Consider the following 72,089-nt stretch of genomic DNA (forward strand, 5'->3'; position numbering starts at 1 on the left):
ACTGTGGTGAATGTTGGTGGTGATACACTGTGGTGAATGTTGGTGGTGATACAGTGTGATGAATGTTGGTGATGATACACTGTGGTGAATGTTGGTGGTGATACAGTGTGATGAATGTTGGTGATGCACTGTGATGAATGTTGGTGATGATACACTGTGATGAATGTTGGTGGTGATACACTGTGATGAATGTTGGTGGTGATACACTGTGATGAATGTTGGTGGTGATACACTGTGATGAATGTTGGTGATGATACACTGTGGTGAATGTTGGTGGTGATACACTGTGATGAATGTTGGTGGTGATACAGTGTGATGAATGTTGGTGGTGATACACTGTGGTGAATGTTGGTGATGATACACTGTGATGAATGTTGATGATACACTGTGATGAATGTTGGTGGTGATACACTGTGATGAATGTTGGTGATGATACACTGTGATGAATGTTGGTGATGATACACTGTGATGAATGTTGGTGGTGATACACTGTGATGAATGTTGGTGATGATACACTGTGATGAATGTTGATGATACACTGTGATGAATGTTGGTGGTGATACACTGTGGTGAATGTTGGTGGTGATATACTGTGATGAATGTTGGTGGTGATACACTGTGATGAATGTTGGTGATGATACACTGTGGTGAATGTTGGTGATGATACACTGTGATGAATGTTGATGATACACTGTGATGAATGTTGGTGGTGATACACTGTGATGAATGTTGGTGATGATACACTGTGATGAATGTTGGTGGTGATACACTGTGATGAATGTTGGTGGTGATACACTGTGATGAATGTTGGTGGTGATACACTGTGATGAATGTTGGTGATGATACACTGTGGTGAATGTTGGTGGTGATACACTGTGATGAATGTTGATGATACACTGTGATGAATGTTGGTGGTGATACACTGTGATGAATGTTGGTGATGATACACTGTGATGAATGTTGGTGATGATACACTGTGGTGAATGTTGGTGGTGATACACTGTGATGAATGTTGGTGGTGATACACTGTGGTGAATGTTGGTGATGATACACTGTGGTGAATGTTGGTGGTGATACACTGTGATGAATGTTGGTGGTGATACAGTGTGATGAATGTTGGTGGTGATACACTGTGGTGAATGTTGGTGGTGATACACTGGTGAATGTTGGTGGTGATACACTGTGATGAATGTTGGTGATGATACACTGTGGTGAATGTTGGTGATGATACACTGTGATGAATGTTGATGATACACTGTGATGAATGTTGGTGGTGATACACTGTGATGAATGTTGGTGATGATACACTGTGATGAATGTTGGTGATGATACACTGTGGTGAATGTTGGTGGTGATACACTGTGGTGAATGTTGGTGATGATACACTGTGGTGAATGTTGGTGGTGATACACTGTGGTGAATGTTGGTGGTGATACACTGTGGTGAATGTTGGTGATGATACACTGTGGTGAATGTTGGTGATGATACACTGTGGTGAATGTTGGTGGTGATACACTGTGATGAATGTTGGTGGTGATACAGTGTGATGAATGTTGGTGGTGATACACTGTGGTGAATGTTGGTGGTGATACACTGGTGAATGTTGGTGGTGATACACTGTGATGAATGTTGGTGGTGATACAGTGTGATGAATGTTGGTGGTGATACAGTGTGATGAATGTTGGTGGTGATACACTGTGATGAATGTTGGTGGTGATACACTGTGATGAATGTTGGTGGTGATACACTGTGATGAATGTTGGTGATGATACACTGTGATGAATGTTGGTGGTGATACACTGTGATGAATGTTGGTGATGATACAGTGTGATGAATGTTGATGATACACTGTGATGAATGTTGGTGGTGATACACTGTGATGAATGTTGGTGGTGATACACTGTGATGAATGTTGGTGGTGATACAGTGTGATGAATGTTGGTGGGGATACAGTGTGATGAATGTTGGTGGGGATACAGTGTGATGAATGTTGGTGGTGATACACTGTGATGAATGTTGGTGATGATACACTGTGATGAATGTTGGTGGTGATACACTGTGATGAATGTTGGTGATGATACACTGTGATGAATGTTGGTGGTGATACACTGTGATGAATGTTGGAGATGATACACTGTGATGAATGTTGGTGATGATACACTGTGATGAATGTTGGTGGTGATACACTGTGATGAATGTTGGTGATGATACACTGTGATGAATGTTGGTGATGATACACTGTGATGAATGTTGGTGGTGATATACTGTGATGAATGTTGGTGGTGATACACTGTGATGAATGTTGGTGGTGATACACTGTGATGAATGTTGGTGATGATACACTGTGATGAATGTTGGTGGTGATACACTGTGATGAATGTTGGTGATGATACACTGTGATGAATGTTGGTGGTGATACACTGTGATGAATGTTGGTGGTGATACACTGTGATGAATGTTGGTGGTGATACACTGTGATGAATGTTGGTGGTGATACTGTGATGAATGTTGGTGGTGATACACTGTGATGAATGTTGGTGGTGATACACTGTGATGAATGTTGGTGGTGATACTGTGATGAATGTTGGTGGTGATACACTGTGATGAATATTGATGATTCTCTTTGATGAGTGTTATGATGTGATTGTTGTTAGTAATGATTCAGTATGATTGTTAGTGATGCAGTGTGATATTGCAAGAACTAAGATCATTAACAAACATTTCTTAGTCCTTAAATGGGGTGGTGGCAGCAGGGGTGAGTGTTGGAGAACACGAGGTAATAGTGGAGGTAGTGTTCCCCCGGGCGGGGTGAGTGTTGGAGAACACGAGGTAATAGTGGAGGTAGTGTTCCCCCGGGCGGGGTGAGTGTTGGAGAACACGGGGTAATAGTGGAGGTAGTGTTCCCCCGGGCGGGGTGAGTGGCTCGCCCCCTTAAGTCTTAGCCCGCCCCGTGCTAACTCTGAGTTAGGTCTGGCAATGTGTACTAATGGTCATCCTGTATTCTCTAGACCACTGCTGTGTTTTGCAATTGTTTCGCCACTGGGTGAAGAGGGGAGGGAGGGGGAAAAGAGGGAAGAGAGAGAGAGAGCAGTCCCCGTGGCGCACCGGAAAGCACTCACCCGGCGCTTCGGGAGCGCTTTGGCCTTGTTTCGTATCCTAGCCGGGAATAATTGACTTGACGCCAGTCCTTATCTGTAGCCTCTGTTCACCCAACAGTAAAATGGGTACCTGGTTGTTAAACGATTTGGAGGGTCGTATTCCGGGGAAAATTAGGATTAAGGACCTGCCCGAAATGCTGTGCGTGCTGGTGGCTGTACAGGAGTGTAATCATTTTTGTATATAATTTTTTTACGTGGTGCGAGGGTGGAAAGGAGGGTGGAGGGGGAGAAAAGAGATTGGAAAGGAGGGACGAAAAAAATACTAGCCCAATCTTTTCACGAAAACGAGGGAAAAACACTAATTAGCAGGGCACTTGGCATTATATATATATATATATATATATATATATATATATATATATATATATATATATATATATATATATATATATATATATATATATTATTGTAACATTTGGTCACCCAACTTACATACTGAAAGTCCCCGTGAAATTAAGCTATGCTATGACCGCCATCTTTAAAAAATGGCGGTCGAAATCCCATTTTTCACCCATGTCTCAACCCAGTAGTGATTGCCTTAACACACGTTACATTGTTTGTTCTTAGCCAGAAATTAAATTTTTTACTGTTAACAAATGCCAACATCATGAATGAGAACCTTTATCTCCTGGAACATCATAAATGAGAGCCTAGATAATTATTTTTATATTTACAAAAAAATATTAATATACAAGTTTGTATGAAGTATCTTTTTATATAAAAAGTTTTAAATATCAACCTTAAAGAAATTACTTCCCAGTGAATAACAAAACATTACCCACAGACCCAGTGAATAACACAAACATTACCCACAGACAGTGAATAACACAAACATTACCCACAGACACAGTGAATAACACAAACATTACCCACAGTCACAGTGAATAACAAAAACATTACCCACAGACAGTGACTAACAAAAACATTACCCACAGACACAGTGACTAACAAAAACATTACCCACAGACAGTGAATAACAAAAACATTACCCACAGACCCAGTGAATAACACAAACATTACCCACAGACCCAGTGAATAACAAAAACATTACCCCACAGACACAGTGAATAACACAAACATTACCCACAGTCACAGTGAATAACAAAAACATTACCCACAGACCCAGTGAATAACAAAAACATTACCCCACAGACACAGTGAATAACAAAAACATTACCCACAGACCCAGTGAATAACACAAACATTACCCACAGTCACAGTGAATAACAAAAACATTACCCACAGACCCAGTGAATAACAAAAACATTACCCACAGACACAGTGAATAACAAAAACATTACCCACAGACCCAGTGAATAACACAAACATTACCCACAGACAGTGAATAACAAAAACATTACCCACAGACACAGTGAATAACAAAAACATTACCCACAGACCCAGTGAATAACAAAAACATTACCCACAGACACAGTGAATAACAAAAACATTACCCACAGACCCAGTGACTAACAAAAACATTACCCACAGACACAGTGACTAACAAAAACATTACCCACAGACACAGTGACTAACAAAAACATTACCCACAGACCCAGTGACTAACAAAAACATTACCCACAGACAGTGACTAACAAAAACATTACCCACAGACAGTGACTAACAAAAACATTACCCACAGACCCAGTGAATAACAAAAACATTACCCACAGACAGTGAATAACAAAAACATTACCCCACAGACAGTGACTAACAAAAACATTACCCACAGACAGTGACTAACAAAAACATTACCCACAGACCCAGTGAATAACAAAAACATTACCCACAGACAGTGAATAACAAAAACATTACCCCACAGACAGTGACTAACAAAAACATTACCCACAGACAGTGACTAACAAAAACATTACCCACAGACACAGTGACTAACAAAAACATTACCCACAGACACAGTGACTAACAAAAACATTACCCACAGACACAGTGACTAACAAAAACATTACCCACAGACACAGTGACTAACAAAAACATTACCCACAGACACAGTGACTAACAAAAACATTACCCACAGACCCAGTGAATAACACAAACATTACCCCACAGACCCAGTGAATAACAAAAACATTACCCACAGACCCAGTGAATAACTAAAACATTACCCACAGACCCAGTGACTAACACAAACATTACCCCACAGACCCAGTGAATAACACAAACATTACCCCACAGACCCAGTGAATAACACAAACATTACCCACAGACCCAGTGAATAACACAAACATTACCCACAGACCCAGTGACTAACACAAACATTACCCACAGACCCAGTGAATAACACAAACATTACCCCACAGACCCAGTGAATAACACAAACATTACCCCACAGACCCAGTGAATAACACAAACATTACCCCACAGACCCAGTGAATAACACAAACATTACCCACAGACCCAGTGAATAACACAAACATTACCCCACAGACCCAGTGAATAACACAAACATTACCCCACAGACCCAGTGAATAACACAAACATTACCCACAGACCCAGTGAATAACACAAACATTACCCCACAGACCCAGTGAATAACACAAACATTACCCACAGACCCAGTGAATAACACAAACATTACCCCACAGACCCAGTGAATAACACAAACATTACCCCACAGACCCAGTGAATAACACAAACATTACCCACAGACCCAGTGAATAACACAAACATTACCCCACAGACCCAGTGAATAACACAAACATTACCCCACAGACCCAGTGAATAACACAAACATTACCCCACAGACCCAGTGACTAACAAAAACATCACCCCACAGACCCAGTGAATAACACAAACATTACCCCACAGACCCAGTGAATAACACAAACATTACCCCACAGACCCAGTGACTAACAAAAACATCACCCCACAGACCCAGTGAATAACACAAACATTACCCCACAGACCCAGTGACTAACAAAAACATCACCCCACAGACAGTGACTAACAAAAACATTACCCCACAGACCCAGTGACTAACAAAAACATCACCCCACAGACAGTGACTAACAAAAACATCACCCCACAGACCCAGTGACTAACAAAAACATCACCCCACAGACAGTGACTAACAAAAACATCACCCCACAGACAGTGACTAACAAAAACATCACCCCACAGACAGTGACTAACAAAAACATCACCCCACAGACCCTAGACAAATAAGTTATCTTCGTCATGAGGCAGCCGTTCAGGGTCTTCCTCATATCTCATGCATGGTGGTTATGAGGGAAATATTTTTGTTTCAAAATTTGTTGATAACATGAGATAGTTTCCGAAGTAAATGTGAAAAAGTAGGCATTCGGCAGTCCGCCGTAGACTTTAAGTCTATTTAAAGTCTTTAAAGTTTAAGACTTTATTAAAAAAAACGGGGACTCTTTGTTTGTTAGTCGGGTGACTAAATACAATATATATATACCAAGTCCCATTATTAATAAGAGTTTTTGACAGTTTTGGGCAATAATGACTTTTAAAGCGTGCAAGGAGGGGGGGGGGCGACTTTGATATACCTGTTCATGACTCGAAAAAAGTTCGACTTCGAGGAAAACCTGACAATGGATCATCATTTAGACAATACGAGTAAACGTGATGGATTACCTGATACCTGCTTGATAGGGTTCTGGGAGTTCTTGTGAGAGTTTGGTCAACCAGGCTGTTGCTTGGAGCGGCCCGCAGGCCCACATACCCACCAGAGCCCGGTTAGTCCGGAATTTCTTTTAGAAAACAGTCTAGTTTTCTCTTGAAGATGTCCACGGTTGTTCCGGCAATATTTCTTATAGTCGCTGGGAGGACGTTGAACAACCGCGGACCCCTGATGTTTATACAGTGTTCTCTGATTGTGCCTATGGCACCTCTGCTCTTCACTGGTTCTATTCTGCATTTTCTTGCATGGGGGCCGGGGGGGGGGTGAAGGTGTGCCTGGAGTAGGTGTGGGTGTGCCGGGGGAGAGGGGGTAGGTGTGGGTGTGCCTGGGAGGGTGGTAGGTGTGCCTGGGAGGGTGGTAGGTGTGCCTGGGGGGGGTGGTAGGTGTGGGTGTGCCTGGGGGGGTAGGTATGGGTGTGGCTGGTGGGGGGTAGGTATGGGTGTGGCTGGTGGGGGGTAGGTATGGTTGTGGCTGGGGGGGGGGGGGTAGGTGTGGGTGTGCCTGGGGGGGGGTGGTAGGTGTGGGTGTGCCTGGGGGGGGGTGGTAGGTGTGGGTGTGCCTTGGGTGTAGGTATGGGTGTGGCTGGGGGGGGTAGGTGTTGGTGTGCCTGGGGGGGGGGTAGGTGTGGGTGTGGCTGGGGGGTGGGGGTAATTGTGGGTGTGGTGGAGGGGTAGGTGGGGGTGTGCCTGGTAGAGGGTAGGTGAAGGTGTGCTTGGAGTAGTAGGTGTGGGTGTGCCTGGGGAGGTAGGTGTGGGTGTGGCTGGGGGGGGGGGGGTAAGTGTTGGTGTGAGTGTGCCTGGGAGGGGTTAATAGGGGTGTGCCTGGGGGCGGGTAGGTAGGGGTGTGCCTGGGAGGGGGCTAGGACGGGTGGGGTGATAGGCGACGATGCAGCTCCGCTTAATTAACAAAGTTTGTTATCTTACTTAATCATGGGGTGAGTCCCTGCCATTAAGGTCCTGCTCTGCCAGACTGAGGCGTGTCCTTATTGCCGGTGTTCACTCTAAGCAACCCACCCAACCTCCTCTTTAGTGACTGTCTAACTGGACCATCGTATGGAAGAAAATGCAGAATAGAACCAGTGAAGAGCAGGGTCTTGTGTCCCGGACCTCCTGAGGGGGGTTGGGGCTTAGGGAGATTAAACCTCCAAAGAGCTCTGGTTACTGCACCAGACTGTTGCTCGGGTACAGGTAGACAACGTCCCCCAACCACTCTACCGGAACAGACAACCGACCTCAGCAGCCACGCTCCCGCTACCGCCGGTCGACCAACAATGAACTCTAGAGTGCTTGAAGTTTTCTAAGGAGTACACCTGTACACCTCTTGATCTTGGAGAGGGGTTCAGCGTCACATGTCTAAGGGGATCGGCTCCAACACTTTCCTCGTTGTCCTGTGCACACACACCCTACTTGAGCCGCTGTGACTCCCCACTCTCTCCTTGTTTGGAATGATCTCCTCAATCCCCCTTTTCTGAATTAGTATTCCTTACCACCCTGTCCACAGTTGTGATCCTTTCTCTCTCTCTCTCTCTCTCTCTCTCTCTCTCTCTCTCTCTCTCTCTCTCTCTCTCTCTCTCTCTCTCTCTCTCTCTCTCTCTCTCTCTCTCTGTCCCTTCTCTGCTTTCTGGGAAGCCTCACCAACACAAGGGCAAACACCTGTTAACTATTCACATTTAATAAACAAAGAACATGTACAGTACACTACATAAGAGATGAAAATAGTAACATAAGACACTCTAGGTTACCACAACCTGGTTACAATCCAATACCATATCCTGGCTTCACCAACCATCTATATTAAGTGGTTGCCCAACTCCTGGCTTGCCACTTATTACTCCCTCACCAAGTGGGTTAAATCTCGTCGTAATAACACTATACAATCAGCCCTATCATATATATATATATATATATATATATATATATATATATATATATATATATATATATATATATATATATATATATATATATATATATAACTCAGCCTATGTCTGTAACACAAGAAACATCAATGTTACACAATCAGAAGCTCTGCCTGTGGCTGAGACACTAGAAACATCTGCATAAATATTCCTCAACACATAAATGGTCAGTCTCTCACCTTCCACGGCGTCTTACACACACATGACATTGAAGCACTCTCCTAATACATTATAAGTAGTCACCATGAACCTCCGCTCTGCATCTAGAAGCTCACTACTCTGTATATCTCTAGGTTCTCCCAGTATTGTCAACGAGGGTCTTCTGCAGCCCTCCCAGACTGCTACACAATGAAGTTTTCCTCAAACACCAGTGATGCTCCACCACTTATCCCACAGAAGCATGTGAAATTTCACTTCACTGCTCCTCTTCACAGATTGAGGTTCACCTTTTACTATGGGGCTCTGCTCTTCCACCGAGTTCAGTATTCACTTCTACAACCCTGAAGTTCCATTCATTAACTTCTTCTCTGGCCTCGAAGTTCCATCAACTTCTCCTCCAAAGAAACCTGCAATTTCCATTATCATGCCAATAAAAATGTTTCCCTACTAAAACATAACTAAATGTATTCACATAAATATGTCTCCTTCACTTGACATCTCTTTTAAACTCTCACACGTCGCGAGGGGAACTACCCTCTTCAGACGATTCCATGCTCCGCCTCGCTGGCAGCCGCCGCCACCTCACTCAGTCACCCTCTGACACTCAGAGAGGATGGACGTGTCTCTGCCTCCTCCAGCTGGTTGCCTCATCTTTACTCTTATTTAAGCCTACTGCCTTAATAAAATATATCTAATATACCTATAAACACTTGCCATGATCGCTGGGCACACGATCAAATACAGGCAAATCACTAACAACTGGTTAAACAGTCTTACCACAGAATTTATCTGGTGCAGGTGCGCTCATGCCCCAGTCTTCGACATAGGCGATCCCCGTCGCCCACAAAATTGCTATAAAGCTGCTTCATCAGGCTCCTCCTATTCCTGACTCGAGCATTAAGTCCTCTTTAGGCTTCATACATAATGCCTGACTGGTTCTCTCCTCTTGACGGAGCACAAAATTAAGAGGTTCCTCCTTTACTGCCAGGAGCACAAACACAATAACCTCCTCTCACGACCTCTGCTGCTCGAGTGAGGTCAAGACATCTGCAGTGAGCCTCATACCTTGCCAACAAAATCTCTACATCTTATGTCAAGTCACTTATTAACATATTTATTCTCTGCCCATGTTTTTAAACTATTCATCAACATTAGCCAAGCATTTAATATATATCCACATGTCTATATTTCCTTTGACCTCTCAGTTGGGTCTGGTTTGGTGAATAACTCATAAGGGGTAGACTCGTTTTTCAGGCTACCTGGGGTCATAACAAGGGGTGCCATAGGCACAATCAGAGAACACTGTATAAACATCAGAGGTCCGCGGTTGTTCAACACCTTCCCAGCGATTATAAGAGATAATGCCGGAACAACCGTGGACATCTTCAAGAGGAAACTTGGTAGTTTCCTTTAAGGAGTGCCGGACCAACCGGGCTGTGGTGGGTATGTGGGCCTGCGGGCCGCTCCAAGCAACAGCCTGGTGGACCAAGCTCTCACAAGTCAAGCCTGGCCTCGGGCCGGGCTTGGGGAGTAGAACGCACAGAAGCCCATCAACCAGGTATCATATATATATTGACGTAAATGGACAGTTAGATAGTAGAATTTGGAGAAAAAGTATAGTCTGGAGAAAATAAAGCTAAAAAACTTAAATATTTCTTGGCCTATATAGGACAGATATGTACTATAGTAACCCTCAGATAGTAAGTATTAGGCCTAGGATGGTTAGGTTAGGTTTAATATGCTCTTTTTCTCTCTCTCCCCCCCCCCCCCCCCACCGCTCTCTCTCTCTCTCTCTCTCCCCCCCCCCCACCGCTCTCTCTCTCTCTCTCTCTCTCTCTCTCTCTCTCTCTCTCTCTCTCTCTCTCTCTCTCTCTCTCTCTCTCTCTCTCTCTCTCTCTCTCTCAATATAACTGATACAAACAGGGGCGCAGCAGACTTTGAAAGGGAAATTGACAACAAGCCCTTGTGCTCAACCCGGGGCCCTGACTCCTGGAACTCCATATTTATGAAGATTTGTAAAGTGTATCACCAGCGCTCAGTATGTACACTGGGGAGATACAGTAGGTCTGGACACTGGGGAGATACAGTAGGTCTGGACACTGGGGAGATACAGTAGGCCTGGACACTGGGGAGATACAGTAGGCCTGGACACTGGGGAGATACAATAAGCCTGGACACTGGGGGGATACAGTAGGCCTGGACACTGGGGAGATACAGTAGGCCTGGACACTGGGGAGATACAGTAGGCCTGGACACTGGGGAGATACAGTAGGCCTGGACACTGGGGAGATACAGTAGGCCTGGACACTGGGGAGATACAGTAGGCCTGGACACTGGGGAGATACAGTAGGCCTGGACACTGGGGGAGATACATTAAGACTGGACACTGGGGAGGTACCAGCAGCAAATATAGCTCCACTACACAAGGGAGGAGGCAATGTGTTGAATAAAAACTATGGACTACCCGCACTAACATCACACATAATTAAAGTTTGTGAAAAAGTGATATAAACTGTTTTCCTCAAAATAGTGACTTATAGAGCCCAGGGCAACCTGGATTTAGAGCGGGAAGATCATGCTTTTCGTGATTATTAATCCCAAAAACCAAAGACAAAATCCTCAAAACACTGAAAGAAAAACAAAATGAAGATGTTGTATACACAGACTTTACAAAGGCATTCGATAAATGTGACCATAGAGTGATAGCCTATAAAATAAGGCCCATAAGAATAACAGGTAAAGTAGGGCGACGTATCTTCAATTTCCTGTCCAACATGACGTCAGTATTTTCTCATAGATACATCATGTTTACACCAGGATACATATAGATACATAGGAGGAGATAGATACATAGATACACCAGGAGGCCTGGTCGACGACAGGGCCGCGGGGACACTAAGCCCCGGAAGCACCTCAAGGTAACCTCAAGGTATGTTATTTTGATGTCATTTCATCCCCAGTGTTACATGTCTGCTCGCTCCATAATTACTGGACGCCTTAATACTGTAACCATTTGGCGTCCTCTCTGCTTCACTTATCTTCATTGGTGACTTCTCTCCTGTGCTAATTCCTCGCCATTGTTACTCTTTCCGCCGCCTGCTTAATGAATGGGTGCTGATGAATACAGTGAGCGCTGGCAGCTCTATGCTCTTTTACGTCGCTGGTAAAATATGCTGTAAAACTCTATACTCTGTTTGCATGTGTCCCTTAAATGGCTTGATACTCTTGCATGTGTTGCTACACTTGCAGTCTAATGATGGTGGTTCCTGTTTATAGTTAGATATTAGCAGTTAATAACTAGCTGATAATATGGGCATGCTCCTAGATGTATTTACCAGTTTTACCTGTCGATGATTTCGAGAGTTGGTCTAGGCTAGGTCTGGGCTGGTGCCAAACCTGCACAAAGAAATAACACTACATGAGACCAGGAGGCATAGCAGGATGTGCAGAATACCCCCGTTGAAGAGCAGAGGTGCAACAGGTACTCTGAGAGAGGCTGACCCCTCACAGTGTTCAAGAGAGAACTTGATAAGTACCTGCAAAGGATATCTGATCAACCAGGCTGTGACTCATACGTCAGGCTGCGAGCAGCCGCGTCCAACAGCCTGGTTGACCTGTCCAGCAACGAGGAGGCCTGGTCGACGACCGGGCCGCGGGGACGCTAAGCCCCGGAAACACCTCGAGGTAACCAAGGTAGGCCTCCCTCTCCAAGGCTCAATGGTCTGCTTGTCTCCGTAGCCCAAAGGTCCACATAGCCACCAACAGCCAAGCTGATCCGTTGACCCCAGCCAAAACAAAGCCAAACTTGTCCAATTCTCTCTCTAAAGCTTCCACTGTTGTTTACCAATACTAACGTCAGAATTTGCAACTCGCCTAATTTAAGACTTTACGTGATTGCAACTGTTTTACTGGTCAAGTACAGTCCAGAAGCAGAGTCCCTGGGGGAGGGGCAAGCAATAGCGGCGGCTCTGTTCAAAAAGAGGCCTAAGAGTAATCATTCTACATCATCGCTACCTTTTTTTTAACATTAAACAAACGTAAACTAATCTTTCCTCGCTTTGCCTAACCTGATTAGACCTATATTTATTACAATTGTCCTAACCTGACCTCTCCTTACCTGACCTGTCCTTAATTGACCTGTCCTTAATTGACCTGTCTTGAAATGACATGACTTGACCTGACCTGATCTGACCTGATCTACTCTACCCTACCCTAAGATACCCTATCCTGCCCTGTCGTAACATACCTTGTCTTAACCGAACCGAAAAATGATGGGCTGGACAAATGATGGACTATCCGTAGAAAAGCGGGATTTTTGTGAGCCGCTACTTATAATACTTTGTAATGTGTAGGTTGGGACCACAACGTGAAAAATGGGACGTGTTAGTTGAGAGAGCGGGTTGCTGGATAACACAAATACACACAATAAAATAAATAATAAAATACTATTAATTAAATAATAAAATGATTAATAATAATAATAATAATAATAATAATAATAATAATTTTTGTATAAAATACAAGACAAATCTTCGACGTTGCTACAGCGTTCGAACAACTTGTAACGCCTTCTAACAAGTAGCAACAAGTATCTAGCAAGTTGTAACACCTTTCTAACAATACGTAACATCTTTGTAAGAAGTTGTAATAAGGTACAAGCGGGTAACAACAGGGACCGTTACGTTGTGTGTTTGCTGGGGGCTGACACCTTCAAGGAACCAGTTCTCTCTCTTTAGGGTTAAATGCTGGTGCAGGTTCATTGATCCATTCAAAGTTGGATTGGGTAAATATTGCCGGAACGAAGGTGAATGTATTCAAGAAAGAATTAAGAGCAAGTTCCTAGCCGACCAGGTTGTAGTGTATGAGTAGTGTAGTGTTCTGCGGGCCGCTCCAAGCAACAGCCTTTTAGATCAAGCTACCACAAGCCAAGCCTGGTCCCAGGCCGGGCTTGGAGAGTATTGGAACCCCAGAACCCACTCCAGGTATTGTTGACGTGGAAACCCAACAACCAACATTTCCCGAACTGATTCAGTTAAACTTCTAAATTATTGGAAAGGCACAAAAACACTCAAATTATATTTCATGGAACTCAGGTTTACGAGAAACTTGATAATATATATTACGTAAAAGCAAGAACTGGTAGTCGCATTCCTTCACGCTGAAAGAATTCCTTAGTGCGTGTGCAAACAACTCTACCGAAAAGTAGAGTTTGCAATAAATAATTTTAACAAGACAATTCTGTAAACATTGAGAGATCAAGGCTTTTCGACATCCTCTAAAACAAGACGAATCACCATCATGTATCTTTATAATTTTGTGTTAAAGAAGAAGCATGTTGAACCCTCCTAACGGTGCCTGATCAACTTTGGCTGCAGTTGCTAGGTGTGACTAGGAGAGTTGACACTCAACTTGGGGAGCCGATCAGAGATAGGATCAAATAGCACTTACCCAAAGAACAAGTACAAGCATGCTCTTGAAGCTCCAAGTTACCGGGGAGCGGGAGAGTTTGGGCAGTGATGCCCAGCTTACTCCTCCACGGATCGCTCAACGCTGAATGGATTTGGCTCATGTAAGAGTTGTTGTTGTTTATCCAAAGTGTTTATCAAGCTACCGACACTCTTGCCCAACACTGGTGGCCAACACCCGCCCAACACTGGTGGCCAACACCCGCCCAACACTGGTGGCCAACACCCGCCCAACACTGGTGGCCAACACCCGCCCAACACTGGTGGCCAACACCCGCCCAACACTGGTGGCCAACACCCGCCCAACACTGGTGGCCAACACCCGCCCAACACTGGTGGCCAACACCTGCCCAACACGAAAGAATTATCATGCCTTACTTTTAAAGAACATAATAAAGTTCTCCAAATGTACTCACTAGAAAGGAGACGAGAGAGATACCAAATAATATAAACATGGAAAATACTGGAGCGCCAGGTCCCAAATCAACACAGTAAAATAACAACGTACTGGAGTGAACGATATGGAAGAAAATGCAGAATAGAACCAGTGAAGAGCAGAGGTGCCATAGGCACAATCAGAGAACACTGTATAAACATCAGAGGTCCGCGGTTGTTCAACACCCTCCCAGCGAGCATAAGAAATATTGCCGGAACAACCGTGAACATCTTCAAGAGAAAACTAGATTGTTTTCTTCAAGGAGTGCCGGACCAACCGGGCTGTGGTGGGTATGTGGGCCTGCGGGCCGCTCCAAGCAACAGCCTGGTGGACCAAACTCTCACAAGTCAAGCCTGGCCTCGGGCCGGGCTTGGGGAGAAGAACTCCCAGAACCCCATCAACCAGTTACAATCCACGATGTTATTTATATTACTATGGTGATTTGTTATGTTATACTCTGGAGGATGTTATATATTTTACTATTGTGTGGGATGTTGTATATATTACTACGGGGGATGTTGTATATATTACTACGGGGGATGTTGTATACATTACTACGGGGGATGTTGTATACATTACTACGGGGGATGTTGTATACATTACTACGGGGGATGTTGTATACATTACTACGGGGGATGTTGTATATATTACTACGGGGGATGTTGTATATATTACTACGGGGGATGTTGTATATATTACTACGGGGGATGTTGTATATATTACTACGGGGGATGTATATATTACTACGGGGGATGTTGTATACATTACTACGGGGGATGTTGTATATATTACTACGGGGGATGTTGTATATATTACTACGGGGGATGTTGTATACATTACTACGGGGGATGTTGTATATATTACTACGGGGGATGTTGTATATATTACTACGGGGGATGTTGTATACATTACTACGGGGGATGTTGTATATATTACTACGGGGGATGTTGTATATATTACTACGGGGGATGTTGTATACATTACTACGGGGGATGTTGTATATATTACTACGGGGGATGTTGTATATATTACTACGGGGGATGTTGTATATATTACTACGGGAGATGTATATATTACTACGGGGGATGTTATATATATTACTACGGGGGATGTTGTATACATTACTGCGGGAGATGTTGTATATATTACTACGGGGGATGTTGTATATATTACTACGGGGGATGTATACATTACTACGGGGGATGTTATATATATTACTACGGGGGATGTTATATATATTACTACGGGGGATGTATACATTACTACGGGGGATGTTGTATACATTACTACGGGGGATGTATACATTACTACGGGGGATGTATATATTACTACGGGGGATGTTATATATATTACTACGGGGGATGTATACATTACTACGGGGGATGTATATATTACTACGGGGGATGTTGTATATATTACTACGGGGGATGTATACATTACTACGGGGGATGTTGTATATATTACTACGGGGGATGTATACATTACTACGGGGGATGTTGTATATATTACTACGGGGGATGTTGTATATATTACTACGGGGGATGTTGTATATATTACTGCGGGAGATGTTGTATATATTACTACGGGGGATGTTGTATATATTACTACGGGGGATGTATATATTACTACGGGGGATGTTGTATATATTACTACGGGGGATGTTGTATATATTACTACGGGGGATGTTGTATATATTACTGCGGGGGATGTTGTATATATTACTACGGGGGATGTTGTATATATTACTACGGGGGATGTTGTATATATTACTACGGGGGATGTTGTATATATTACTACGGGGGATGTATATATTACTACGGGGGATGTTATATATATTACTACGGGGGATACCTTGAGGCTACCTTGAGGTGCTTCCGGGGCTTAGTGTCCCCGCGGCCCGGTCGTCGACCAGGCCTCCTGGTTGCTGGACTGATCAACCAGGCTGTTAGACGCGGCTGCTCGCAGCCTGACGTATGAGTCACAGCCTGGTTGATCAGGTATCCTTTGGAGGTGCTTATCCAGTTCTCTTTTGAACACTGTGAGGGGTTTGCCAGTTATGCCCCTTATGTGTAGTGGAAGCGTGTTGAACAGTCTCGGGCCTCTGATGTTGATAGAGTTCTCTCTCAAGAGTACCTGTTGCACCTCTGCTTTTCAACGGGGGTATTCTGCACTTCCTGCCATGTCTCCTGGTCTCATGTGGTGTTATTTCTGTGTGCAGGTTTGGCACCAGCCCCTCTACTATTTTCCACGTGTAAATTATTATGTATCTCTCCCGCCTGCGCTCAAGGGAGTACAGATTTAGGCTCTTTAGTCGGTCCCAGTAATTTAGATGTTTTACTGAGTGGATTCTAGCAGTAAAGGATCTCTGCACGCTCTCTAGGTCAGCAATGTTGTATATATTACTACGGGGGATGTTGTATATATTACTACGGGGGATGTTGTATATATTACTACGGGGGATGTTGTATATATTACTACGGGGGATGTTGTATATATTACTACGGGGATGTTTTAAGTTTTACTCATCAATATTTGTAAGAGGGTGTGTAATATGTTCGTTTCTAAAAATGCTAATATATTTTTCTCCCTTTTTTCAGGTAAGAGAGCAGCTGTGTGGTGGAGTAGTGAGACACGCACCAGCTGTGTGGTGGAGTAGTGAGACACGCACCAGCTGTGTGGTGGAGTAGTGAGACACGCACCAGCTGTGTGGTGGAGTAGTGAGACACGCACCAGCTGTGTGGTGGAGTAGTGAGACACGCACCACCTGTGTGGTGGAGTTGTGAGACACGCACCAGCTGTGTGGTGGAGTAGTGAGACACGCATCACCTGTGTGGTGGAGTAGTGATGTAATATCTGGTACGCACTCCGCTGCTACCTCTGGTAATACCGGATGGCCCACCGATCTTGTACGATGTTAACACTCCGTCCGGCACACGAGGACCTAAACGATTAATCAATATATATATATATATATATATATATATATATATATATATATATATATATATATATATATATATCTAGAGAGAGAGAGCGCGTATGAGGGAGAGGGAGAGCAAGAAACTACTGAGAGAGAGGGAGAACCGAGGGAGGGAGAGTGAGACGAATGAGGGAGAACGAGATTAATATTAGTTGCTACAGCCTTCGTTTGAGTTACCAAGTAACGCTGCCACCACCCTGAGTTACCAGACAGGGCACCGGAGTGAGATTCGTAGGACTTGTAGATTGTGCAATCCTACCAGGATAGGTGTAAGGGACAATTGAATGGTGTGAGAATCCTGGCCTGTCACTCGAATAATCCTGACCACTTGAGGGAACTATAAAGTACACAAGAATAAGGCGGGACTCACCCAGTACTAACACCTCAACATGGGACGGACGGGGGGGGGGGGGGATACTGGTAATTAAGGACACTATGTCACTAGGGCAAAGGGGGCGGTAGGCCCCAAGAATCATACAAAATCCAGGAGAGGCAAAGATAGCAAAGGCCATCAGTGAAATAGAGAGAAATCCGAAATATTTTTCTCAAATGCAAAATCAAGATAAAAAAAACACATCCAGTATCGGGCCCCTGCGAAAGGGAGATGGAACTTTCACCGATGACAACAAAGAAATGAGCGAGTTAATAAGGAAGCAGTACGACTCTGTTTTCAGCGAGCCACTAAAGATTGATAATCCAAATGAATTTTTCATGGATATGATACCACCATCAGATCATATATCAGACGTCACCCTATCCCTACTGGATTTTGAGAACGCCATAATCAGAATGTCTATGCACTCTAAACCAGGCCCTGATTCTTGGAACTCTATATTCATCAAGAACTGTAAAAAACCACTATCGCAGGCCCTTCACATTCTGTGGAGACAAAGCCTAGATACTGGCGTTATCCCTGACATGCTAAAAACAGCAGAGATAGCACCACTCCATAAAGGAGGAAATAAGGCAGGGACAAAAAATTACAGACCGATAGCACTAACATCGCACATCTTAAAAATCTTTAAGAGAGTGCTGAGAAGTAAGATCACAAAATACATGGAATCACAGCATCTCCATAACCCCTGACAACATGGTGTCAGAACAGGGCGCTCTTGCCTGTCGCAGTTGCTGGACCACTATGATATGGCATTAGATGCTATGGAAGACAGACAAAACGCTGATGTAATTTACACAGATTTCGCAAAAGCATTTGACAAATGTGACCATGATGTTATTGCACATAAAATGCGTTCAAATGGAATTACCGGGAAAATAGGCAGATGGATCTACAATTTTCTGACTGACAGAACCCAATGTGTAATAGTCAACAAAATAAAATCCGGACCATCAACCGTGAAGAGCTCAGTCCCCCAGGGTACTGTGCTTGCTCCAGTACTTTTTCTCATCCTCATATCGGACATAGACAAGGACACAATCTATGGTACTGTATCATCCTTTGCAGATGACACTAAGATTTTTATGAGAGTAGACAACATAGGGGACACGGCGAACCTCCAGTCAGATGTTGATCAGGTCTTTCTATGGGCTATAGAAAATAATATGGTGTTTAACGAAGATAAGTTCCAGCTCATGCGCTACGGAAAAAATGAAAATATAAAAACGGAAACCACGTACAAAACTCAGGCAAATCATAACATAGAACGAAAAGGCAATGTAAAGGATCTGGGTGTACTCATGTCGGAAGACCTTACCTTTAAAGAACACAATAAAGTAGCCGTCACAACTGCAAAAAAATGACAGGTTGGATAACAAGAACCTTTCACACTAGAGATGCTATACCGATGATGATACTTTTCAAAACGCTACCCTGGAAACACAAACCGAAACTGTCTCTATTTTCCGCTTGTTACAACTTATAATCGAGTTGTTACATCTTGGCTTAACGTGTTTATGACGTACTAGAACGTTGTTGCAACTTGCTATATTAGTTGTTATAAATGGTTAGGAGGTGTTAAAACTTGTTCGAACGTTGTACCAACGTCATAGTTTCGGTGTGTGCTTGGCGGGTAGTGCTCTCTTGTGTAGAGTACTGCTGCACAATGACAGCCCCTTTCAAAGCTGGAAACAGCTTTGTTCAAGTGTATTCAAGAGAGAACTGGATAAACACCTCCAAGGGATACCTGATCAACCAGGCTGTGATTCGTACGTCAGGCTGCGAGCAGCCGCGGCCAACGGCTTGCTTGACCAGTCCAGCAATGAGGAGGCCTGGTCAATGACCAGACCGCTGGGACGCTAAGCCCCGAAACCATCTCAAGGTAACCTCAAGGTAGGTAAGGTGAGGAGCGTGGTGGAGAGGGGTGTGGTGGTGAGAGGGGTACCAGTAGCGCGAGCGCTCAGTGTAATATGGAGAAAGAGCCTGGATACAGGGGAGATACCAGCATCACTTACCTCAGCAGATATAGCTCCGTTGCACAAGGGGGTAGTAAAGCTTTGCCAAAAAATTATATATAGGCCAGTTGCACTAACATCACACACAAAAGTTTTTGAAAGAGTGATTAGGAATCAAATTTCTAGTTTTATGGAAAATAATGAACTACACAACCCACGACAACATGGATTTAGAGCGGGAAGATCCTGTCTGTCACAGTTACTCAACCACTATGACAAAATCACATAAGCCCTAGAAGAAAAGTAAAATGAAGATGTTGTATACACAGACTTTGCAAAGGCATTCGACAAATGTGACCATGGCGTGATAGTACACAAAATGAGGTCAATGGGAATAACTGGTGAAGTAGGACGCTGGATACTTAATTTCCTGTCAAACAGAACACAGAAGGTATCAAGCAGGTACCTGCTTCATACCTGGTTGATGGGGTTCTGGGAGTTCTTCTACTCCCCAAGTCCGGCCCGAGGCCAGGCTTGACTTGTAAGAGTTTGGTCCACCAGGCTGTTGCTTGGAGCGGCCCGCAGGCCCACACACCCACCACAGCCCGGTTGGTCCAAAACTCCTTGAAGAAAACTATCTAGTTTTCTCTTGAAGATGTCCACGGTCGAGAGGGGGCGTGTTGTGGAGAGAGCCATATGTCCACGGAAATTTGCGTGATGATGACTTGTATTCCAGTCTTGTGGATATCTCTCTCCCCCTCTGTAATCCTGCAGAGGTTCTACCTGATTGATGAAGATTAAGCCACCAAAGAGGTGGCACGGGTATGACTAGTCTATAAGGGGTTCTATCTGCCTGCTCGTTTCTCTTATATTTTCTACTGTTTCCGCCTGCCTCTAAAAAAAATCCAGTAATATCATATGGTAGGGTGTGGTGGAGAGAGGGGTGTGGTGGAGAGAGGGGGGTGGGGTGGATAGAGGGGGTGTGGTGGATAGAGGGGGTGTGGTGGAGAGAGGGGTGTGGTGGTGGTGAGAGGTGTGGTGGTGAGCGATGTGGTGGTGAGCGGTGTGGTGTTGAGGACAGTGAGTGGTTAGCAGTGTGGTGGTGAGCGGAGTGGTGGTGAGCGGTGTGGTGGAGAGAGCGGGCCCCAGCAACTCATCCCGCGTGCCCTGGGCCCCAACACTCCCCAAGTTTTGATTACATCGGGACCTCGTGAATGTCAATGATGTCTCCTTGGGGTGTCAATTCTCCACACCCTGGTTGGTGAGGGGCGGCATGGCTAGTCGACCCGAGGTGAGGCATGGCTAGTCGACCCGAGGTGAGGCATGGCTAGTCGACTCGAGGTGAGGCATGGCTAGTCGACCCGAGGTGAGGCATGGCTAGTCGACCCGAGGTGAGGCATGGCTAGTCGACCCGAGGTGAGGGATGGCTAGTCGACCCGAGGTGAGGCATGGCTAGTCGACCCGAGGTGAGGGATGGCTAGTCGACCCGAGGTGAGGCATGGCTAGTCGACCCGAGGTGAGGGATGGCTCTTCTTTTTTATGTTCACTGTGTATTGTTGATTTGTAAAATAATTTTATTGGAGGTGTAAAAATGAACTTTGGAGAGTTAATTGTACAATTACCATCGACAGTGAAGAAAAACGTAAGCAATATCGAAAAGATTCGTGTTAGAATCACTACTCTTACACTTTCTGTCACATTCAACATCATATGTTTACAAGAAAGACAGCTATCAAAATACACTAGTATATATATATATATATATATGTGAGAAAGCTGCATGAACGCGCAAGCCATATATCACTAAGAACTCTTTGACCCGGCCAGGATTCGAACCCATGCCGTCCAGGATCACCCCTAAACGTACACAGTACCGTGACCACCGCACCAATGATAGACGATCATTGGTGCGGTGGTCACGGTACTGTGTACGTTTAGGGGTGATCCTGGACGGCATGGGTTCGAATCCTGGCCGGGTCAAAGAGTTCTTAGTGATATATATATATATATATATATATATATATATATATATATATATATATATATATATATATATATATATATATATATATATTAGTATTAGTATATTTTGGTAGTAGTCTTTTCTGTAGACATATATTATTAAATATGACCGAAAAAGTAAGATTAATAATTCTAACACGAATTTTCTCGATCTTTTTTATGTTTCTTTTCACTGTCGATAGTAATTGAAAAATCAATCATCTTAGATTATTACATAAACAATTTCATCTATCCTTCACACCTTATAGTTACAGTCTCAGCTAGTTACAGAGAAAGTGCTATTTCAAGAGCTATACATTTACCGTAAGTCATCATACATTAATGGTAGGTCTTATCGCTAATACATAATAGTTTGACCAATGGAGATAGTCATAGGGGAGCTTCTGCGTTTTGGGCAGGTCCTTAATCCTATGTTCCCGGAATACGACCCGCCAAATCGTTTAACAATGAGGTACCCATTTTACTGTTGCGTAAACACAGGCTACAGTTAAGGATTGACGAGCAGTAAATCCTCCCCGGCCAGGATACGAACCCAGGGCAAAGCGCTTGTGAAAATCCTGGCGAGTGTCTTACCACTACACCACGGGGACACTTTTGTAATGTTATTCAAATGTTATTTTAATGCTATTTAATGATATACAATGAGCAGTATACCTATAATTATTTTTTTTTGGGTCCATAATTGATCACAGTGTTTTCGGAGGTCGCACCAGCAATAATCACGTGACTGGGAAGTTGAGAACTATCCTCCCCGTCTACTGGTGGCATGATCCATGAAGCGTTTTGCTAGATTGTAAAAATTCTAGATTGTCTTAAAAAAATTCTGAGTTTTGTTAATTATGAAGTCAGTTTCATAAAGTTTACATATATATATATATATATATATATATATATATATATATATATATATATATATATATATATATATATATGTTCTTCGTACATAGCTCTATAACTATGAAAGAGCAAATTTTTATTTTGTATTACAGATTTCCAAATTGCCGTTTTCGAATAGAACGATGAATCTCACTCAATAATTTTGTCACCAACTGTACGGTTTACGTAATATTTTCTTTTAGAATATTACTTTAAATACAATTCTACGGATTAAATTCAATGTTTTAAATGTCGGTTAATGACTTTATACTCTTGAAGGGTTGATTGATTGATGAAGATTAAGCCACCCAAAAGGTGGCACGGGCATGAATAGCCCGTAAGTGGTGGCCTTTTTGAGCCATCACCAGTATCAATAGATGCTACTGGAGATGTGTGGAGGTGCGACTGCACCCTGCGTGACGGGAGATGTCTCCCGGTGGAGGTGCGACTGCGCCCTGCGTGACGGGAGATGTCTCCCGGTGGAGGTGCGACTGCGCCCTGCGTGACGGGAGATGTCTCCCGGTGGAGGTGCGACTGCGCCCTGCGTCACGGGAGATGTCTCCCGCTGGAGGTGCGACTGCGCCCTGCGTCACGGGAGATGTCTCCCGCTGGAGGTGCGACTGCGCCCTGCGTCACGGGAGATGTCTCCCGCTGGAGGTGCGACTGCGCCCTGCGTCACGGGAGATGTCTCCCGCTGGAGGTGCGACTGCGCCCTGCGTCACGGGAGATGTCTCCCGCTGGAGGTGCGACTGCGCCCTGCGTCACGGGAGATGTCTCCCGCTGGAGGTGCGACTGCGCCCTGCGTCACGGGAGATGTCTCCCGGTGGAGGTGCGACTGCGCCCTGCGTCACGGGAGATGTCTCCCGGTGGAGGTGCGACTGCGCCCTGCGTGACGGGAGATGTCTCCCGGTGGAGGTGCGCCTGCGCCCTGCGTCACGGGAGATGTCTCCCGGTGGAGGTGCGACTGCGCCCTGCGTCACGGGAGATGTCTCCCGGTGGAGGTGCGACTGCGCCCTGCGTGACGGGAGATGTCTCCCGGTGGAGGTGCGACTGCGCCCTGCGTGACGGAGATGTCTCCCGGTGGAGGTGCGACTGCACCCTGCGTGACGGGAGATGTCTCCCGGTGGAGGTGCGACTGCGCCCTGCGTCACGGAGATGTCTCCCGGTGGAGGTGCGACTGCGCCCTGCGTCACGGAGATGTCTCCCGGTGGAGGTGCGACTGCGCCCTGCGTCACGGGAGATGTCTCCCGGTGGAGGTGCGACTGCGCCCTGCGTCACGGGAGATGTCTCCCGGTGGAGGTGCGACTGCGCCCTGCGTGACGGAGATGTCTCCCGGTGGAGGTGCGACTGTGCCCTGCGTGACGGAGATGTCTCCCGGTGGAGGTGCGACTGCGCCCTGCGTCACGGGAGATGTCTCCCGGTGGAGGTGCGACTGCGCCCTGCGTCACGGGAGATGTCTCCCGGTGGAGGTGCGACTGCGCCCTGCGTGACGGAGATGTCTCCCGGTGGAGGTGCGACTGCGCCCTGCGTGACGGAGATGTCTCCCGCTGGAGGTGCGACTGCGCCCTGCGTGACGGAGATGTCTCCCGGTGGAGGTGCGCCCTGCGTGACGGGAGATGTCTCCCGGTGGAGGTGCGCCCTGCGTGACGGGAGATGTCTCCCGGTGGAGGTGCGCCCTGCGTGACGGGAGATGTCTCCCGGTGGAGGTGCGCCCTGCGTGACGGGAGATGTCTCCCGGTGGAGGTGCGCCCTGCGTGACGGGAGATGTCTCCCGGTGGAGGTGCGCCCTGCGTGACGGGAGATGTCTCCCGGTGGAGGTGCGCCCTGCGTGACGGGAGATGTCTCCCGGTGGAGGTGCGCCCTGCGTGACGGGAGATGTCTCCCGGTGGAGGTGCGCCCTGCGTGACGGGAGATGTCTCCCGGTGGAGGTGCGCCCTGCGTGACGGGAGATGTCTCCCGGTGGAGGTGCGCCCTGCGTGACGGGAGATGTCTCCCGGTGGAGGTGCACCCTGCGTGACGGGAGATGTCTCCCGGTGGAGGTGCGCCCTGCGTGACGGGAGATGTCTCCCGGTGGAGGTGCGCCCTGCGTGACGGAGATGTCTCCCGGTGGAGGTGCGACTGCGCCCTGCGTGACGGGAGATGTCTCCCGGTGGAGGTGCGACTGCGCCCTGCGTCACGGAGATGTCTCCCGGTGGAGGTGCGCCCTGCGTCACGGGAGATGTCTCCCGGTGGAGGTGCGACTGCGCCCTGCGTGACGGGAGATGTCTCCCGGTGGAGGTGCGACTGCGCCCTGCGTGACGGAGATGTCTCCCGGTGGAGGTGCGACTGCGCCCTGCGTGACGGGAGATGTCTCCCGGTGGAGGTGCGACTGCGCCCTGCGTGACGGAGATGTCTCCCGGTGGAGGTGCGACTGCGCCCTGCGTGACGGGAGATGTCTCCCGGTGGAGGTGCGACTGCGCCCTGCGTGACGGAGATGTCTCCCGGTGGAGGTGCGACTGCGCCCTGCGTGACGGAGATGTCTCCCGGTGGAGGTGCGACTGCGCCCTGCGTGACGGAGATGTCTCCCGTGACGGAGATGTCTCCCGTGACGGAGATGTCTCCCGGTGGAGGTGCGACTGCGCCCTGCGTCACGGAGATGTCTCCCGGTGGAGGTGCGACTGCGCCCTGCGTGACGGAGATGTCTCCCGGTGGAGGTGCGACTGCGCCCTGCGTGACGGAGATGTCTCCCGGTGGAGGTGCGACTGCGCCCTGCGTGACGGGAGATGTCTCCCGGTGGAGGTGCGACTGCGCCCTGCGTGACGGGAGATGTCTCCCGGTGGAGGTGCGACTGCGCCCTGCGTGACGGGAGATGTCTCCCGGTGGAGGTGCGACTGCGCCCTGCGTGACGGGAGATGTCTCCCGGTGGAGGTGCGACTGCGCCCTGCGTGACGGAGATGTCTCCCGGTGGAGGTGCGCCTGCGTGACGGAGATGTCTCCCGTGACGGAGATGTCTCCCGTCACTCTTGAAGGGTTTTAAAGTTGCCATTTTGAGGGAAATTTTCTTTTTCATTCCGCGTCTAGGGGAGCGGGTCGGCCGAGCGGACAGCACGCTGGACTTGTGATCCTGTGGTCCTGGGTTCGATCCCAGACGAGAAACAATGGGCAGAGTTCTTTCACCCTATGCCCCTGTTACCTAGCAGTAAAATAGGTACCTGGGTGTTAGTCAGCTGTCACGGGTTGCTTCCTGGGGGTGGAGGCCTGGTCGAGGACCGGGCCGTGGGGACACTAAAAAGCCCCGAAATCATCTCAAGATAACCTCAAGATAGTCTAGCCTGGTCTCGGGCTGGGCTTGGGGGGGGGGGGTAGAACAGCTCCCAGAACCCCATCAAGCAGGTCCTTACAAGTTATAATAATGAAACTATTGCTGGAGGCTTATGTTACAGGACAGATTTTGTAAATACAGCTTCGTAAGAATCGGATATTTGTGAATCTTACTCGTAAGAATGAATGTGATTCTGGCCCCTGAAGTGGGAGGACAGGTTGAACCCTGGTGACTGCCGACGGAGAAGCTCCGGTCAGTTGACGTGTGCTGGCGTTTATGTGGGTGACTAAACCAGGATGTGTTGTGTGAAATGTTAGTCTGGTGCACGGAGGCGGTTGTGCCGCACATTGATGTTCACTTCCTCAGGGCACGATGCCCCTCCCTCCCTCCCCTCCCCCCCCTCTCTCTCTCTCTGTCTCTCTCTCTGTCTCTCTCTCTGTCTGTCTCTCTCTCTCTCTCTCTCTCTCTCTCTCTCTCTCTCTCTCTCTCTCTCTCTCTCTCTCTCTCTCTCTCTCTCTCTCTCTCTCTCTCTCTCCCTCCCTCCCCCTCCCTCCCTCCCTCCCTCCCCCTCCTGCCTGGGATGTACCTGTGAATGGTTTCGAGAGTTTTTCTACAAGCTTTCTGGCAACGGATGTTTGTAGGGTTATTTGATTCGGCTGATTAGGAAACTCTTACCTGTCAAGCTTATTTTTGGTCAGACTCGCAGAGTTCAAGATGGCCGCCATGTAAACTGATATATGCCGATTCTGTATAAGCTGGCGAGGGGGGGGGGGGCACCGGACCCTTCTTCTCCTGGTGAGGGCCCCCAGTAGACCCTTCCTTCACTGGTGGGGGCCCCCAGTAGACCCTTCCTTCACTGGTGGGGGCCCCCAGTAGACCCTTCCTTCACTGGTGGGGGCCCCCAGTAGACCCTTCCTTCACTGGTGGGGGCCCCCAGTAGACCCTTCCTTCACTGGTGGGGGCCCCCAGTAGACCCTTCCTTCACTGGTGGGGGCCCCCAGTAGACCCTTCCTTCACTGGTGGGGGCCCCCAGTAGACCCTTCCTTCACTGGTGGGGGCCCCCAGTAGACCCTTCCTTCACTGGTGGGGGCCCCCACCGTTGTGTTGCTCGGGGTTAAGTGCTTCACATATGTAAGGTGGAGTCCGTACACAATATTCACCACTCCGTACAAAATACAACTGTTTTGCCTAACCAGAAACGTACAAACCCAGGCAACCCCCCTAACCTATCGAGACCAATGGATAGAAAACGTCAGTATTACGGCGCTTTAGTGTTGTAAAATAATGTCGTATTTTGTGGGAGTGGTTGAGTACGTAACAAATGCGGCGTATTGGGTGAGAGGACGGGACCTACCTACGTGCTGGGTGTTGCCACGTCTTAGATCACTAGGCCACCTTGGGCTGGACGGTAGAGCGACGGTCTCGCTTCATGCAGGTCGGCGTTCAATCCCCGACCGTCCACAAGTGGTTGGGGAACCATTCCTTCTCCCCGTCCCATCCCAAATCCTTATCCTGACCCCTTACCAGTGCTGTATAGTCGTAATGACTTGGCGCTTTCTGCTGATAATTCCCTGCCTCTGCTGGCGGTGTTGTCACAACCTGTCCTCACACTTAACACTCCGTAATTCCGACGCTTTGAACTCTGCGTCATAATTACGGTTGTTTAATTAAATAAATGCACCACAATATTGACGTTCCGTCAGATGACCATCGTACATGGTGGGATTGTTGCTCGCCTGACAGCTGTCAGGGCCCTGACAGCTAAGTGGACAGCGCATCGGATTGGCAGTCCTGAGGTTCCGAGTTCGATCCTCGGTGGAGGCGGAAACAAATGGGTCGAGTTTGTTTCACCCTGATGCGCCTGTTCACCTAGCAGTAAATAGGTACCTGGGAGTTAGACAGCTGCTACGGGCTGCTTCCTTGGGGATGTGTGACAAAAAGGATGCCTGGTCGAGGACCGGGCCGCGGGGACGCTGAGCCCCGAAATCATCTCGAGATAACTTCAAGATAACCACCTTCACAGTTAATTGACGCGTCTTAAATCACCTTTAATTAAATGTCATATAAAACTAATACTTTATTTTAATAATCTCTTTCTTTTAATTCACACTTGGTGAATTAAGTGTGGGGGGGGGGACACTTAATTGGGGTGTGGGGGGTAGTGACCCCTCAATTAAATTGGGAGCCCCCAACCTATCGAGGCCGATGCATAGAAAACGTCAATATTATTGGGCTTCGCCTTCCGTAAGAAATGCGACGTATTCAGTAGATGATTGAGGATGAGGCAAGTGACCCCAGGGTTACTTGCCAGAAACACACTGCCAACCTGTCCTCTCACCTAATCCGTCGCATTTCTTACGGAATCAACTAATGCCTTAAACCACTCTCCTCGATCTTACATCAGCGGGTCCTTCCTCAGTCCATTAGATCATCAGACCAGAAGGTGGTAACTTCTGGGCAACGGATCAACCCGCCAACCATTGATGTACAGGTTTTTTAACCTGTAGAACACCTGCTTGCGCAAGCCCATGAGTTTGCTCAAGCTCACATGATGGTGAGACATCACCAGACTCGTGCAGGCGATGAGTCACTATAACGTGGCTAAAGTATGATGACCAGACCACACACTAGAAGGTGAAGGGACGACGACGTTTCGGTCCGTCCTGGAAAATTCTCAAGTCGATTGTGGGAAACCCGACCGAAACGTCGTCGTCCCTTCACCTTCTAGTGTGTGGTCTGGTCTTCATGGTCCTGGCCGTATCCTGGGAGGATAAGCCAGATAAGATGACAATAAGAGACGATAACGACAACGTCCAAGATAATACCACAAGAAATGAGGCATAAGTATCTGGCGAGAAGAATATAAGGGACAGGGAATTAGTAAGAGCAAATCTACACTGATGGATCAGTTCATCCCACTAATGGCAGGCCCGGGACAGCATACACTGTAATTAGGAACAATGGTTTACAACCATTATTGGTTTACAACCATTATCAACCCCGCCTCTACAGGTTTCGTAACCTGTAGAGGCGGGGTATACGTGACCCCTACCTCGCTTTCCTGGATGAGAGTGGAAGATTAGGCCAGCTGACAGGCTCGTGTGTATTTGTGTGGGTGATTAAATATGTATGTGTATGTATATATGTATACGTACATATATATATGTACATGTATGTATGAGAATGTGTATATGTATATATATATAACATTAATAATTTTATAACTAGTGTCAAAAAATTATTTGCTTAACTAAACGAACTAGAGGGTTCAGTTCCTGAACCGATTATGTGCCTCTGTAATCCTTTACACCACCGCCCATGGGATAGGTATGGGGTGCATAATAAAGAAAGAAATTGAATTGACAGGGCTCGAACCAAGCCACCTCCACAACTGTTCCAGCCCTCTTAACCCCGGTATTAAGGCAAGGGGTTGACCCTACCTCACCTCCCTGGGGGAGAAGGGGGGGTTTAGGCCGTCTTACAGGGCTCAACACAACGGTTACAACATTATCACAGGAAGCTGACAATGGACAGACGGAAGCAACGGAGCTCAACGTGTGTGCTCGACGGTGTTCGACGGTCGAGCACCGTCGAGCACCAGAGCAGTCGAGCACACATGTTGGGGCACCGTGTTTTTAACTTTTAACCGACGGGATATTTATACTTAATTACATTTAACTGATCTCGATGGTGCTCGACTGTCGGGGATCGAGCACCGACCCGCCAGAATCAAGGCCATCTCCCTACCAACCACTCCAAGTGGTTGAGTTCTATCCATTGAATTTCAAGTATTGATCAATCTTCCGGAAACTTCAGCTTGAGCGAGCACGAAAATGTCTGCTGGAGCAGTATTCAGCCATCATTATGTTCGCCCTCTGATTGGCTATTGAGCGGCAAGCAGACATCTCTCTACTCAAGTATTCTGCTTTATATTTAAGGTTTCAGCCGGTCACTTGCTCTTCCTCTCCTGCCACTATTAAACCCAAACAAATGAAACTAAGAAGTAGTGCGACGGCGCCTGTTTGTGTTAAATATGTTTGTTATTTGAAGTATACACGCTCGCAAAGAACACCAAATCCACTCTCTCTCTCTGTCTGTCTGTCTGTCTGTCTGTCTGTCTGTCTGTCTGTCTGTCTGTCTGTCTCTCTCTCTCTCTCTCTCTCTCTCTCTCTCTCTCTCTCTCTCTCTCTCTCTCTCTCTCTCTCTCTCTGTCTGTCTGTCTGTCTGTCTGTCTCTCTCTCTCTCTCTCTCTCTCTCTCTCTCTCTCTCTCTCTCTCTCTCTCTCTCTCTCTCTCTCTCTCTCTCTCTCTCTCTCTCTCTCTCTCTCTCATTCATTGTCCTTGACTGTGTCCTGTGTAAATTTGTCTTTATCGTTACTGGCGACCAGATTACCAGAATCGGAGAACTGTGTGTAAACATCAGAGGTCCGCGGTTGTTCAACGTCCTGCCAGCGAGTATAAGAAGTATTGCCGGAACAGCCGTGGACATCTTCAAGAGAAAACTAGATTGTTTTCTTCGACGATTGCCGGCCCAACTGGGCTGTGGTGGGTATGTGAGCCTGCGTGGCGCTTCAAGCAACAGCCTGGTGGACCAAGGTCTCACAAGTCTTGGGGAGTAGAAGAACTCCCAGAACCCCATCAAGCAGGTACCTAGCAGTATTCCACTCTAGAGAGCACTAGCGTCATCATTGGTATAACATCTCTAGTGTGAAAGGTTCTTGTTATCCAACCTGTCATTTTTCTTGCAGTTGTGACGGCTACTTGATTGTGTTCTTTGAAGGTAAGGTCTTCCGAGAGATCAGTACACCCAGATCCTTTACATTGCCTTTTCGTTCTATGTTATGATTTGACTGAGCTTTGTATGTGATTTCGGTTTTTATATTTTCATTTTTTTCAGTAGCGCATGAGCTGGAACGTATCTTCATTAAATATAATTTTATTTGAATTTGATCGTTCTCATAATAGGATGGATTATGAGAACGTTCAAATCCAGAGACCCCACAGCAATGCTAATACTATTTAAATCTCTGGTGCTGTCCCGTCTTGAGTACTGCTCGGTACTCGTTTCCCCTTTCAGAGAAGGAGAGATATCTGAATTAGAGGGAATTCAAGGAACGTATACGGTACTCATAAAACTATTTTTTTTTTAGTGAAACGATAAAACATCTACGGGCTCACCATAGCCTGTGCTACTCAGAACTTTTTGTTCCCAGTAGCTGAATCTTAAACAACAAAACAACAACAACAACAACAACGATAAATCATCTAAACTATTGGGACCGTCTTTAAGCTTAGGCTGGACGGTTGAGATACGGTCTCGCTGCATGCAGGTCGGCGTTCAATCCCCGACCGTCCAAGTGGTTGGGTACTATTCCTTACCCCCGTCTCATCCCAAATCCTTATCCTGACCCCTTCCCAGGGCTATATAGTCGTGATGGCTCGGCGCTTTCTCCTGATAGTTCCATTCCCTTCAAAGCTCTCAAAATGTACTCTTTGGAAAGGAAACGAGAAAGATATTAAATAATATAAACATGGAAGATACTGGAGGGTCAGGTCCCAAATTTGCACAGCAGAATAACAACATACTGGAGCGAAAGATAGGAAAGGAAATGCAGAATAGAACCAGTGAAGAATAGAGGTGCCATAGTTTGGTTATATTGTCACGCCTGGTTAATACCTGGTTGATGGGGTTCTGGGAGTTCTTCTACTCCTCAAGCCCGGCCCGAGGCCAGGCTTGACTTGTGAGAGTTTGGTCCACCAGGCTGTTGCTTGGAGCGGCCCGAAGGCCCACATACCCACCACAGCCGGTTGGTCCGGCACTCCTTGGAGGAAACAATCTAGTTTCCTCTTGAAGATGTCCACGGTTGTTCCGGCAATATTTCTTATGCTCGCTGGGAGGATGTTGAACAACCGCGGACCTCTGATGTTTATACAGTGTTCTCTGATTGTGCCTATGGCACCCCTGCTCTTCACTGGTTCTATTCTGCATGTTCTTCCATATCGTTCACTCCAGTACGTTGTTAGGAAAGGAAAGCCTGGACTCAGGCCGGGCTTGGGGAGTAGAAGAACTCCCAGAACCCCATCAAGCAGGTATAGGCACAATCAGAGAACACTAAACATTAGGGGTCCACGGCTGTTCAACACCCTCCCATCAAGCATTATAAATATTACCGGAACAAAGGTGGATGTATTCAAGAAGCACTTAGATAACTTCTTGCAAGAAGTGCCAGACCAACCAGGTTGTAGTGGATATGTGGGCCTGTGGGCCGCTCCAAGCAACAGCCTGTTGGACCAAGTTATCACAAGTCAGGCCGGGCTTGAGGGAGTAGAAGAACTCCCAGAAGCCCATCAAGCAGGTATCGTACATATATTGACATAAAGTTGTGCTTGCAGGAGTTGAGCTTCGGCTCTTTGGTCCAGCCTCTCAACCGTCAATCAACAGGTGTACAGATTCCTGAGCCTATTGGGCTCTATCATATCTACACTTGAAACTGTGTATGGAGTCAGCCTCCACTACATCACTTCCTAATGCATTCCATTTGTCAACCACTCTGACACTAAAAAAGTTCTTTCTAATATCTCTGTGGCTCATTTGGGCACTCAGTTTCCACCTGTGTCCCCTTGTGCGTGTGCCCCTTGTGTTAAATAGCCTGTCTTTATCTACCCTATCAATTCCTTTCAGAATCTTGAATGTGGTGATCATGTCCCCCCTAACTCTTCTGTCTTCCAGCGAAGTGAGGTTTAATTCCCGTAGTCTCTCCTCGTTGCTCATACCTCTCAGCTCGGGTACTAGTCTGGTAGCAAACCTTTGAACCTTTTCCAGTTTAGTCTTATCCTTGACTAGATATGGACTCCATGCTGGGGCTGCATACTCCAGGATTGGCCTGACATATGTGGTATACAAAGTTCTGAATGATTCTTTACACAAGTTTCTGAATGCCGTTCGTATGTTTGCCAGCCTGGCATATGCCGCTGATGTTATCCTCTTGATATGTGCTGCAGGAGACAGGTCTGGCGTGATATCAACCCCCAAGTCTTTTTCCTTCTCTGACTCCTGAAGATTTCCCTCTCCCAGGTGTGTGTGTGTGTGTGTGTGTGTGTGTGTGTGTGTGTGTGTGCGTGCGTGCGTGTGTGTGTGCGTGCGTGCGTGCGTGCGTGCGTGCGTGCGTGCGTGCGTGCGTGCGTTTAAACTCATGTTGTTCAATTATATGAATGATGAGATCTATTATTAAGCAACCTTCTCACAGCAGCAGTTGATCAGAACTACCACCACCGGCTCTCAAGTGGTCGATACCTGCCTTGTGCCTACCATGTCAAGGTTTTGGGAATCAGTGTCACCTTGGCCGGGTCTGACCAGGTATGCTGGTGGACCAGTCAACCGGACTGAACGCTGGTGCATGCAGTCCGATGTAGAACTCACAGTCCGGGTAAATAGGCAACCTCTGAAGGTCTGTCCTACAAGTGTAATGTATTTATAAAAGTTCTCTGTTACTGAATACTTCATTGCTACCAAAGGCTCTGATGAGAGCTATTGGAACCAAAGAATTGGTAATGATCATTTTTATAGTTGTGGTCGGCATCTAATGTGTGTGTTTCTCTCAAGATGAAAACTCTCTCTCTCTCTCTCTCTCTCTCTCTCTCTCTCTCTCTCTCTCTCTCTCTCTCTCTCTCTCTCTCTCTCTCTCTCTCTTGAGAGATCAACTTACCAGGCACTTGAAGAGTATCGGTCAAGTTAGGCAGGTGATCAAACAAGAATTTGTTTATTTCGGAAAGAACTGAAGAGCTTTTCCGGAAAGAAAGTTCAATCAACATGAAGGACCAAGATTGTTCAACACTCTCCCTCTACATATAAGGGGCATAACAGGACGACTTCTCACGGTGTTCAGAAGAGAACTTGATGAACTCCTCCGAATACCTTTAAGACTATTTCTGAAAGCACTTTGGCGATTTCGAAAAGTACTTCAGGGCTGTTTTGAAAAGAACTTTGAAGCTATGATGAAAAGGGGTATTTGGAGCTTTGAACTTCAGAGGTATTTCTGAAAAAAATCAGAGCTGGTTTGAATATTTAAAAACTAGAGAATATTTATGTAATTTCTGGAACATGAAGCACATGACATACTACGACAGGGAAATATTAAGATGAGAACCAAATGAGGCATGTCTCAGCTCGTGTCGATTTTTATTATGGCATTTTATTCGTTCTCATTTTGCATCAAAAGTAATAACTTTTGATATATAGAAGTGACGTTTTATTTCTAATAAACGCAGGAATTAAATAAACACCTCCATGAGGTAATTGACCGACCGGACTGTGGTTCATACGTCAGGTTGTCAACAGTGGCGTCTAACAGCCTAGTTGACCAGACCAAAAACCGAGAGACGTGCTCAGAGACCTGCTTGATAGTCCGGGCACAGCTGTTATGATGGTCCACAGCAGACGTGTGTCGCTCAGGCTCCTGTGGTCAGTCAGTGAGTGATGGAGAACAGTAAGACAGGGAGCTGGGCCGCGCCAGGGGCCACCAAACAAGAAGGTCTTGTTTGAATCAACGTTGACGTTAGCGGTGCGCTACAATTAGTTTTGTTGCTACAACTAAACGAATCAAAGAAAAGAAACAAATCAGCGTACTTAACATCGCTTGACGATGTTGTCCGTTGCCTGAACAGAAGACTAGAATGACTGTAGACAATATTAATTTTTTTTCCATACAGCGTTGTAGAGAAACTTGTTGCCCGTTTTACTGAAGGGTTAATGAAGGCTGGAGGAGGGGGAGGAGGAGGAGGGAACGCAATAAACTAGGCGAGGATGGCAGGAAAGGAGGAAAACTGGCATTTGAGGCTGTTACCAGGGTGTAAGCTGGCCACAAGACGCCCTTGATGGCCAGGGCCAGGCCAGCGTGGTTGAAAGTTTAGGGTTGCTTCAGGTTATACACAGTCAACCTTTTTACTTAAGGCACCAGTAACGACAGGGCCGAGGGAGAACGTCTCCTTGCCACGAGACACAATAACAAAAAATAAATACCACCCTACTCACGCGCTAAGAAAATGGGGTTTACAACTTTTTTTTCTCCAAATTGAAACTGTCGAGGGATTGATGCCAGGTTTTAACAGCATGATGGGAGGTGAAATCGGCACTCTTTGGGTAGGAAGGGGATGTTCATTTAGGCTACTTCCTGGTATACTTTCTGATATTACGGTATTATCTAGGTACTTCCATTTCAGGTGCCGTAGGTTGAAGTCCCCAAGCAGGATGATGTTCGGAGCTGGATTTGTGAGGTTTTCCAAGCAGTGTTCTATTTTCATTAGTTGGTCTTTAAACTGCTGAGGGTTTGCCTCCGGTGACTTGTATACAAGGACAATAACTACATTTAAGATCTCTATTTTGATTATCAGCACTTCCACCATATCATTTGTGGTGTTTAGCAGCTCAGTACAGATGAGTGTGTCTTTGATGTAGAGGCTGACCCCACCCTGTAGCCGGTGTTTCCTGTCATTTCTGAAAAGATTGTACTCTGAGATCCATATTTCACCATCGTGGTAGTCCTTTGTGGGGGTTTCCGTTAGGGCTGCAAACACTGCATTTGCCTCATGTAGGAGACCATCTATAAAATAAACTTTGTTGGATTTGCGTGTTTTTATACCCTGGATGTTGGCAAATATAAATGATGTTATCGTGTTAGTGGAAGTGCTGGATGCCTTACTTGGTGTTAATATCTGAGGCTCTGGTAGGGAGGCCACTGTGTTTGTGTCCTCTCCAGCATTTGACCGAGTTGGTGGTAGAGTCTGGTCATTTTTAGCCATTCTTCTCCTCCTCCTCTTGCTAAAAAATCATCCTGGTCGATTGAATTGTGGCTGTTTTCATAGTGGTGATTTTATTCGCCTGGTACCTCTTATATGAAAAGCTGGACATTGTGTATTGAAGCATTCTTTTCTGTCTAAAGAGTTCTTGCAAATTTCTGGGTGAAAGAATTCACAGCTTTTGGTACATTTACCTGTATTGAGGAGGTTTCTGCACTTTCTAGGGTGATCTTACATGTTCCATTTGTTCTTCTCGATATCCCATGTTTACAGGTAACCCAGTTGTAATACCAACAGATTTTGGGTCCTTGTTTTGTATGTTTCCCTTTGCCAGGGACCGCACTCTGCTCCGGTGTCTGATGAGAAGGCTTGCTAGAAACCATGGGACAGTGAGAGATGAGAAAGAGAGCATGGTAGAGACCGTGGGACAGTGAGAGATGAGAAAGAGAGCATGGTAGAGACCGTGGGACAGTGAGAGATGAGAAAGAGAGCATGGTAGAGACCATGGGACAGTGAGAGATGAGAAAGAGAGCATGGTAGAGACCGTGGGACAGGGAGAGATGAGAAAGAGAGCATGGTAGAGACCATGGGACAGTGAGAGATAAGAAAGAGAGCATGGTAGAGACCGTGGGACAGTGAGAGATGAGAAAGAGAGCATGGTAGAGACCGTGGGACAGGGAGAGATGAGAAAGAGAGCATGGTAGAGACCGTGGGACAGGGAGAGATGAGAAAGAGAGCATGGTAGAGACCGTGGGACAGGGAGAGATGAGAAAGAGAGCATGGTAGAGACCATGAGACAGTGAGAGAGAGAGAGAGAGAGAGAGAGAGAGAGAGCATGGTAGACACCATGGGACAGGGAGAGATGAGAGGACAGGGGACAGGAGTGTGAACAAGACACGAGCATCACCACTACCAGCCGAGGGAAGGAGAGTAGTCATTATAACCATCAACATACATCCACGACGACATAAACCTGAAATTATGAAGAATGTGAACTAATTCAGTGTCATGCATGTGGAAGTGTAGCGGCCTTGAGGCCCTTAGTTACAACCTGTACACGTGGGCAAGCATAGAGACAAGCATGGAGGCAAGCATAGAGACAAGCATGGAGGCAAGCATAGAGACAAGCATGGAGGCAAGCATAGAGACAAGCATGGAGGCAAGCATAGAGACAAGCATGGAGGCAAGCATAGAGGCAAGTATGGAGGCAAGCATAGAGACAAGCATGGAGGCAAGCATAGAGACAAGTATGGAGGCAAGCATAGAGACAAGCATGGAGGCAAGCATAGAGACAAGCATGGAGGCAAGCATAGAGACAAGCATGGAGGCAAGCATGGAGGCAAGCATAGAGACAAGCATGGAGGCAAGCATAGAGACAAGCATGGAGGCAAGCATAGAGACAAGCATGGAGGCAAGCATAGAGACAAGCATGGAGGCAAGCATAGAGACAAGCATGGAGGCAAGCATAGAGACAAGCATGGAGGCAAGCATAGAGGCAAGTATGGAGGCAAGCATAGAGACAAGCATGGAGGCAAGCATAGAGACAAGTATGGAGGCAAGCATAGAGACAAGCATGGAGGCAAGCATGGAGGCAAGTATGGAGGCAAGCATGGAGGCAAGCATAGAGACAAGTATGGAGGCAAGCATAGAGACAAGTATGGAGGCAAGCATAGAGACAAGCATGGAGGCAAGCATGGAGGCAAGTATGGAGCCAAGCATGGAGGCAAGCGTAGAGACAAGTATGGAGGCAAGCATAGAGACAAGTATGGAGGCAAGCATAGAGACAAGTATGGAGGCAAGCATAGAGACAAGCATGGAGGCAAGCATAGAGACAAGCATGGAGGCAAGCATAGAGGCAAGCATGGAGGCAAGCATAGAGACAAGTATGGAGGCAAGCATAGAGGCAAGCATAGAGGCAAGCATAGAGACAAGCATGGAGGCAAGCATAGAGACAAGTATGGAGGCAAGCATAGAGACAAGTATGGAGGCAAGCATAGAGACAAGCATGGAGGCAAGCATAGAGACAAGTATGGAGGCAAGCATAGAGGCAAGCATGGAGGCAAGCATAGAGGCAAGCATGGAGGCAAGCATGGAGGCAAGCATAGAGACAAGTATGGAGGCAAGCATAGAGGCAAGCATAGAAGCAAGCATAGAAGCAAGCATGGAGGCAAGCATAGAGGCAAGCATAGAGGCAAGCATGGAGGCAAGCATAGAGACAAGTATGGAGGCAAGCATAGAGACAAGTATGGAGGCAAGCATAGAGACAAGCATGGAGGCAAGCATAGAGACAAGTATGGAGGCAAGCATAGAGGCAAGCATGGAGGCAAGCATAGAGGCAAGCATAGAAACAAGCATGGAGGCAAGCATAGAGGCAAGCATAGAGGCAAGCATAGAGGCAAGCATGGAGGCAAGCATGGAGGCAAGCATAGAAGCAAGCATAGAAGCAAGCATGGAGGCAAGCATAGAGGCAAGCATGGAGGCAAGCATAGAGGCAAGCATAGAGGCAAGCATAGAGGCAAGCATAGAGGCAAGCATGGAGGCAAGCATAGAGGCAAGCATGGAGGCAAGCATAGAGGCAAGCATAGAGGCAAGCATAGAGGCAAGCATAGAGGCAAGCATGGAGGCAAGCATGGAGGCAAGCATAGAGGCAAGCATAGAAGCAAGCATGGAGGCAAGCATAGTGGCAAGCATGGAGGCAAGCATAGAGGCAAGCATAGAGGCAAGCATGGAGGCAAGCATAGAGGCAAGCATGGAGGCAAGCATAGAGGCAAGCATAGAGGCAAGCATAGAGGCAAGCATAGAGGCAAGCATAGAGGCAAGCATGGAGGCAAGCATAGAGGCAAGCATGGAGGCAAGCATGGAGGCAAGCATAGAGGCAAGCATAGAGGCAAGCATGGAGGCAAGCATAGAGGCAAGCATAGAGGCAAGCATAGAGGCAAGCATGGAGGCAAGCATAGAGGCAAGCATAGAGGCAAGCATGGAGGCAAGCATAGAGGCAAGCATAGAGGCAAGCATGGAGGCAAGCATAGAGGCAAGCATGGAGGCAAGCATAGAGGCAAGCATAGAGGCAAGCATAGAGGCAAGCATGGAGGCAAGCATGGAGGCAAGCATAGAGGCAAGCATAGAAGCAAGCATGGAGGCAAGCATAGTGGCAAGCATGGAGGCAAGCATAGAGGCAAGCATAGAGGCAAGCATGGAGGCAAGCATAGAGGCAAGCATGGAGGCAAGCATAGAGGCAAGCATGGAGGCAAGCATGGAGGGCCATAAAAAGTATAGCGGCAAGAAAAGAGCTACATGGTAAGCATAGAGGCGAGCATATAGGGCCATGGTAAGCATAGGGGCGAGCAAATAGGGCCATGGTAAGCATAGGGGCGAGCATATAGGGCCATGGTAAGCATAGGGGCGAGCAAATAGGGCCATGGTAAGCATAGGGGCGAGCAAATAGGGCCATGGTAAGCATAGGGGCGATCAAATAGGGCCATGGTAAGCATAGGGGCGAGCATATAGGGCCATGGTAAGCATAGGGGCGAGCAAATAGGGCCATGGTAAGCATAGGGGCGAGCAAATAGGGCCATGGTAAGCATAGGGGCGAGCATATAGGGCCATGGTAAGCATAGGGGCGAGCAAATAGGGCCATGGTAAGCATAGGGGCGATCAAATAGGGCCATGGTAAGCATAGGGGCGAGCAAATAGGGCCATGGTAAGCATAGGGGCGATCAAATAGGGCCATGGTAAGCACAGGGGCGAGCAAATAGGGCCATGGTAAGCATAGAAGCATCCCCCCGGCGCCTGGTGAAGGGAAGATAGAAGAGGCACAAGGACCACTCCGCGACTTGCAACAATAGAAAACTTGATGCCTAAACTTTTGCTATTGATGAACTTTGGAGATGAATTACTTTCTGGAGGAGTGAATCACATCGACACAGCTGCCGGGGGGGAGGGGGGGGGGCAGGACAGGGGAAGGAAGAGGACAGTGGGAGAGGAGATGTACAGTGGAAGAGCTCTCAAGATGCACTCTCTGGAAAGGAGACGAGAAATGTATCAATAATATACACATGGAAGATACTGGAGGGCCAGATCCCAAACTTGCACAGTAGAATAACAACATACTGGAGCGAAAGATACGGAAGGAAATGCAGAATAGAATCAGTGAGGAGTAAAAGGTGCCATAGGCACAATCAGAGAACACTGTCTGAACATCAGAGGTCCACAGCTGTTTAGCACACTCCCAGCAAGCATTAGAAATATTGCCGGAACAACCGTGGATGTATTCAAGAGGCATTTAGATAAGTTCTTGGTAGAAGTGCCGGATCAACTAGGCTGTGGTGGACATGTGGGCCTGCGGGCCACTCCAAGCATCAGCCTGTTGGACCAAGCTCTCACAAGTCGAGTCTGGCGTCAGGCCGGGCTCGAGGAGTAGAAGAACTTTCAGAACCTTCTTCAGGTAAGATAACTGGAAAGGTAAGTTTGAAGAGTTGGAGGATGGTGGAAGCGGGAAGGATGGTAAGGAGGGAGAACTACAGGACGAGGGAAGGATGGGACATGGGAAGCGTAAGGGAAGGGGCGGGAAAGGGGAATAACAGTGGTTTTTTATCATTTTTTAATTTTATCTGTGGTTATTTTTGTGGCATTTGATGCGACATATTTGTTCCGTAGAAAGTATATTTGACTAAGGTGGGTACATGTGTATTAAAAGATGACACACGCACATACGCACACACATATGGGGCATAACAGCTGAGTGGACAGCGCTCTGGATTCGTAGTCCTAAGAGTCCGGGTTCGATCCCCCTCAGAAGCCGAAACAAATGAGCAGAGTTTCTTTCACTTTGATGCACCTGTTTGCCTAACAGTAAATAGGTACCTGAGAGTTAGACAGCTGTTACGAGCTGCTTCCTAGGTGTGTGTGTGTGTGTGTATATGTGTTAGATAAATATATGTAGTAGACATAATAGAGGAAAATTAAATTGTTAGGCGGGGTCCAAGAGCTATTAGCTCGATTCTGCAGCTACAAATAGTAAATACAAATATTAATTACACAGCACGCACAGACGCGCACACGTGCACACACGCAAAAAATAACATCGGCGGCGTATGCGAGGCTGGCTAACAGCATAACTGCCTTCAGAAACTTGTGTAAGGAATCTTTCAGAGCCTTGCATACCACGCATGTAAGGCCAATCCTGGAGTATGTGGCCCCAGCATGGAGCCCGTACCTTGTCAAGCACAAGACGAAGCTGGAAAAAGTTCAGAGGTATGCCACTAGACTAATCCCAGAAATAAGAGGCATGAGTTACGAGGAAAGACTGCGGGAAATGCACCTCACGACACTGGAAGAAGGAAGAGTGAGGGGAGACATGATCACTACCTACAAAATCCTCAGGAGAATTGACAGGGTAGATAAGGATAAACTGTTTAACACTGGTAGTACGTCAACAAGGGGACACAGGTGGAAAATGAGTAACCAAATGAGGAACAGGGACGTTAGAAAGATCTTTTTAAGTGTCAGAGTAGTTAACAGGTGGAATGCATTAGGCAGTGATGTGGCGGAGGCTGACTCCATACACAGTTTCAAATGTAGATATGATAGAGCCCAATAAGCTCAGGAACCTGTACATCAGTTGATTGACAGTTGAGAGGCGGGACCAAAGAGCCAAAGCTCAGCGCAAGCACAAATCGTTGAGTACAAAACGGTGAGTACACACCCCATGCACACGCGGCTGTGTGTGTATTTAAATAACGGGTCAGTTTTTATTTTTTTTCAATTTGGCGTTGGATTGAGTATATTTCACATGAAAAAAATAAATCATACACTTGTGTATGAATATGAATGGGAGTACTTTGATGCTCAAACTTTGATGAGAACGTCATCAGAGAACTGGCAGCACGTGATGATACCCCTTCCCCCCCCCCAGTTCTCTCCATTTACCACTCCGTAAAAATGCAGTAGGTTTTGCCTAACCTGAAACGTACGAACCCGAGCAACCCACCCAACCTATCAAGGCCGGTGCATATTAAACGTCAATATCACGGTGCTTTAATCATGCTTACTCAAAACTCGGGACCTTTTGTTAACGGATTGGTCGATTCCGTTAATAATGTGACGTATGAGGAGTTGCTGGGAGCGACGAGGCTGTTAGTTCAAGGTGTGTGTCGCGGGGCAGGTGAGAGGCGGGGGGGGGGAGGGAATAATCAGGGGGGGAAGTGCCAAACCGTTACGACTATATAGCGCTGGGAAGGGGTCAGGATAAGGATTTGGAATGGGATGGGGTGAAGGAATGGTGCCCAGCCACATGGACGGTCGGGGATTGAACGCCGACCTGCATGAAGCCAGGCCGTCGTTTCATGCAGGTCTTGACTTCAGAGTTTTTTCCACTAGGCTGTTGCTTGAAGCGGCCCGCAGGCCCACATACCCACCACAGCCCGGTTGGTCCGGCACTCCTTGGAGGAATAAATCTAGTTTTCTCTTGAAGATGTCCACAGTTGTTCCGGCAATATTTCTTATGCTCGCTGGGAGGACGTTGAACAACCGCGGACCTCTGATGTTTATACAGTGTTCTCTGATTGTGCCTATGGCACCCCTGCTCTTCACTGGTTCACTCACTGGACATCATGTTGGACGCGGCTGCTCGCAGCCAGACGTATGAGTCACAGCCTGGTTGATCAGGTATCCTTTGCAGGTACTTATCCAGTTCTCTCTTGAACACTGTGAGGGGTCGACCAGTTATGTCCCTTATGTGTAGTGGAAGCGTGTTGAACAGTCTCGGGCCTCTGATGTTGATAGAGTTCTCTCTCAAGAGTACCTGTTGCACCTCTGCTCTTCAACGGGGGTATTCTGCACATCCTGCCATGCCTTCTGGTCTCATGTGGTGTTATTTCTGTGTGCAGTACAGAAATTTCTGGAGTAGGCCCAGGTGTGCTCCAGGTGAGGCAGGTAGCGTCCAGGTGTGCTCCAGGTGAGGCAGGTAGCGTCCAGGTGTGCTCCAGGTGAGGCAGGTAGCGTCCAGGTGTGCTCCAGGTGAGGCAGGTAGCGTCCAGGTGTGCTCCAAGTGAGGCAGGCAGTGTCCAGGTGTGCTCCAGGTGAGGCAGGTAGCGTCCAGGTGTGCTCCAGGTGAGGCAGGTAGCGTCCAGGTGTGCTCCAAGTGAGGCAGGCAGTGTCCAGGTGTGCTCCAGGTGAGGCAGGTAGCGTCCAGGTGTGCTCCAGGTGAGGCAGGCAGTGTCCAGGTGTGCTCCAGGTGAGGCAGGTAGCGTCCAGGTGTGCTCCAGGTGAGGCAGGCAGTGTCCAGGTGTGCTCCAGGTGAGGCAGGTAGCGTCCAGGTGTGCTCCAGGTGAGGCAGGCAGTGTCCAGGTGTGCTGCAGGTGAGGCAGGTAGCACCCAGGTGTGCTCCAGGTGATGCAGGCAGCGTCCAGGTGAGGCAGGTAGCGTCCAGGTGTGCTCCAGGTGAGGCAGGTAGCGTCCAGGTGTGCTCCAAGTGAGGCAGGTAGCGTCCAGGTGTGCTCCAGGTGAGGCAGGCAGTGTCCAGGTGTGCTCCAGGTGAGGCAGGTAGCGTCCAGGTGAGGCAGGCAGCGTCCAGGTGTGCTCCAGGTGAGGCAGGCAGCGTCCAGGTGAGGCAGGTAGCGTCCAGGTGTGCTCCAGGTGAGGCAGGCAGTGTCCAGGTGTGCTCCAGGTGAGCCAGGCAGCGTCCAGGTGAGGCAGGCAGCGTCCAGGTGTGCTCCAGGTGAGGCAGGTAGCGTCCAGGTGAGGCAGGCAGCGTCCAGGTGAGGCAGGCAGCGTCCAGATGTGCTCCAGGTGAGGCAGGTAGCGTCCAGGTGAGGCAGGTAGCGTCCAGGTGTGCTCCAGGTGAGGCAGGCAATGTCCAGGTGTGCTCCAGGTGAGGCAGGTAGTGTCCAGGTGTGCTCCAGGTGAGGCAGGTAGCGTCCAGGTGAGGCAGGCAGCGTCCAGGTGAGGCAGGTAGCGTCCAGGTGTGCTCCAGGTGAGGCAGGTAGCACCCAGGTGTGCTCCAAGTGAGGCAGGCAGTGTCCAGGTGTGCTCCAGGTGAGGCAGGTAGCGTCCAGGTGAGGCAGGCAGCGTCCAGGTGAGGCAGGTAGCGTCCAGGTGTGCTCCAGGTGAGGCAGGTAGCGTCGAGGTGTGCTCCAGGTGAGGCAGGCAGCGTCCAGGTGAGGCAGGTAGCGTCCAGGTGTGCTCCAGGTGAGGCAAGTAGCGTCGAGGTGTGCTCCAGGTGAGGCAGGCAGCGTCCAGGTGAGGCAGGTATGAGGCGTGCAGGCTTCACCATAGAGGGTGATGCGCGTGTCTACGCCAGAAGTTAATTATTTCCTAGCGTGCTCAGGTGCAGTGCGGAGGGTAATTACTCGGGCCGTGTTTGGTCACCTGTTTTGGTACACTTACACTAAGGAGTAAAGCTCATGTATTGTCTATACGGTAAGAGAGAGTCCCTCTCTTTCCACATTTGGAGACCAGACGCTTGGGGCTAGCTATATCTAAATTTGTAGGGAAATGGTCTAGGGTACGGGACGGACATAGGCTGGTCTGGGGTATGGGACGAACATAGGCTGGTCTGGGGTATGGGACGAACATAGGCTGGTCTGGGGTACGGGACGAACATAGGCTGGTCTGGGGTATGGGACGAACATAGGCTGGTCTGGGGTACGGGACGAACATAGGCTGGTCTGGGGTATGGGACGAACATAGGCTGGTCTGGGGTATGGGACTTACATAGGCTGGTCTGGGAAGGCCTGATTTTAACACTTTAGACGAATGCCTTGTCTCAGTGTTTCTTGAGGGAGGGAGAGGGGGGGGGCAAGGGAAGGGACGATGGAGGAGGGAGAGGTAGATAGACACACGTGCAGTTTTTACTGAAAAGATAAAAGCATAAAAAGCAAGAGGAGAAGAGAAAGCAAAGCGTCTGAGACCCAGTCATATGTTTCGGTGCTTCTTGAGAGTGGGAGATACAGGTAACGAGCCAGAGGTGTTGCTGGATACATGCAGACAGACAGGGATAGAGGTAGAGAAGAAAGAAGAATGAAGGTAAGTTCCCTCTCGTGAAGGTTGTCCCCTCCCGTGCAGGTAGTCCCCTCCCGTGCAGGTAGTCCCCTCCCGTGCAGGGAGTCCCCTCCCGTGCAGGGAGTCCCCTCCCGTGCAGGTAGTCCCCTCCCGTGCACGGAGTCCCCTCCCGTGCAGGTAGTCCCCTCCCGTGCACGGAGTCCCCTCCCGTGCAGGGAGTCCCCTCCCGTGCAGGTAGTCCCCTCCCGTGCAGGGAGTCCCCTCCCGTGCAGGGAGTCCCCTCCCGTGCAGGGAGTCCCCTCCCGTGCAGGTAGTCCCCTCCCGTGCACGGAGTCCCCTCCCGTGCAGGGAGTCCCCTCCCGTGCAGGGAGTCCCCTCCCGTGCAGGGAGTCCCCTCCCGTGCAGGGAGTCCCCTCCCGTGCAGGTAGTCCCCTCCCGTGCAGGGAGTCCCCTCCCGTGCAGGTAGTCCCCTCCCGTGCAGGGAGTCCCCTCCCGTGCAGGTAGTCCCCTCCCGTGCAGGTAGTCCCCTCCCGTGCAGGGAGTCCCCTCCCGTGCAGGTAGTCCCCTCCCGTGCAGGTAGTCCCCTCCCGTGCAGAGAGTCCCCTCCCGTGCAGGGAGTCCCCTCCCGTGCAGGTAGTCCCCTCCCGTGCAGGGAGTCCCCTCCCGTGCAGGTAGTCCCCTCCCGTGCAGGGAGTCCCCTCCCGTGCAGGGAGTCCCCTCCCGTGCAGGTAGTCCCCTCCCGTACAGGGAGTCCCCTCCCGTGCAGGTAGTCCCCTCCCGTGCAGGGAGTCCCCTCCCGTGCAGGTAGTCCCCTCCCGTGCAGGGAGTCCCCTCCCGTGCAGGTAGTCCCCTCCCGTGCAGGGAGTCCCCTCCCGTGCAGGTAGTCCCCTCCCGTGCAGGGAGTCCCCTCCCGTGCAGGTAGTCCCCTCCCGTGCAGGGAGTCCCCTCCCGTGCAGGTAGTCCCCTCCCGTGCAGGGAGTCCCCTCCCGTGCAGGTAGTCCCCTCCCGTGCAGGTAGCCCCTTCCCGTGCAGGGAGTCCCCTCCCGTGCAGGGAGTCCCCTCCCGTGCAGGTAGCCCCCCTCCCGTGCAGGTAGCCCTCCTCCCGTGCAGGTAGCCCCCTCCCGTGCAGTTAGCCCCCCTCCCGTGCAGGTAGCCCCCTCCCGTGCAGTTAGCCCCCCTCCCGTGCAGGTAGCCCCCCTCCCGTGCAGTTAGCCCCCCTCCCGTGCAGGTAGCCCCCCTCCCGTGCAGTTAGCCCCCCTCCCGTGCAGGTAGCCCCCCTCCCGTGCAGGTAGCCCCCCTCCCGTGCAGGTAGCCCCCCTCCCGTGCAGGTAGCCCCCCTCCCGTGCAGTTAGCCCCCCTCCCGTGCAGGTAGCCCCCCTCCCGTGCAGGTAGCCCCCCTCCCGTGCAGGTAGCCCCCCTCCCGTGCAGGTAGCCCCCCTCCCGTGCAGGTAGCCCCCCTCCCGTGCAGGTAGCCCCCCTCCCGTGCAGGTAGCCCCCCTCCCGTGCAGTTAGCCCCCCTCCCGTGCAGGTAGCCCCCCTCCCGTGCAGGTAGCCCCCCTCCCGTGCAGGTAGCCCCCCTCCCGTGCAGTTAGCCCCCCTCCCGTGCAGGTAGCCCCCCTCCCGTGCAGGTAGCCCCCCTCCCGTGCAGTTAGCCCCCCTCCCGTGCAGGTAGCCCCCCTCCCGTGCAGTTAGCCCCCCTCCCGTGCAGGTAGCCCCCTCCCGTGCAGTTAGCCCCCCTCCCGTGCAGGTAGCCCCCCTCCCGTGCAGGTAGCCCCCCTCCCGTGCAGTTAGCCCCCCTCTCGTGCAGGTAGCCCCCCTCCCGTGCAGGTAGCCCCCCTCCCGTGCAGGTAGCCCCCCTCCCGTGCAGGGAGTCCCCTCCCGTGCAGGTAGCCCCCCTCCCGTGCAGGTAGTCCCCTCCCGTGCAGGTAGTCCCCTCCCGTGCAGGTAGCCCCCCTCCCGTGCAGGTAGCCCCCCTCCCGTGCAGGTAGCCCCCCTCCCGTGCAGGTAGTCCCCTCCCGTGCAGGTAGTCCCCTCCCGTGCAGGTAGGCCCCCTCCCGTGCAGGTAGCCCCCCTCCCGTGCAGGTAGTCCCCTCCCGTGCAGGTAGCCCCCCTCCCGTGCAGGTAGCCCCCCTCCCGTGCAGGTAGCCCCCCTCCCGTGCAGGGAGTCCCCCGCCCGTGCAGGTAGCCCCCCCTCCCGTGCAGGGAGTCCCCCGCCCGTGCAGGTAGCCCCCCTCCCGTGCAGGGAGTCCCCTCCCGTGCAGGTAGCCCCCCTCCCGTGCAGGTAGCTCCCTCCCGTGCAGGGAGTCCCCCGCCCGTGCAGGTAGCCCCCCTCCCGTGCAGGGAGTCCCCTCCCGTGCAGGTTGCCCCCCTCCCGTGCAGGGAGTCCCCCGCCCGTGCAGGTAGCCCCCTCCCGTGCAGGTAGCTCCCTCCCGTGCAGGTAGCCCCCCTCCCGTGCAGGTAGCTCCCTCCCGTGCAGGTAGCCCCCCTCCCGTGCAGGTAGCTCCCTCCCGTGCAGGTAGCCCCCCTCCCGTGCAGGTAGCTCCCTCCCGTGCAGGTAGTCCCCCTCCCGTGCAGGTAGCTCCCTCCCGTGCAGGTAGTCCCCTCTCGTGCAGGAACAGCAGCATCACAACGATAATTTACCTCGTGATTTCTGGACAGGCGACACACGGGCGGCTATAATTCATGCTGGCCGTCCCTGGCAGTGGATAGATCACTGGGGATGGTGGGGGAGCTCTCCCTCATCCCCCTCACTAACCTCACCGTCCTCACTATCCTCACCGTCCTCACTATCCTCACCGTCCTCACTATCCTCACCGTCCTCACTATCCTCACCGTCCTCACTATCCTCACCGTCCTCACTATCCTCACCGTCCTCACTATCCTCACCGTCCTCACTATCCTCACCGTCCTCACTATCCTCACCGTCCTCACTATCCTCACCGTCCTCACTATCCTCACCGTCCTCACTATCCTCACCGTCCTCACCACTCTCACCTCTCTCACTACCCTCACCACCACCACTATATTTCCAATACTTCAAGTGTACGGAGTTACGGGCTCACCATAGCCCGTGCTACTTGGAACTTGTTCCGAGTAGCTGAATCTATAACAACAACAACATGTACGTTTGTTAATTCACTTTTAATTAATGTTAATTAATGTTGTTAATTCGGGAGGGTATAATAGCCGTTGACCTCTGACAGGTTCACATCGTTCTCCTGATTGTGCCTATGGCATCTCTACTCTGAACTGGTTCTATTGTGCATATTCCTACTCGCATACCCCACTCAAGGTATACTCCGGGTATATTATAGTTATACTCACTAGTGAGTCACCTCTCACCTGGTTGATAGAACTGTGAGAGCAAGTTTTGGTGGCAACTGCCAGGTACGGCTTGATGACTTGATGATGTTAAGGTACGGCTTGATGACTTGATGATGTTAAGGTACGGCTTGATGACTTGATGATGTTAAGGTACGGCTTGATGACTTGATGATGTTAAGGTACGGCTTGATGACTTGATGATCTCACAAAAGTAAAAAAAATAGCACGAAGCCAATTAGTCCACAGGGAAGCAAATCTGCTCATTTATCTATTGTTAAAGTGTTCATTTATCTATCAAACTGCTGTGTACGTGTTTGCTGCTCTCACTTCTGTCCCTGTGTTCCAAGGGTGCTCTAGTGTGTATATGTTCCAAGGGTGCTCTAGTGTGTATATGTTATAAGGATGCTCTAGTGTGTATATGTTCCTAGGGTGCTCTAGTGTGTATATGTTATAAGGGTGCTCTAGTGTGTATATGTTCCAAGGGTGCTCTAGTGTGCATATGTTCCAAGGGTGCTCTAGTGTGTATATGTTCCTAGGGTGCTCTAGTGTGTATATGTTCCAAGGGTGCTCTAGTGTGTATATGTTCCAATGGTGCTCTAGTGTGTGTATGTTCCAAGGGTGCTCTAGTGTGTATATGTTCCAAGGGTGCTCTAGTGTGTATATGTTCCAAGGGTGCTCTAGCCTGCTTGATACCTGCTTGATGGGGTTCTGTGTGTCCAGCCCACGCTTGAAACAACCAAGGGACCCCATCACATTACGCGGTAATTGGTTCTAAAACCAACAACCCTGTTTCCAAACCAGTATTTACCCAGGTCTTTCCTAAATCTAAACTTATCCAATTTATACCCATTGTTTCGTGTTCTGTCTTGGGTTGATACTTTTAATACCCTAAATTGATATTTTTAATACCCTAACCCTGACCAATCTTGCTTAACCCTGCCCTATCTTGCCTTATAATAGTTCCGGAAAGCATTGTCCACGGAGCCTACGTTAAGCCGACAACGGTACCATTAATAGATAGATCGTGTTACTGTAACAACCTGTCCTCTCACCTGATACGTCGCATTTGATTTTGCGGAATCGACCAATCTGTTAAAAATGCGACGCAATAGTACAAATTAAAGCACTATAATATTGATGTTTCCAATGTATCGGACTCGAACCCAAGCAGCTCTGTGGGCCGCTTGGGTTCGTTCGTTTCTGGTTAAGCAAAATGGTTGCATTTTTACGGAGAAGTCGAGCATTTAACACTGTAAAGCCTCCTAAATACTTAGAGATAAATACTTAGAGAGAGGGAGTTCCAAATACCATTTTGAGCTAGTGATTAATGAGAGACTGCGAGCTGGGGCGTCTTAGCAACCGGTTGACCAGACCACGGCGACAGTGGTCCTAGGGGACCAACTCAAGGGCCCTAGAGACCACCTCAAGGGTCCTAGGGACCAACTCAAGGGCCCTAGGGACCACCTCAAGGGTCCTAGGGACCAACTCAAGGGTCCTAGGGACCACCTCAAGGGTCCTAGGGACCACCTCAAGGAAACTCAGGAAACTGTCCGTGTCTCACCTTGAGATAATTGCATCACTTGACTCAGTTGGGTGTCTGTTGTTACTGACATCTCTCGCTAGTTGGTTACTTAACACGTTGTTGCCATTCAGGTTACCCTTGACGTTGCCTTGTGGTTACCCTTGACGTCACCTTGTGGTTACCCTTGACGTCACCTTGTGGTTACCCTTGACGTCACCTTGTGGTTACCCTTGACGTCACCTTGTGGTTACCCTTGACGTCACCTTGTGGTTACCCTTGACGTCACCTTGTGGTTACCCTTGACGTCACCTTGTGGTTACCCTTGACGTTGCCTTGTGGTTACCCTTGACGTTGCCTTGTGGTTACCCTTGACGTCACCTTGTGGTTACCCTTGACGTCACCTTGTGGTTACCCTTGACGTCACCTTGTGGTCACCCTTGACGTCACCTTGTGGTTACCCTTGATGTTGCCTTGTGGTTACCCTTGACGTCACCTTGTGGGTTACCCTTGACGTCACCTTGTGGTTACCCTTGACGTCACCTTGTGGTTACCCTTGACGTCACCTTGTGGTTACCCTTGACGTCACCTTGTGGTTGACGTCACCTTTGCGGAATCGACCAATCTGTTAAAAATGCGACGCAATAGTACAAATTAAAGCACTATAATATTGATGTTTCCAATGTATCGGACTCGAACCCAAGCAGCTCTGTGGGCCGCTTGGGTTCGTTCGTTTCTGGTTAAGCAAAATGGTTGCATTTTTACGGAGAAGTCGAGCATTTAACACTGTAAAGCCTCCTAAATACTTAGAGATAAATACTTAGAGAGAGGGAGTTCCAAATACCATTTTGAGCTAGTGATTAATGAGAGACTGCGAGCTGGGGCGTCTTAGCAACCGGTTGACCAGACCACGGCGACAGTGGTCCTAGGGGACCAACTCAAGGGCCCTAGAGACCACCTCAAGGGTCCTAGGGACCAACTCAAGGGCCCTAGGGACCACCTCAAGGGTCCTAGGGACCAACTCAAGGGTCCTAGGGACCACCTCAAGGGTCCTAGGGACCACCTCAAGGAAACTCAGGAAACTGTCCGTGTCTCACCTTGAGATAATTGCATCACTTGACTCAGTTGGGTGTCTGTTGTTACTGACATCTCTCGCTAGTTGGTTACTTAACACGTTGTTGCCATTCAGGTTACCCTTGACGTTGCCTTGTGGTTACCCTTGACGTCACCTTGTGGTTACCCTTGACGTCACCTTGTGGTTACCCTTGACGTCACCTTGTGGTTACCCTTGACGTCACCTTGTGGTTACCCTTGACGTCACCTTGTGGTTACCCTTGACGTCACCTTGTGGTTACCCTTGACGTCACCTTGTGGTTACCCTTGACGTTGCCTTGTGGTTACCCTTGACGTTGCCTTGTGGTTACCCTTGACGTCACCTTGTGGTTACCCTTGACGTCACCTTGTGGTTACCCTTGACGTCACCTTGTGGTCACCCTTGACGTCACCTTGTGGTTACCCTTGATGTTGCCTTGTGGTTACCCTTGACGTCACCTTGTGGGTTACCCTTGACGTCACCTTGTGGTTACCCTTGACGTCACCTTGTGGTTACCCTTGACGTCACCTTGTGGTTACCCTTGACGTCACCTTGTGGTTACCCTTGACGTCACCTTGTGGTTACCCTTGACGTCACCTTGTGGTTACCCTTGACGTCGCCTTGTGGTTACCCTTGACGTCACCTTGTGGTTACCCTTGACGTCACCTTGTGGTTACCCTTGACGTCACCTTGTGGTTACCCTTGACGTCACCTTGTGGTTACCCTTGACGTCACCTTGTGGTTACCCTTGACGTCGCCTTGTGTTCAACCAGACTGTTAGATGCCGCAGCTTACAGTCTTACGTATGACTTACGCTGCTCCAGTAATATCGTGATGACCACATCAATATCCCGGCAGTGATGACCTGCCATCATCAGGGCAGTGATGAGCTCAAGTCATCAAGGCAGTGATGACCTCAAATCATCAAGGCAGTGATGACCTCAAATCATCAGGGCAGTGATGACCTCAAATCATCAAGGCAGTGATGACCTCAAATCATCAGGGCAGTGATGACTTCAAGTCATCAAGGCAGTGATGACTTCAAGTCATCAGGGCAGTGATGACTTCAAGTCATCAGGGCAGGACAAGTGGGTGCTAATTACTTCGTCTGCCTGTCAAATGCTTGAGAAATTTTGCATACAGCAAATGTCTCTTCCTGACGGAGCTGCGACGGTGTGGGAGGTGAGGCTGGCGATGGCTACACACTGTTCTCGGCTCTCAAGCCACATGGCATAGGGTCCGTTTCTCCCTGCTTGGTAAGCTGTTCGTATGCCCAACTGGCTGAGGCTTTAAGTATATGAAAGGAATTTACTCTGATATCAGCATTTAAGGGTATTAACTCCCGTAATGGGTTAATATGCAGATTTTTATGCTAATGTCGGCAGGCAGTGGATATGTATCTGCCTCTTGTGCCGTAGTGGATGGGATAGGCAGGGATAGGAGGAGCTAGGAGGTATTTAATACATTATTATCGGGCGTAAGTTGGGTGATCCAAGGAATGTACTCACCTATTTGTACGCACCTATTTGTGCTTGCATGTGTGTGTGTGTGTGTGTGTGCGTACGTGTGAATGTATGTACTCACCTATATGTACTCACCTATATGTGCTTGCAGGATCGAGCATTGACTCTTGGATCCCGCCTTTCTAGCTATCGGTTGTTTACAGCAATGACTCCTGTCCCATTTCCCTATCATACCTAGTTTTAAAAGTATGAATAGTATTTGCTTCCACAACCTGTTCCCCAAGTGCATTCCATTTTTCTACTACTCTCACGCTAAAAGAAAACTTCCTAACATCTCTGTGACTCATCTGAGTTTCCAGTTTCCACCCATGTCCCCTCGTTCTGTTATTATTACGTGTGAACATTTCATCTATTTCCACTTTGTCAATTCCCCTGAGTATTTTATATGTCCCTATCATATCTCCTCTCTCCCTTCTTTTCTCTAGTGTCGTTAGGTTCAGTTCCTTCAGCCGCTCTTCATATCCCATCCCTCGTAACTCTGGGACAAGCCTCGTCGCAAACCTCTGAACCTTCTCCAGTTTCTTTATGTGTTTCTTCAGGTGGGGGCTCCATGATGGCGCGGCATACTCTAAGACGGGTCTCACGTAGGCAGTGTAAAGCGCCCTAAAAGCTTCCTCATTTAGGTTTCTGAATGAAGTTCTAATTTTCGCCAGTGTAGAGTACGCTGCTGTCGTTATCCTATTTATATGTGCCTCAGGAGTTAGATTAGGTGTCACATCCACTCCCAGGTCTCTTTCTCGAATCGTTACAGGTAGGCTGTTCCCCTTCATTGTGTACTGTCCCTTTGGTCTCCTGTCACCTGATCCCATTTCCATAACTTTACATTTACTGGTGTTAAACTCCAGTAGCCATTTCCCTGACCATCTCTGCAGCCTATGTGTGCGCGCGCATGTGAGTGTAGGCAGGCGCTCGGTACTCACTTCTCCTTTCATAGCAGGAGAGATTGCTGAATTAGTGGGGAATACAGAGAACATATACGGCACACATAGACATGATAAAACATCTCAATTATTGGGGCCGTCTCAAAGCTCTCAAAATGTACTCTCTGTAAAGGAGACGAGAAAAGTATCAAATAATGTGTTTGTGTGTGTGTGTGTGTGTGTGTGTGTGTGTGTGTGTGTGTGTGTGTGTGTGTGTGTGGAAGATATTGGAAGACCAGGTCCCAAATTTAAACAGTAAAGAAACAGTATACTGAATATAGTAAGAAATGCAAAATGAGAACCAATGAAGAAAGAGGATTCATAGGCACAATAAAAAAAAAGCTGTATGAACATTAGAGGTTCACTACTATTCAATACCCTCTCTGGTAAGCGTGATAAATATTGTCAGAACACATGTGGACTTCAAAAGTAAATTACACATGTTCCTGCAAGAAGATCCACGCCAGCTGGGTTGTAGTGTGGGCCTGGAGACCACTCGATGGAACAGCCTGTTGGACCAAGTTATCACAGGTCAGGCCTGGGCCCGGGTTGAGCTTAGGGAGTACAAGAACTCTCAAAACCCACTCAAGGTATGATCCAGGAAATAAATCAAGACCTCACGGAAATAAGCTGGGAAGAACAGCTAGACAATGCGAGTCCAAATCATTGCCTAGAGACTGTAGGCACAAAAGTGCCCATGGAAGTACAATGACCAGGCGCCGGCGAGAAACAATGGGCAGAGTTTCTTTCACCCTATGCCCCTGTTACCTAGCAGTAAAATAGGTACCTGGGTGTTAGTCAGCTGTGACGAGCTGCTTCCTGGGGGTGGAGGCCTGGTCGAGGACCGGGCCGCGGGGACACTAAAAAGCCCCGAAATCATCTCAAGATAACTCAAGATAACCTGACCCTTCGAGCCTGACCCCAGGCCGGCCTCGGGAAGTAGAACAACAATAGAAACCCTCTTCAGGTTTCTTCAGGTAAAAGAAAAAGGAGAAAATGTCGATTGGAATGAGAGGCGTTTTCTCTGTACCTTGTGGTTACTTTGTCTTAGTTCCGAGGATCAACGTTCTCAAGGGCCTGTCTCTTGAGTAGACCTCCTGGATGGTGGTCTGGTCATCTAGGCTGTTAGATGCAGCTGCTCGCAGCCTGACATGAATCACAGCCCGGTTTATTCCGTGCGTTTTCTCCTCTTCTTGGCACTCTTTAAACAATTTTATACCAACAGCACAAAATAGTTTTACTTCGGCTTTATTTCCTTCATTGTGGAGTGGCACGATCTCAGCTCTTTAAATTCTGTCGGGAATAACACGAGTATCTAGACTTATTCACCAAATAATGTTAAATAATTTTTTTTAATGAATAAAGAATTCCGGGAATGTGAGCTCAGAATGGAGTGCATTCCATGCGAAGCCAGTGCATGCTGGCTTCGGCTACATCAGTGTCCAGTGGGTGACATCTGATATATGGTTCAAAGTTGGTGTCACGTGAAACAAAAATAGTATGGATTATCAAGCTTCAGTGTGTTTAGGGGTTCACTGAAAACAGAAATGTCCTGTATGTTGACCAGACCACACACTAGAAGTTGAAGGGACGACGACGTTTCGGTCCGTCCTGGACCATTCTCAAGTCGATTGTGAGAATGGTCCAGACAATCGACTTGAGAATGGTCCAGGACGGACCGAAACGTCGTCGTCCCTTCAACTTCTAGTGTGTGGTCTGGTCAACATACTTCAGCCACGTTATTGTGACTCATCGCCTGCAAATGTCCTGTATCCTCAGTATTTCACACATTTCTTTGTTGTTATCTGTGAGCGTTCCATCGTCCCCGCGCAGGGGACCAATATTAGATGTTGTCTTGGTTCAACAGTTTGCACAGGAGGAAATATTTTGGGTTTGTGTTCATTTCACTGATGATCTTCAGCTGTATCTGCCTCTCCTGAATGTTATAAGACTCTCGCAGCTTTCTCTACATAGTAAGGTGTTAAAGTTGTTCTGCATTTTTGTTGTGCCTATAGAGAGACCGCTGTTCCTGTTCCAATTTACAACTTTTTCCAAACCAGAACAACTAGGCGAATACACACCTGCTCTCGTATTCCCAGGAAATGACACTGGGGATGTATGTGAGACTGGGCCATGGGAGAACTATCCATGGGATATCCATGGGCCTGAGGCATGGGAGAACTATTCATGGGATATCCATGGGACTGAGGCATGGGAGAACTATTCATAGGATATCCATGGGACTGAGGCATGGGAGAACTATTCATGGGATATCCATGGAGGCTGAGCCATAAGGGCAAACTTCTCATGGGATATCCATGGGACTTAGGCATGGGAGAACTATTCATGGGATATCCATGGGACTGAGACATGGGAGAACTATTCATGGGATATCCATGGGGGGCTGAGCCATAAGGGTGAACTTCTCATGGGATATCCATGGGACTGAGGCATGGGAGAACTTCTCATGGGATATCCATGGGACTGAGGCATGGGAGAACTATTCATGGGATATCCATGGAGGGCTGAGCCATAAGGGTGAACTTCTCATGGGATATCCATGGGACTGAGGCATGGGAGAACTATTCATGGGATATCCATGGAGGCTGAGCCATAAGGGCAAACTTCTCATGCGATATCCATGGGACTTAGGCATGGGAGAACTATTCATGGGATATCCATGGGACTGAGGCATGGGAGAACTATTCATGGGATATCCATGGGGGGCTGAGCCATAAGGGTGAACTTCTCATGAGATATCCATGGGACTGAGGCATGGGAGAACTTCTCATGGGATATCCATGGGACTGAGGCATGGGAGAACTATTCATGGGATATCCATGGAGGGCTGAGCCATAAGGGAGAACTTCTCATGGGATATCCATGGGACTGAGGCATGGGAGAACTATTCATGGGATATCCATGGGACTGAGGCATGGGAGAACTACCCATGGATATCTATGGGGGCTGGGCCATGGGAGAACTACTATTGGGATAACTACGGGGCAGAAGCATGGGAGAACAACTTCTGGGGGTGACTACAGGGTCTGGGGTCAGGGGGAAAAACTCTTGAAACATGGCAAGGTAAACCACAGGTAGATGTCAAACTATTAACGGATGGTTTACCGGAAGAATAAAGGAGAATATTCCACTGCCTGTCTAATCTTGGGAGTATACTGATAAAATATACTGATATATCTAAGCTGATATATCTCGCTGATACCACGTATATCTCACTGATACCACCTATATCTCGCTGATACCACCTATATCTCGCTGATGCCACCTATATCTCGCTGATACCACCTATATCTCACTGATACCACCTATATCTCGCTGATACCACGTATATCTCACTGATGCCACCTATATCTCGCTGATACCACCAATATCTCACTGATACCACCTATATCTCACTGATACCACCTATATCTCACTGATACCACCTATATCTCGCTGATACCACCTATATCTCGCTGATACCACCTATATCTCACTGATACCACCTATATCTCGCTGATACCACCAATATCTCGCTGATACCACCTATATCTCGCTGATAGGTGATTGATGGCGCGTAGTGAATGGATGGGTGAAGTCTGGCATTGAAGATCTTTGTAAGAATATGTAATGGTGGTTATGGTAAAGGTGGTGGTTGTCGTGGTGGTGGTGGTGGTCGTGGTAGTGGTGGTGGTGGTGATGGTGATGGTCGTGGTGGTGGTGGTGGTTGTCGTTGTCGTGTTAGTGGTCGTTGTTGTGGTGGTGGTGGGGTTGTCGTGGTGGTGGTGGTGGTGGTGATGGTGATGGTCGTGGTGGTGGTGGTGGTGGTAGTGGTGGTGATGGTCGTGGTGGTAGTGATGGTGGTGGTGGTGGTGGTGGTGGTGGTGGTAGTGGTGGTAGTGGTGGAGGGCCACTATTATCATTCCAGGGATACTGTCTCAGCCAGTAATTAGCCCCGGGGCTGCCCCGGGCCATTACCGATGGCGCGCTGGATTAATATTCCAGATCATTATAAAAATGAGCTGATGAATGATAATTACCGCCTCATAAACTCACTAACTACCTAAACATAATTATTTTTAATCCACGTTTTGCTTCGGTTCATTCAGATGTTAGAATAACTTTCCCACGTAACGTCATTAAGTATTTGTAATGCACTTACTACAATACTAAATTCTACCCAAACTCATTTTAGGGTTATCTTGGGGTTATGTTGAGATGATTTCGGGGCTTAGCGTCCTCGCGGCCCGGTCCTCTACCAGGCCTCCTTTGTGTTACACACCCCCCAGGAAGCAGCCCGTAGCAGCTGTCTAACTCCCAGGCACCTATTTACTGCTAGGTGAACAGGTGCATCAGGGTGAAAGAAACTGCCCATTTGTTTCCGCCTCCACTGGGGATCGAACCCGGAACCTTAGGACTACGAATCCTAAGCGTTGTCCACTCCGCCGTCAGGCCCCACTGTCAGGTGGAGATCGTGACCTCACAGCAATATCTTGGCCAGAACCCCATTATAACGTGCCCCGAGGCCAGCGGCTCAAGACCATGTCTCAATATACTACTGGTAGACCAGTAGACCAGTAGACCAGGAGGTAGTCTCTCGTGGTGTACTGGACAGCGTCAGTGATTCACAGTCTAAAGGACCTTTAGCCAACCCATTCACTGTGTTAACCACCTTGCAGTGATTAACTGCAGTGTGGGTTTTAAATTTAGATTTGTGTGTGCTTGTAGTTTGGGTCACTTCACCATAGGAAGAGGCACATGTGACACTCGCCACGGTCTAGTGGTCGCTGGTGTCGTACAAACATCATGTACACCTTCTCACTTCCACCAGTACAACAATATTCTTCCTATTTGCCAACATAAAAAATATCAACACAATGCAAACAAAGTCACTTTTATAACTGGCCTCTTAAACGAGACAAATGCAGTTTTTTTTATTATTATTATTTTCTACCACAGACGTGGCCACACATTTACAATGCTAACCAGCATATACATTTTCTTCTGTCCTCCATGGACAGGGTTAGAGATATGCAAAACACATAGTTCAGAGGTTCATCGAACAATCAACCACAGGAGAACTGAAACTCACACTAAGAACTATTATGATAGTGAAATATGGGTACAATCTTCTCAGATGTGACAGGAAATACAGGCTACAGGGTGGGGCCAGCCTGTACATCACAGGCTACAGGGTGGGGTCAGCCTGTACATCACAGGCTACAGGGTGGGGTCAGCCTGTACATCACAGGCTACAGGGTGGGGTCAGCCTGTACATCACAGGCTACAGGGTGGGGTCAGCCTGTACATCACAGGCTACAGGGTGGGGTTAGCCTGTACATCACAGGCTACAGGGTGGGGTCAGCCTGTACATCACAGGCTACAGGGTGGGGTCAGCCTGTACATCACAGGCTACAGGGTGGGGTCAGCCTGTACATCAGAGGCTACAGGGTGGGGTCAGCCTGTACATCACAGGCTACAGGGTGGGGCCAGCCTGTACATCAATGACACACACATCTGCACTGAGCTGCTAAACACCTCAGACAACATGATGGAAGTGCTGATAATGAAAATAGGAATTCTAAATGTGATGATTGTCCTTGTATATAAATCACCTGATGCAAATCCTCAATAGTTTAAAGACCAACTTAGGAAAATAGAGGATTGCTTAGAAAACCTCACAAACACTGCCCCTCACATCATCTTGCTTGGTGATGTCAACTTAAGGCATCTAAAATGGAAAACTGAGGTAAATGCTGTCTTAGAGAGAATCCTAGCAAGCAGTCACCTAGAAACCTAGAAAGCAGTCACCTAGAAACCTAGAAAGCAGTCACCTAGAAACCTAGAAAGCAGTCACCTAGAAACCTAGAAAGCAGTCACCTAGAAACCTAGAAAGCAGTCACCTAGAAACCTAGAAAGCAGTCACCTAGAAACCTAGAAAGCAGTCACCTAGAAACCTAGAAAGCAGTCACCTAGAAACCTAGAAAGCAGTCACCTAGAAACCTAGAAAGCAGTCACCTAGAAACCTAGAAAGCAGTCACCTAGAAACCTAGAAAGCAGTCACCTAGAAACCTAGAAAGCAGTCACCTAGAAACCTAGAAAGCAGTCACCTAGAAACCTAGAAAGCAGTCACCTAGAAACCTAGAAAGCAATCCTAGAATAAATAGTATCACATAAATGACCTCTTGCGGATGTGTGACTGATTTGCTTTAAACCAGGAAATAGTTTCCTTGCTATGATTTCAGGGCTCAACGTCGCCGCGGCCCGGTCCTCGACCAGGCCTCATGGTTGCTGGACTGGTTAACTAGGCTGTTAGACGCGGCTGCTCGCAGCCTGACGTATGGATCACAGCCTAGTTGATCTGGTATCCTTTGGAGGTGCTTATCCAGTTCTCTCTTGAGAACTGGATAAGTGAGATAAGTGAGATAAGTGAGAACAGTGTGAGATTTCGCCTGTCTATGCCCATTATGTGTAGTGGAAGCGTGTTGAACAGTCTCGGGCCTCTGATTTTGATAGTAGAGCCAAATAGGAAGGAAAACACCATAGACCATATTTTTACAAACAACTATGAACTGATTAAAGGCATAAGGATTACAAATACTTGTTACTCAGATTACAACCTAATCGAAGTTCAGACGAGCATAGGCAGTTGACCTGTGTAGCCAATCTCAAATCCAAGAGGACGACAATTCAGCAGATTCAGTTTTAATAACAAACTGATTAACTGGTAACGATTAAACTAACAGTTCACAGAAATATGCTGGGAAGAACTAGTTAATGCAAACCTAAACCAGTGATTCGGGAAAATAGGCCCAGTAGCACTAGAGATAGAAAACACATACCACGAACAAAGAGGAAGATGCAGACTGGGATAAGGTCGGTGTTCCCGCTATAGACGAAGACAACAAACAGCAGAACATCTCAGACGCTCCACTATCCCAACACCGACCAGGAAGGTTGTGGAGGGAAATAGAAATGATCGAGCTCAAGCTGAGAGAATCATATAAAATCCAGGAGAGGCAAAGGGAGCAAAATGCCATAAGTGAAATAGAGAGGAACCGAAACACTCTTGCTATTCAAAAACAAGAACAAAAACTGCATCCAGCATTCGACCCTTGCGCAAAGGTGATGGAACTTTCACAGATGACCACAAAGAAATGAGTGAAATACTGAGGCTTAGTACGATTCTGTTTTCAGTGAACCCCTGAACACGTTGAAGATCAATGATCCAAATGAATTCTTCATGAATGTGACACCAACATGGAACAACACATCAGATGTCACCCTAACCCCACTGGACTTTGAAGTAGCCATAGACAGCATGCCCATGCACTCTGCACCAGGCCCAGACTCGTGGAATTCTTTATTCATCAAGAAGTGCAAAACAACGCTATCACAGGCACTAAACATCTTTTGGAGACGGAGCCTAGAGCCGTCGTAAAAGGACCGAGCTTTTTGGAGCCTTAGCCTAGGAGCCAGGCTCCTAGATGAAGCCTGCGTCATCCCTGGTATTCTTAAAACAACAGAGATCGCGCCACTTCACAAAGGAGGTAGTAAAGCAGGGGCAAAAATGTATAGACTAATAGCTCTAATTTCACACATCATAAGTCTTTGGAACAATGCTAAATAAGATAACAAATCACAGGGAATGACAACATGTATATAACCCCGGGCAACTCTGGTTCAGAACAGGACCCTGCTGCCTTTCATAATTACTGGATGACTATGACATAGCATTAGGTGCCATTGAAGACACGCAAAACACAGATGTAATATACACAGACTTTGCAAAAGCTTTTGAACATGGCGTTATTGTGCACAAAATACGCTCAAAATTAATTATTGGCAAAGTAGGGAAATGTATCTTTAACTTCTTAATGAAAAGAAGACATTGTGCAATAGTCAACACAGTAAAATCCGCATCATCCACCATGAAAAGCTCAGTCCCCCAAGGTACCATATTTGCTCCGGTACTTTTTCTCATCCTAATATCAGACACAGACAAGGACACAAACTTCAGCACCGTATCATCATTTGCAGATGACACTAGGATTTTCATTCGAGTAGTCAACATAGAGGACACGGCAAACCTCATCTGACGTAAATCAGGTCTTTCAATGGGCCCCAGATAATAATATAATGTTTAATGAAAATAAGTTCCAGCTCCTGCACTATTGAAAAACACAACAAAAAAAAGGAAACCATATATTAAATGGAATCAAATCACACTATAGAACGAAAGAGCAATGTAAAGGACCTAGGAGTAATCATGTTAGAAGACCTTACCTTTACAGAACACCATAAAGTAACTGTCACGACTACAAGAAAAATTACAGGTTGGATAACAAGGACCTTCCAAACAACGGATGCCATACCAATGATAATTTTCAAGACACTAGTGCTCTCTAGGGTGGAATACTGAAGCACTCCAATAGGCCCATTCAGAGCTGGAGAAATTGCTGACCTGGAGAGTATGCAAAGATCCTTAACTGCTAGAATCCACTCTATAAGTCATCTTAATTATTGGGACCGATTAAAAGTTCTAAATCTGTATTCTCTAGAGCGCAGGCGGGAGAGATACATAATAATCTACACGTGGAAGATATTAAAGGGATTGGTTTCAAATCTGAACACGAAGATTACATCACATGTGACCACTCGGTCTCATGCCTACTTCCATGCCAGTAAGCATGGCAGGATGTGCAGAATACCCCCGTTGAAGAGTAGAGGTGCAACAGGTACTCTGAGAGAGAACTATCAACATCAGAGGCCCGAGACTGTTCAACACGCTTCCACTACACATAAGGGGCATAACTGGCAGACCCCTCAAAGTGTTCAAGAGAGAACTTGACAAACACCTCCAAAGGATACCTGATCAACCAGGCTGTGACTCATACGTCAGGCTGCGAGCAGCCGCGTCCAACAGCCTGGTTGACCAGACGACCAACCGAGAGGCCTGGTCGGAGACCAAACTGTGAGGACATTGATAACCTTAACATTGATAATCGGGATAACCTCAGGGATGATTTGAGTTAAACTGTACAAAAACACTCAATAATAACTTTATGGTCAATCACCGTTATTTATGACCTTAAAGTTAGTATTTTGTGTTTTCGTACATTTTCTCTCCCCAAGAAGACAGTAAAATTGTTATTGGGTTGTGTAATGACAGGCGGCGTCTTGCGGGCTGACAGGTGTCGTAACTTTGGTCTGGTGGGTTGTGGTGGACCTTTTCAAATTACTCCAGCCTGGACCCCAGTTGCTTCAGCTGCTGTTTTTCCTCTCTCTTTCCTCTTGCTTCCCCATCACTCTTTAAACTCCTCCCCTTCCCTTCTCCCTCCACTGTCTCCCCCCCCCCATTCTCTCGTTCTCTTTCTCCCTCCACTGTCTCCCCCCCTATTCTCTTGTTCTCTTTCTCCAGCCTGGATCTTTCTCTCTCTCTCTCTCTCTCTCTCTCTCTCTCTCTCTCTCTCTCTCTCTCTCTCTCTCTCTCTCTCTCTCTCTCTCTCTCTCTCTCTCTCTCTCTCTCTCTCTCTCTCTCTCTCTCTCTCTTCCTCCCTCCCTCCCTCCCTCCCTCCCTCCCTCCCTCCCTCCCTCCCTCCCTCCCTCCCTCCCTCCTTTCCCCTCCCTCCCTCCCTCCCTCCCTCCTTTCCCCTCCCTCCCTTCCCCTCCCTCCCTCACCTTCCCCTAAGAAAGGGTCCAATAAGAACACCATTACATGCTGCTAAAGGAATACTGCAAGACAAGAGCTGTTGTCCTCCTTAAGCTCATTATAATCGTGGCTCTGGAAATTAATATATTTAATAAGAGCATTATTATTAACACAGAAATCACATTAACGCGATATATATCAATGAGAAAATCCAGTAGGGCAGTGAGGTGGGCGCGAACCTGCGACCTTAGCATTGTCAGCCAGCGGTTGTCTAGTGGTCTGATATGCGGCTGGCAATGTCGAGGTCGCAGGTTCGAGCCCACCTCATTGCCCTAGTGGATTTTAGCATCATGATTATTAATTATATATAAACCTCAACGTTAATTTACAGTCATATTAGCTACAGGGATAAGGTGGAGCCCACTGTGTATGAGAGCCTTTACATGGTCGGCTGACTTGATTTCACAAGAATCTATTTGTTGATGGATGTCTTAAATGCGAGTCAACCTAGAGTGGTGGTGTCTTGAGAATGGTAGAGCCAGGTTATGGCTGTCAGTTGCTGAGTTCCTTGTGTTGTGGTTATCTTCTTGAGATGATTTCGGGGCATTAGTGTCCCCGCGGCCCGGTCCTCGACCAGGCCTCCACCCCCAGGAAGCAGCCCGTGACAGCTGACTAACACCCAGGTACCTATTTTACTGCTAGGTAACAGGGGGATAGGGTGAAAGAAACTCTGCCCATTGTTTCTCGCCGGCGCCTGGGATCGAACCCAGGACCACAGGATCACTAGTCCAGTGTGCTGTCCGCTCGGCCGACCGGCTCCACTGGTTGGCTACTACTGATTGTCTAAGGAGTTGTGCCGGGTGGGACACCTTGAGAACATTGGACATACACATAACAGTGAGGCTGTTTACATCTCTCTGGTGTTGAAGGCTGTGATGTACTGACAGGATGGGCCATGAAGAGAGATGAGTCTTGCAAGATTTTCAACTCCTGTCCAGAAGTTTGAAGAAAGGATGGGGCAGGTTATCCAAGAGAAAGGTGCATAAATAACATATAAGCAAATTAATGTTATTTATAGTTAATAGTTATGCAACCACTGCTGTCGAGCGGAAATAGGATCTTTGGAATATTTCAGAATCATTCGTCGGTTCCAAAGATCAATGCCCCTGTGGCCCGGTCTCTGACCAGGCCACAGGGACATGAAAAATATTTGAGGGGCTGGTTCCAAATCTTAACACGGAAATTATACCACACGAGACCAAAAGGCATGGCAGGATGTGCAGAATACCCCCGTTGAAGAGCAGAGGTGCAACAGGTACTCTGAGAGAGAACTCTATCAACATCGTCCCCACGGCCCGGTCCTCGACCAGGCCGGCCCAAATACTCCACTATCGGGGCAAAATTCCAAAAGGCTCTAGTACACTACCTTGTGGTACACCGGCACCACTCAGTAGCTGGCATATTTACCCTTCAAGAGCCCGATCTTGAGAGTTGTGGCGTGTTGTGAGAGGACCAGACCTCGTGCGTGTAGTGGTTCAATGCGACTGTTGTAGTGTGTCTCGGGCACTACTATAGTAATGTTTTCATTGATAGTAGTAAACCAGTTACTCGTTATCCCTCCACTCTCCACGGCAAGGTGTAACTTCAAACATTGTTCACCAGCCGACAGTGTAAGCTAGAGGGGTAAAGACAGCATACCTGGAGGGTACCTGGGGAGGGTTTCGGGGGTTCTTCTATTCCCCGAGCCCGGCCTGAGGCCAGACTCGAGCCGCCGCCGCCGCCTTATCTATTTTGTTCAACTCTTTCCAGATTGACATTAGTGTATAGCAGATATTCCTAGCCTCATTATCTTGTAATATAAGTCTCCCACGTTCACATATGTATACATGTGTATCTTCTCTTTCTCTCTCTCTCTCTCTCTCTCTCTCCCTCCCTCTCTCTCTCTCCCTCTCTCTCTCTCTCTCTCTCTCTCTCTCTCTCTCTCTCTCTCTCTCTCTCTCTCTCTCTCTCTCTCTCTCTCTCTCTCTCTCTCTCTCTCTCCCTCCCTCTCTCTCTCTCCCTCTCTCTCTCCCTCTCTCTCTCTCTCTCTCTCTCTCTCTCTCTCTCTCTCTCTCTCTCTCTCTCTCTCTCTCTCTCTCTCTCTCTCTCTCTCTCTCTCCCTCTCTCTCTCCCTCTCTCTCTCCCTCTCTCTCTCTCTCTCTCTCTCTCCCCCCTCCCTCCCTCTCCCAAACCACCCTTAATCCTTTCCTCCGTCACTCCATCAATCCTCTCCCTCCCTTCAGCAGTCTTTCCCCTTCGCCCCCTTCCTCCCTCCCTCCCTCCCTGCGTCAAGCCTTCCCTCTCTTCATGTCTTCATCAATTCTTACCTCCCTCCACTAGTTATTCCCTCCCTGCCTTCCTCCATTTCCTCTCCTAGAGAGTCCCGATATCTTGGCATTGGTTCCGTGCTCTTGGCATCAGTCTCAGGTGATTCTCATCTGCCATTGTTATGAGAACCCGCCCAGGCTGCCTCGACGGTGTCGCTGCCTCGGTGAGTCTTCTCTTCTTCTCTTTCCTCTCTTCTTCTCTCCTCTTCTCACTTGTTCTCTCTTGTTCTATGCTTCCTTTCTTGTCTTATCATTTTATCTTTTGTCCTCTCTTCTGTGCTACATCTCTTGTCCTCTTATCCTCTTCTCTTGTCCTCCCTTCTTCTATGTTTCCTCTCTTGTCCTCCCCTTTTATCTGCTTCCTGTCGTCTCTGCTTCCTTACCTCTACTTTCTTTCCCCTTCTCTGCTTCCGCTCTTGTTCCTCTCCTCGTCTCTCACGTCCTCTCCTCGTCGTTCCTGGCCTGAGGTCACAGACATAATAGTGACATCTGTTGTCGTGATGTCGACACGTTGCCAGGCATCAAGATATATATTGAGCACCTTGTGACGTCATAACCACCTTAACTCTCAGACGAGGCCAGTACCGGTTGTGTACTGCGCTGGGCGCGGCGACACGCTGGACCGCAAGCCACTTGGTCAAGTGGACCGCAAGCCACTTGGTCAAGTGGACCGCAAGCCACTTGGTCAAGTGGACCGCAAGCCACTTGGTCAAGTGGACCGCAAGCCACTTGGTCAAGTGGACCGCAAGCCACTTGGTCAAGTGGACCGCAAGCCACTTGGTCATGTGGACCGCAAGCCACTTGGTCATGTGGACCGCAAGCCACTTGGTCAAGTGGACCGCAAGCCACTTGGTCAAGTGGACCGCAAGCCACTTGGTCATGTGGACCGCAAGCCACTTGGTCATGTGGACCGCAAGCCACTTGGTCAAGTGGACCGCAAGCCACTTGGTCATGTGGACCGCAAGCCACTTGGTCATGTGGACCGCAAGCCACTTGGTCATGTGGACCGCAAGCCACTTGGTCAAGTGGACCGCAAGCCACTTGGTCATGTGGACCGCAAGCCACTTGGTCATGTGGACCGCAAGCCGCTTGGTCAAGTGGACCGCAAGCCACTTGGTCAAGTCGACCGCAAGCCACTTGGTCAAGTGGACCGCAAGCCACTTGGTCATGTGGACCGCAAGCCACTTAGTCAAGTGGACCGCAAGCCGCTTGGTCAAGTGGACCGCAAGCCACTTGGTCATGTGGACCGCAAGCCACTTGGTCAAGTGGACCGCAAGCCGCTTGGTCAAGTGGACCGCAAGCCACTTGGTCAAGTGGACCGCAAGCCACTTGGTCAAGTGGACCGCAAGCCGCTTGGTCAAGTGGACCGCAAGCCACTTGGTCAAGTGGACCGCAAGCCACTTGGTCATGTGGACCGCAAGCCACTTGGTCAAGTGGACCGCAAGCCGCTTGGTCAAGTGGACCGCAAGCCACTTGGTCAAGTGGACCGCAAGCCACTTGGTCATGTGGACCGCAAGCCACTTGGCGATAACGACAGCGTTGTTATCGTTGGGAGAGACGACTCACCGCCCCCAACGTTCCTATGAATTATCTGGACCCAACTTTCCAGCCTGCCCCATAGCCACCTGGGAGTCCTCACAAGCAATGTCAACGATTCGGACTTGTTGTTAAATACTGCAACCAGGACTCGACTTGCCCTTTATACGTAGTAATGAACTCAAAGAGTGTCCATAGAATGGGCCTAACTACGGATTCCGTTGATACAGCACCAATTACCTCCCTCCAAAAGTTTTCGAGGTGCCTTACAGAAGGCATGACAACTAGGCGCAAAGATTGCAGGCCTAGTTGATCAACATATGCTAATCAGTGGCGATATGTTGATCAGATTGATCAACATATCGCCACTCAAACATTATAACTCTCACAGCGTTGGGTCCTTGCTAACCTTAGTCTTAGCCAACATCATGACTAATATGCCTTACCTTGAGGTGACCCACACGGGTGCCACGCTCAAAATGAACCCTTGAACCTCTCACGTGGAATGTGAGAGGTATGTGAGGGAGGTTCTTTGATCTAAAGATGGCACTGATGTACTGTACGTGCAGGAACTATACACTGCTAGCACAGGAAACACCGCCCATACTGTGAGGTTATGGTGCATTTTCAAATGCTGCTTCACATGACGTCGATATCTTAATCAACATGTGTTAAAAACCTCTATTTGGACAAACTTGAAGTAATGCAGAATGAAGCTGAGAATGGTTCTTGGTGCTTCAAGATGCACAATAATCATCAACATGAGGGAAGTGAAGCTCCCAACCACACTAGAGAGAATCATGCAAGTCAACACCACCTTTTGCATGAGACCCAACACCTGCATTGGCCAGAGACGAATTATTTGTCCTTAATGCTCAAATGACTGGTGATACAGGCCAAGTCACTTCTTATATGATAAATGGTTGAATAAAAAAACTCATCAAACTCAACTTACCTTTTAACTGTAATCTACCCGTCACTGCTATCCTCCTTTATCTGTACCCCACCATCAAGTTTCATACACACCCAACACCAAGAAAGATCATGAGAATCTTGTTCTTAAACCTTTTACACTTGAAATATTTGCCTCGCATAAACCGAATTTCTCATGAGAATTGTGTCTACACCGACAGCTCAGTCCAGTCATCAGCAAGACGAGCTGCAGCAGCCTGTAAGGGTATTGAAAATAATAGTTGCATACAAACTCTAAGTGTCAGGTTAAACAACTGGCTGAACTGTACAGAACCAGAACTAGCTACTCGACACTTTGGCGGGACCAAAGAGCAGAAGCTCAACCCCCGCAAGCACAACTAGGTGAGTACTTCAATTAGATACTAGTACACTATTCAAATATTGCAAGAGGAATAGTTGTGTGTGATTAAAAGTCTGTTCTTCAAGCACTTGAAAACGTCTGCAAGACTGACAGCAAGTCTCATAATAACAATTATAAATATCCTACTTGCTGTACAGAATAAAGGGTTTAGAATCTCTCTTGTATGGATACCATCTCTTACAAATACAGCTCATCATGATGACACAAACAATGCAGCCAAATTATCATGCAATAAAGATGAAGTTGAACTAGACCAACGTATTCACCATCTCTGTTGTCAAGACTATATTAATCTAAAGATTAAGGCAAGGCAAGGCAAGGCTGGGTAAGGTGCAGGGACAAGTGCGGAGAGTCCAAGTGTGACTACCCCACAGCCTTCTGTGGGAGCTTGTACGACTCTGAGGACAGTCCTGGTCACTGGAGAGCCAGTGAGAACTGAGGTAAGAAAAAATTGCATTGAAGGAGTTGCACTGTGAACAACCATTGACTCTCTTATTCAGCGAAGAACAGTTTCAGTGAGGGAGTGTAGTACAGACAGTGGAAGCCTACTACTGAGACATTAGCTGTGAGCAGTGAAGTGCCCTGTATTATTAACCTCCTCAGTAACATTTGCAGCGTAAGTTGGGCAGTGAAATGCCCGAAGTGAGGCACCTGGAGCTTTGCAGTTACTGTATTACCTCTCGTGTTCTTGAGGCTCTCCTCGTGAGGCAGCCACCAGCTAGGGGAGGCTGGTGGCTGATTGGACAGCGCTCCAAACTCGTGGACCTAGGGACCAGGGGTTCGATCCTCGGCACTGGCGGAAAACAAATGGGCAGTTTCCTTCACCCCTGATGCCCCCTGTTACCTACCAGTAAATAGGTACCTGGGAATTAGACGGCTGCCACGGTCTGCTTCCTGGGGTGTGTATGTGTGTGAAAGAAAAAGTGAGTAGTTAATAACAATTGAGTGATTGACAGCTGAGAGGCGGGCCGAGAAAGCCGAGCTCAACCCCCGCAAGCACAACTAGGTGAATGCAACAGTGTAGGCTACTGTTCACATGGCCCTGTATGACCAACCGACTATAAGAAATATTGCCGGAACAACCGTGGACATCTTCAAGAGAAAACTGGACTGTTTCCTAAGAGAAGTGCCGGACCAACCGTGCTGTGGTGGGTATGTGGGCCTGCGGGCCACTCCAAGCAACAGCCTGGTGGACCAAACTCTCACAAGTCAAGCCTGGCCTCGGGCCGGGCTTGGGGAGTAGAAGAACTCCCGGAACCCCATCAACCAGGTATCAAGCAAGTATCAACCATCCTGTGAGATATGATAGTATGTTACCTGCATAAATACAGGTATATCCAAGTATATTAAATTAAAACACAAACTTAAATGTCACAACCTTTTGTGGTCGACCCGGGAACCGCCGGGTACACTAATATATTACATATAAATACCGATTCTAGATATCAAAAAGTGAAATAGAAGTGACTTAACGAAATAAAGAAATGCAACATAAAGATAATTGAAATATAAAATGTAACGTGAAAATAAATGGAAGAAGTGAAATAAAGAGAAAGAAAACAAGGTGATTAGAGAAAAGGGAAAGGGGGGAGGGGGGGGGCAGAGATCCGGTCGGCAGACGCTGATTTGGAATCTGTGAGAAAAACAGACATTCACTGAGAAGAAAGCTGAAGAAATCTGAAGACAGCTGAAGAGCGAAATGAAATTTAAAAAGTCTAAAATTCCTCACTGAGAGATGAAAGAAAAACTGAAAAATGAAAGTTTGAAATGGGGAGAGGTGACCGGAGTCGACAGGACGGAAGGTGATTTATGGAGCGAAAATAGAGCAGTGGAAAGGCTGGGAAATGATGGTGAGAGCGGAGATGAGAGTAGTGGAGGCTGCGGGGCCTGGTGGTGGCGGGGGGGGGGGGGGTCTGGCGCATGGTGCACGGTGATGGTGATGGTGACAGTGATGGTGGTGGTGATGGTGACAGTGATGGTGGTGGTGACAGTGATGGTGGTGGTGACAGTGACAGTGATGGTGGTGGTGACAGTGATGGTGGTGGTGACAGTGATGGTGGTGGTGACAGTGACAGTGATGGTGGTGGTGACAGTGATGGTGGTGGTGACAGTGATGGTGGTGGTGACAGTGATGGTGGTGGTGACAGTGATGGTGGTGGTGATGGTGGTTGTGACAGTGATGGTGGTGGTGACAGTGATGGTGGTGGTGACAGTGATGGTGGTGACAGTGATGGTGATGGTGACAGTGATGGTGATGGTGGTGGTGACAGTGATGGTGATGGTGGTGGTGACAGTGATGGTGATGGTGACAGTGATGGTGATGGTGGTGGTGACAGTGATGGTGATGGTGGTGGTGACAGTGATGGTGATGATGGTGGTGACAGTGATGGTGATGGTGGTGGTGACAGTGATGGTGATGGTGGTGGTGACAGTGATGGTGATGATGGTGGTGACAGTGATGGTGACAGTGATGGTGGTGGTGACAGTGATGGTGATGGTGGTGGTGACAGTGATGGTGATGATGGTGGTGACAGTGATGGTGACAGTGATGGTGATGGTGGTGGTGACAGTGATGGTGATGGTGGTGGTGACAGTGATGATGGTGGTGGTGGTGACAGTGATGACGGTGATGGTGGTGGTAACGGTGATGGTGGTGGTGACGGTGACGGTGATGGTGGTGGTGACGGTGACGGTGATGGTGGTGGTGACGGTGATGGTGGTGGTGACAGTGATGGTGATGGTGGTGGTGATGGTGGTGGTGACGGTGACGGTGATGGTGGTGGTGACGGTGATGGTGGTGGTGACGGTGACGGTGATGGTGGTGGTGATGGTGGTGGTGACGGTGACGGTGATGGTGGTGGTGGTGATGGTGGTGGTGACGGTGACGGTGATGGTGGTGGTGGTGATGGTGCACGGTAATGGTGGTGGTGACAGTGATGATGGTGGTGGTGGTGACAGTGATGATGGTGGTGGTGGTGACAGTGATGATGGTGGTGGTGGTGACAGTGATGGTGATGATGGTGGTGGTGACAGTGGTGATGATGGTGGTGGTGACAGTGATGATGGTGGTGGTGGTGACAGTGATGATGGTGGTGGTGGTGACAGTGATGATGGTGGTGGTGGTGACAGTGATGATGGTGGTGGTGGTGACAGTGATGGTGATGATGGTGGTGGTGACAGTGGTGATGATGGTGGTGGTGACAGTGATGATGGTGGTGGTGGTGACAGTGATGATGGTGGTGGTGGTGACAGTGATGATGGTGGTGGTGACAGTGATGACGGTGATAAATATAAGAGCGACGATTACCTTGTTAGTGAAAGAGGAAGTGACTAAGACTGAGGAGGAGGTCATCTTGAGGTTATCTTGAGATGATTTCGGGGCTTAGTGTCCCCGCGGCCCGGTCCTCGACCAGGCCTCCACCCCCTAGGAAGCAGCCCGTAGCAGCTGTCTAGCTCCCAGGTACCTATTTACTGCTAAGTAACAGGGTCATCAGGGTGAAAGAAACATTTTGCCCATTTGTCTCCGCCTCCACCGGGGATCGAACCTGGAACCTCAGAACTACGAATCCGAAGCGCTGTCCACCCGGCTGTCAGGCGCCCAGGATAGTAAATGAATGGAATAGTGACCTAGACTGAGAACAGTGAACGAGAGGAACAGTTTACTAGTTGTGTTGTGTTTTTACGGGGGTTGAGCTTTGCTCTTT

At 48.4% G+C, this 72,089-nt stretch overlaps 2 protein-coding genes across 2 annotated transcripts; both read left to right on the forward strand.

The window, feature by feature from the left end:
- Positions 1–25,872: 25,872 nt before the first annotated feature.
- LOC123761115 (pro-resilin-like) lies at positions 25,873–39,386 on the forward strand. The gene is made up of 2 exons (XM_069339205.1): positions 25,873–26,033; positions 37,193–39,386. Exons 1-2 carry the CDS (start codon positions 25,873–25,875, stop codon positions 39,384–39,386), a joined length of 2,355 nt encoding a protein of 784 aa, XP_069195306.1.
- Positions 39,387–52,090: 12,704 nt separating this feature from the next.
- Positions 52,091–67,102, forward strand: LOC138373178 (A-kinase anchor protein 5-like). The gene is made up of 3 exons (XM_069339206.1): positions 52,091–52,143; positions 53,908–54,088; positions 66,089–67,102. The coding sequence occupies exons 1-3, from the start codon at positions 52,091–52,093 to the stop codon at positions 67,100–67,102; spliced, it is 1,248 nt and encodes a 415-aa protein (XP_069195307.1).
- The last annotated feature ends 4,987 nt before the right edge of the window (positions 67,103–72,089 follow it).

This window comes from Procambarus clarkii, chromosome 41 (assembly GCF_040958095.1).
Source record: "Procambarus clarkii isolate CNS0578487 chromosome 41, FALCON_Pclarkii_2.0, whole genome shotgun sequence".
NCBI classification, from domain to species: Eukaryota; Metazoa; Arthropoda; class Malacostraca; order Decapoda; family Cambaridae; genus Procambarus; species Procambarus clarkii.

Excerpts from the sequence above, each read along its gene's own strand:
- LOC123761115 (XM_069339205.1), top strand. The coding sequence starts at position 25,873 with ATGTCTCCCGGTGGAGGTGCGACTGCGCCCTGCGTGACGGGAGATGTC. Across the intron at positions 26,034-37,192 it reads TCTCCCGTCACTCTTGAAGG|AGACAAGCATGGAGGCAAGC; the intron begins GTTTTAAAGTTG and ends GGGCAAGCATAG.
- LOC138373178 (XM_069339206.1), top strand. The coding sequence starts at position 52,091 with ATGACTTCAAGTCATCAGGGCAGTGATGACTTCAAGTCATCAGGGCAG. Across the intron at positions 52,144-53,907 it reads AAGTCATCAGGGCAGGACAA|AACACATGTGGACTTCAAAA; the intron begins GTGGGTGCTAAT and ends AAATATTGTCAG. Across the intron at positions 54,089-66,088 it reads ACTCTCAAAACCCACTCAAG|ACGAGGCCAGTACCGGTTGT; the intron begins GTATGATCCAGG and ends CTTAACTCTCAG.